Below are 60,409 nucleotides of genomic sequence, written 5' to 3' on the forward strand. Positions count from 1 at the left end.
TGATGTTTCAAATCTGCAATGGTATGCGCAAAATAAAATGATGAACACAGGTCAGTATCTCACTGTTTTCATCCAACGTTGCAGTTATGTGACTTCATTTTCTGTAAGATGTCATAATAAGATGCTTTTAAATTTCTGTACTGTTTACATATTGTCATGATTGCAATTTTAATATTAACGTAAGTCAAGAACTTAATAGCTACGGATTCAATCCTCACAAAAAAGATTAATATAAAGGACCTGTCGTTTTATAGCAAGTTTAAAGCACTAATATTTACATTCTACTGTGTTTTTCCATTAAATCCCGTGATTTTTAAATGACTCTAAATGCAACACCTATTCACTGCGTATGAATTTACGAGTAATTTACATAAGTAGTTCTCAAACAGTGATTTCTATGTTATCAGTTCAAAAATGGATTTCATGAATGTTGTCAAAACACCATGTTTTATAATTATTCAACAAAAAAGTTGACTTTATTGTTAAAAGCAACATTTCAAGAGTTATTTATCATGGATTTTATTTTCATGCTCGTCGATCTCATCTCAACAGTCTATGTGAAAACCAGTTTAAACCGGTTTTACAAAACAGCTGTTCTTGCTGTTACTTATTCACTCCCTCCGTGATCTGCACTTTATATCGATTTATTTAAGTCAACAATTGATTTCTTCAGTAAGGGAATGTATATATAAGCATTAAATGATTTATTTTTGACGTCGTCGTGTCAATAACTGCCGTCAGGTGAGCAGACAAATTATCATAACGCGCTAACGCGCGTTATTCAATTTATCTGCTCACCTGACGGCAGTTATTGACACGACGACGTCAAAAATAAATCATTCAATGCTATATTGTCTGTTAGATAAGAGAATCTTTAAGATCTATCGAAAAATGAACTAATATTTCTCCAGGTAGACTAGTTTTTGGACAGACACAATTTCACCTTACATTTTCACTAGTGTCCTCTGACTTTAGATCCTTATCAGCGACAACGAATAATTTCCTCGTGTTAAGCAAAATGCATTTGTCATTGGACAGTTTCTTACCCAATCAAATATAGCAATTGAAAATGAACGACCTTTGACCGTGTAACTGATGAAAATAGAGAAGGTTTTTATCTAACTACGAAGTATATAAGATATAGATTTAACAGAAAAGTTTTATACTAACCCACGTGAAGATTATGAATATCATTGTAAGATTAACAGTCTTGGCTGCAGGTATGTTTATTACTAAAAGAAAATGTCTCTAAAACCAATTATTGTATTATAGAAGCATTGCTTTGCAACATCATTGGAAAGAAATCAAAAATGGGTCTCCAGCGAATGACTGTTATCAGTTATAGGATATTCAGGTAATATGATGATACAAGAAGCTGTCTTATTTTTGGTTTACGGAGGATGTGTAACAATCTGTCAAAGCGACGCATGCGTAGATAAACTTCCGGACTGTGCTGAATACACAAAAAGTTCGTGCACGGCTCCATATGTGAACTGGGCTTATAGCAATTGTTAAGCGTACTGTGGATTCTGTCGTAAATATAAATGCGGTTGTTTTTCAACCTTAGTGATAAAGGTATCATTCGTTACGGAGGGTGCCCATTGTCGATGAACATTTGCTTCTTTTCAACTTCTGAATTTACTTATAAAAATATCTATTGCTGAACTTCACAATTCACTCAAATTCTTATCATGCAAGTCTTTCATCAATTACATAATACATGTGTACAACTACATTTAAGTCTTCTAATCTATACTCATCAAGTACATGTATCTGTAACGTGACCTGCTTATATGAGGAATTGATTTATAGGCTGTACACATGTTATATGATATACTCCCATTTGTATGTTACCTGACTTTCTTATATAAAGATATGACATATTTACAGTCAATGTGTGTTTTCCAATCAATTTATTAAATAAAATACGTTAAAATAAAATCAATTTGAAATAAATATTAGTGTTACATGTACTTGTATAACCGACGGGAGTAAAACTTTTACTTTTGAACCTGTAATCCTTTTTGTTTACATATGTTTTAATTACATCTCTTTTCTTTTTTATTCTTTTCCATGGCAATAACGTAAATACATGTTCGTAACAAAATCCTTACGTATCCAGGAACTAGAAATGGTGTGGAAAAGGGTCTCTTGGTCACTGTTTTAGTATCTAATATATCTAATATATATGTTTTAGTACGTAGTTTTGTTTTAGGACAGGTGTTGGATTACGTTATCATGTGGCATTGCAAAAACTGTAAAATGAATATTACATCTGGACCAGAAACTGTTATGATTTAAAGGATTTAATTGAATTTCAACAATTGTTATTCGATATCACATAATTTCAGAAAGTTTTCAATTTTTTTCGAAATAAAATTTCATACAGATACCGAATGCCATAATAAAAGGAGTGATTGTCATGAGTATGGAAAACAAGTGTGTCAGTTACCTTATATATTATGGGCAAAGGAAAACTGCGAGCAATATTGTGCATTTTGTGGACATGGTAATAAAACAGCAGTTTCTGCATTCTACACGTATTTCTAATAACAGAACCGATGTCCAATACAAAATGTGTAGATCTAAATCATAAGTCTATGATGTGACCTTTTCTCATTTTTTATATGTAGACTATAAATTAAAATCAAAAAATGTAATTGTTTTTATTTCAATTTATTATATTGCACTGTGTTGTATTGTAGACTTGAAGTGTATATATACTGTAAACCTTCAAACCTTGTTTACTCCTGGAGATGACCCAAACCACGAAGTCCAGTACTTCTTTGGCCAATAGTTTATTAACAATCGTGATCGTATAGTTAAAATTACAACAATCAAAAGCAGTCCAAACCAAAGAGTCTAAGAATCTCAGAATCTGCTCAACATCATTTTACATTGGTATATATAACATTTTACTTATGATGGACAGTTCTGACTAGTTCGGCCCATTTACGACGATCATGAGTGAACATTTAGTGTTCAAAATTAAGATTTATATTTTATTCCTAAATAAAGTAACAAAACCGTCAAAACTGCCAATCAAAGAGTCTGGATGCAGGATTTGAGTCTCCGAGTCCTGGGTCTCGGAGTCCCCCACCTAGTATGAGGCATCACTTACTCATAATACATTCATTCATACATGCATAAAAGGTTACAAAGGTTAATATATAGAATACACAATACATGACTCAATATAGAGTACCAGAGCTATCGTTGCAGACACAGAATCGCCAAATATGTATCTTGTTGTTAAACTCTCAATTTGGATATTATTATGCCCGTATTATGCACCTGGTTAAAAAACATCATTTAGGAATACTACGCATTGTTATCATTAACACCATTCAGTGCGCTGTACTAGGTACACATAAATATCATAGTGGCCATTAGGTATACTAGCAATTCAAGGTCATAGCATGGCTATCTGTTTACAATACTCCATGGGAAGTCCTGACTTCTTGCACAGCGGTCTGCGGCCTAGGCCTGACAGTTCAAGTGAGAACATTTGCCATAGTTAAACTAGGCACCCTTCTAGCAAAGGACTGCACCGAGAGCTTAATTAAAAACACCACTTGCACTAAACATAATTGTAGGTGTTAATTTTAGATGATTTATATAATTATATGGTTTTGTCCACGGCGTTCTTACAACTCGGTTTAAGTTGTGATCTTAATTGGTGTGATTTTGATTCCCAATGAATAATCTAATTTTTGTAACGGACACAGTATTATCCGATCTTGATTTTTTTTCCTTAGGTTTATTTAACAAAACCTGTATTTGTTCTCAGCTATCAAATTGGAATGGATAATGATTCAACACTCGACTTTGTGACTAAGTTCGTGAGTCGTCTTAATTAATGAATTTTTTATGTATATTTATGTATCTGTTCCTTAACAATTATTCTAGGCATTGTTCCACCGACAGCTGTAGTGAAGGTTCCCGACGTCAGAAATTACACACAAAACCCATTTAAGGATGTCATCAAAGCAGGAACCGACGTCGGTGAAGGATTAGCCATTGGGGCACCGTTTGCCGAACTAATTCCAATGTTTGCTTTCATTGGTAAAAGAGAGCAAACAAGAGCTTTTGAAGACTTCGTAAACACCGCTATGAAGGCTCAACATTTGGACTGATATTCTTTTTGAATGATATGATTTATGCAATTTAACATAAATGACATCGACTCTCATTTTCTGCCTCTCTCTCTCCCCTTCTCTCTCTCTCTTAAAATGAAGCATGAAGCAACGTTGGATAAAACCTTATCAGCATTTTCTTCGCCTTTCTACTGTATGTATTTCTAAAAAAAAGAATGGTCAAACTGGCAAAATGTATTGTACATCATCTGGCCTTTGCAGAATCAGTTTTAATTGAAAATGATTTCATTGTGATAGTGTGATCATTCTCGATGTAAACAGCTTCGATAAATTTTTCCCACAGTCATTTGCTATTTTTTTCTGTCTGAGAAACCTTTTTTTCGGTCAAAGAAATAACAGCAAAAGATATAGCAAAATGATTGATTGTCTCTAAAACAGATACACAAACGATAGGAGGATTAAGGTATCACACCGGTATTTGTTTTTACTAAATTACACTTTAGACTGAGGGAAATATTCTTTAAAAATCAGTTTGTATTTCTCATGACAAAATATTCGGAGGAAATGTTCATTGTTACCCTTTCCATCAGCTGACATCTAAAAATAACACAAGATACGGCATTTTCTTAAATAATCTAGCTCCAAACAGGTCTACTCTAAAAACCAAGTGGTTTTCCGTTTGTATGTAAACACACTGCACACTCCCCAGGAAGTTGTTGCATGTGCCTTTAAAGTAGTAGTGCCTATGAAAAATAATCATCATCCAACAAAATACATAAAATATCCTTCTTAGTGGTTTTTAATAAAAGGAAAATGTAAAAATTCAGTCAAGGTAAAAAAATAATTCTGATATATATATGGAACTACACTGGTTTACCGGTATGATACATTAAGGTTGCCATTTTTGGACATAGAGAAAGAAAGCCAATAATTTTTTAACAAAAACAGAGGTCCATGGGGCCACATCGCTCACCTGAGCAACAATGACTATATAGGCGTTCAAAGGATATTGTACCAAATGACCCCTCGGTATAATAACAAAAAATAATATTGTAGAGTATTCGAAGTTTACACTTGTTTTGCATACACTCAATCTTTGACATTGTACCTTTATGTAATACCACTTTTACCAAAAAATAAGAAAATCCTATGCAAGATATAAAACTCAATTTTTGGTAGGGGTACACTGTTAACTTCCAATTTCCTATATTTTCACCCCCCACTATATAAAGCGATCAAAATATTTTAGAACATATAGGTACATTTTCTTCCCTAATACTTACTAGTAAATTATTTTTTTAAAAATATTATAATATTATTGTTCGATATTGAAATGAATTGGAATGAACTATATGGGAAGAAGATTTTATTCTTTTTAAAATTCTATAGATGTAAAGAATAAAACTGTGCCTCAATGTGCTCAATTTCTCAAATTAAAACATTCAAAAATTTAAAAAGTCTTCCCCATCATAAACGACTGTTGTTTACCTGGCGAAAACTTTTTAACCTTACTCACTTGATTAATGAATACACTCGAATGAAAAATGTCGTCACGTGACATGTGTAAGAGTTATTATAGTAAATGTATATCAGGCATATCAGTGGATTTTACTAAGACCCACCCACTGTTTTCATATTTATTAAAATACAACAATTGGCTACAAACCAGGATGATTTTACGCTGTAATACTTTCTTAGGAAAAGCGATAACGCTTTTATCCTGTAACACAATGTGTCAGAACTATGGGAACTATGAAAACTGTTTTAACGGTGTCGTTTTTATTTACTCATGTCTCAAAAACTATCAAAATTAATGTGAAATTCATATAATTCTGAATCATCATATAAAGAGGGGGCCCTAGAAAGTAGTTACAGCATATCATTTTTCGTACAAGTATTAAACCTTTTGCGAGATATTTCTAATGTATGATCAACCAAAATTTCAGCGTCAATCATTGAATTATAATCTAGATACAGAGCTCACAATTTTGCTAGATTTTTAACTTCAGTTTGTATTTCCTATTCAGCATAAAAAATTTAAACAAAAAATGACCTTATATCTGAGAAAAAAGCTCTGTGTCTTGCTTATAATTTAAAGTTTAACACTCAAATATGGTTAGTAAATAGACATTGTAAACAATTAAACAAAAAAGACATGCACTATAACAAAGAGCACAATTTATATTTCAAAATGAATCATGTATATATACCTTCATATTTTCGTGAGCGATATTAAACTCTGTTTAAACTGAATAACTTCGAGAACATGCTGAGCATCTCAGCAAAATACATTGCATTAATTAACCAATATGCAAAAGATCATACCGAATTACCAATAGAATGAATTGTATTTTAGTACTTTGTTAATGCATCAAATTTAACTTATTTGCGCAGGTAAACAGTCAACTGTCTGATTTACCGAAGTCTATGTTTGATTTGATAGGTAAAAATGACAAAATACAGGCGATGGTTCCCAAGGTTACAAGGCATAAATAATATAAAAATGAACGAAAATCACAACAAGCTAATTATAACATAACACAACGTTGAACTTGACTCAGTAGTCCTTAAGAAAAAGATTTATATTTTCTGCAATTTATATTTGCCTTACCATAGGGATGCCTTGTGCCAAATTTAGTTATAATTGGTCAAGCGGTTTTTGAGAAGTACAAAATGTAAAAAGTTTACAGACGGACAAAATGTGATCAGAATAGCCCACTTGAGCTTTCAGCTCAGGTCAGCTAAAATAATAAAAAAAAACAACAACTAACATTCAGTTTTTACTTTATAAGTGTTAATTTTATCAAACGTTATCAATAGTTAAACATTATGTTCATTTTGATATGTCGATTACCGGACGGTATGATACCTAAAGATTGCCATTTTTGGACATAGAGAAAGAAAGCAAATTATTTTCAAACCAAAAAAAAAAAGAAAAATGAAAAGAAGACTAACATTCATTTTTTACTTGATAATAGTTAATTAATCAAACACTATCAATAGTTAAACATAACATGTTCCAAATTTAACAACTGAACACAAGGCACACGAAATCATCATCTATACAACTATATAAACTATATTAAAATAACAGACTCGAATTGTTGGTCTTTATACCGAGAAATCAGAAGAGTACTGTGTTTTGTTTTATATATTTTAAACAACATTATTTTGCACTTGAACATAACCAATTTGTTTTTATTTTTCCTCAATCAAGCTTTGCTAGTTAATAATCAAACAAAATTCCTTTATAAATCCGGAAATCATCTGAATTTTCCGGATTTTACAATCTTGCGCATGTGCATTACATTCATGCTAAATCACGGGAGGCTCTTTAGTTTATGTTTTCCCAATATCACATTTGCATAAACAAAGAAACGATAATACGTGTACATATTCAATGAAAATATTTATCATAGATTCTGTTCATCAAAGAAAATACGGGAGATAGGTTTTACTCATCTAATAGTGCATTTAATATGAAAAATCCCGAAAGTTCCGAATGTCAACATTGTGTGAAAATTCGAAGCCAGTAAAAAATATTGGTGAAAAAGTGTTGAATTCGTCATATAAATGAATTAAATTGTTAGATGAAAGGTATTTACAGCATTAGAGTGGTTTGTTATGAAAATTTGACCGTTATTTTAAATGCAGCTTAATTAATTTTTTTTCATTATCGTTTCGGAGCGATTCTGCTATTTTCTGCTACATTACGGGTATATGGGAGGCATTATAACCGTGGTGAAGTCCTGTCTGGAGACACAGTTAAATTATTCTAACTAAGAGTGTAGTGAAAATAATAGCATTATTGTAGGCTTAACGCTTGGTTATGTAAATGTCAACAATACGGTGTGTCGACTTATCTATTTCGTAAATGCCTCATATCATATGCAATATGTCAACCCGTGTACGTACGGGTCAAAGTCTAGTTGTTTATAATTCATGGTAAATGCTTCGAGACACCACGAACACTTATGTAATTTAATATCAAACAGAATTGATTTTCAATTTGTTCAATTCAAAAAAAAAATTGCGAAGACAAAAAAACTAAACTAAATCATTCCAAAAAAAAAATACCACATACACAAGATTTACATGGGAATGAAAAATGATTTATATTCACAACTTTTTCATACTGAGAATTTTAAAAGCAGTACAATGTTGAGTGCCTTTTCCGCAGCTTGTTCTTGTTGCATGCATTCCAGAAGAAAAACCATGACTACCCAATGAGTGATTGTGTCATTTATTGACCAAACAAATGACAGAATTATAACTAAAGCACATTAAATGTAGAATTACAATTATCATATTAGCTAATGTAATAACTTGGATAAGGTCTTATGATAAATTAAGGATTTAAGCCTAGAAATGTTAAATTGCAATTAGTGCTTATCCCAGTTATTATTTTATAATGAATATAACATTTTTTGCAACAAGAAGGTGGCGTTAATACAAAAGGGCTACCACCTGTAAAGTTGAAATTTCACTCAATTTATAGCACAAAGACCATAAAAATAACAAGATATGAACATTTAAGAAATAAACAACGTTATTTAGTGAACATGGCGTTATGAATAGCAATTGCTCTGTTGGCATATTCCATGATGCGCGCTAGCGCATCATGGAAAATATGCCAGCAGAGCAGTTGCTATTCATAACGCCATGTTCACTAAATAGTCGTTGTTTATTACTTATATTTGCATTTTCCCACTCGCAAATACCCTGTATTAGCCTAGACCTTGACATTTAGCTATTACATCAAAAGTAAACATTCAGACTGTAATGTATCTTTTTAATTCACATAGATTTGTTAACAGAATCAATGATATGTTAGTCTTACAACAGTAATTCCTTTAAAATGTTATCAAAAACATGTTTTAATATTAAATACGTCAATTTTAATGGAGTTGGAGAAAAACACACGATGTATAGTATAGTGGTTTAAATCTATAACGTCATGGAAAAGTATATATAACGTTACACCTTTATGACGTCATAGTATACAGAGAGAGCAATTGCGATTATAGAGAAATAATTGCAGCTCCTCCGTATGGGCTTACAGTAGGAAAGAACAATGGAAATGCAAATATTAGTATATACTTAGCATCTTCAGCAGAATAGTGGGCAATTGAAAGTAATTCTTTGGTGCATGATGAATACAGATATGCTCAAAAGTTAGCACCTAGTCCTGACCAAGTGAAGATTTATTCAAATGTGCATAATTTTTAGAGCAAATCATGCATATGCAGTTCGTATGGCAAAAATCATATATTTGCATCATGGAATATGCCAACAGAGCAGTTGCTATTCATAACGCCATGTTCACTAAATAATCGTTGTTTATTACTTATATTTGCATTTCACCACTCGCAAATGCCCTGTATTAGCCTAGACCTTGACAGTTAGCTATTGCATCAAAAATAAACATTCTGACTGTAATGTATTTTAATTCACATAGATTTGTTCACAGAATCAATGATATGTTTTAACAGTAATTCTTTTAAAATGTTATTATAAGACAGGTTTTAATATTAAATACATCAATTTTATGGAGTTGGAAAAAAACACATGATGTATCGTATAGTGGTTTAAATCTATAACATCATGGAAAAGTATATGACGTCAGACCTTTATGACGTCATAGTATACAGACGGAGCAATTGCGATTATAGAAAAATAATTGCAGTTCCTCCCTATGGACTTACAGTGGGAAAGAACATTGCATATGCAAATATATAACCATACACATACATATATATACCCATACATGCACGCATACATATATATAATTATATACATACATATATACAATTACACACGTAATATACACAATTACACACATAAATATACATACAAATATGTATAACTAACATTTATACATTTTATCCTGACAACGGAGGAGGAGGGGAGGTGGTGGTTAATTTTGCACCTCGTATTAAAAAAAAATAATTAGAGCGGCAAAGGTTTTAGATTTTGAGAGTTCGATCCCGATCAAAATGAACTTGAAGATAATAGAAACAATACCCAGAAATCGGAAGATTTGAAAAATTAAATAGCTAATTAGCGAAGAAAGTTTGTATATAAAACATTTTATGGAACATAAAATTTTATTTACTATTTGAAAAAGTGTATAAATCAATGTTTTCAAGCAATAATTAATTCTTATACTATTTTTTTCATGAAAATTCACCAAACATCATATTTACAAATGTAAAATTAAATATTTAAATTGAAACGGTATTCGATAAAAATGTTATGTTAAATATTCAATAGTAGTCAATGAATTCATGAAACATAATTTACATCTGTATAGCATTTAAATTCCTTTGCATAACGTAATATATTTTTCACATTAAACCTATGTAATGTAACACTTCGACTCTAATTTTATTGATAATTGACACTATCGTTAGCACAATGATTTTTTAAACGGTTTTTTTAAACATCAATCCTGCTCTAAAAAGTAAGAACCTGTGTTTTTAAGATTAGAGCTTCCAAAACGTTATTATGTAGATGATAAACGATAAGATAAGACAAACGCACAAAATGAAATTGCAAGCTGATCACGAGCCATGAATACACGATATCACAAGGTTCACATGTACATGTATAAACCCTTCGATGTCGAAACATCCGATTGCATAACCAATGGCTGACGTATTACATACCCTATGTTGTCTTTTGGAATTTTATTAATAGATTAAAGTGTAGTTTCTGTTTTGATTCACTGGTGCTTCCTTTGTTTGACTTGGAATTTTTTTCTTACAATTTGATAAGTTCGATCTAAAAATTTTATATATAATTTGTTCAGCTATTAATTATCATTCAGTAAAAAAAAAGATGTTCTTTTATTTTGGTATTTTCCTAAATTGTTATTCTGTAAAAGAAGACTATTGCAGTCTATCTATATTTAGGCCACGGCTATCGCACTCTCTTAAATAAAATATTTACATTTGTATCAAAATGCAACACATAAATACAATATGTATACATATCATTTTTAATTACTAAATGTTCAGCATTGAAACGTTTGGAGAATGCTTCACCATACAAACATCTCCTATATGTCACTGTCTCTTATTTTGTGTTCTGTATCTTTAATTTTTTTTCATTTTCTAAAAAGAAAACTATTTTTACATATGTTATATACCACCACTTGTTTAAATTACATTGAATTCTTCTAAAGAGTAATTAGTATGTGTACATATATACAAATACATTACACTTTAATATTGAATGTATCAATCTAATAAATACTATATATATATATATATATATATATATATATATATATATATATATATATATATATATATATATATATATATATACATTGCAACTATATATCTATGTTCATGCGCTATGCTTATACTCTGTTATGTGACTATGTGACTATGTGAAAGTTCAATTGAAAAAAGAAAAAGAAATGATAACGGATCTACATACAGATAGAGAAGACCGAACTAAATTATTTAAAGGTAAAAGGCACCAAATTTAATGTCGCATATACAGGTTAATTCACTAAATTAAGTTTTTTTATGATACCATAAGAACTCAAATACATTAAGTTTTATTTAGTATGCTATTCCATCTACATTATATAAATACATTGTATGTCTCAGAAGTAATGAACAAAATGACAATAACAAACCGTCATCCATCTCAAATATCCATAAAACAAAATACAAATTCAAAGCAGAGCAACACGGACCTCCATACAATAGAGGTAGGATCAGCTGCCTAAGAGGAGTAAGAATTCTCTGCTGACCGGCCACACCCGCCGTGTCGCAATCGGGAAAAAAACGTATTTAGTGTTCATTTATCATTAGTGAATGTATTCTTTCTGCTGGCGGAATAATTGGATTTAAAGTGCATGTATATTTAATTAGATTGTTGAGTATATGCATGTACTAAATACCTCTCTCTAAACTAACTCATTATTCAAAGGGTAGCTATTCGTGAGTCACACAGTCCAAAAAAAAATCAACCAACATATCAATCTTCCGCTCAACATCATTTTTGATATAAGAATATTTTTGCAATTCCCATACATCTTAGTATTTGAAAATGCATAAGAATACAACGTATATCATAGATACTTCAATGTAACGTATGGGATATTATCCTCCCAGTTCTAAAAAACATCAAGTTAAGTAATTATAGTAGAAATAAAAATACATAGTAAATGAAAAACAAAGTGGTTTTACATGTTCTTTTGACTTTTAACTATTAATAAGTTTTAAATAAATGATCAATAAGCTAATGACACGGTATTTATTAACACGAATAACATTTGTTTCAAAGTGATTTCAGGTTATTATAAAATTCTACAACCTATATACTGAATGTATATATTGAAATCGTTTATTTCATGGGGACCAATTTTCGTGGATTAAATTTGACAAGTTCAATGGGTTGTAATTTCGTGTATTCCCTTATACTTACAAAAGGAATATAACTTTATTTCCTATCAATTCGTGGGGATGCTAATTCGTGGATGAGAGGAACCCATGAATTCGAATTCCACAAAACTGAGTCACCACAATTTCTTTTGATTGCATAGTAGTAATTGTGCCCACAATAAAATGTTAGTGTCAATTATATAATATATATATTATAATTGTTTTTCTTTGCAGTTATGATAATAAACAAATAATAAGAAAGTTAAATAAATGTTAAAAAAAGCCCATGTCATTTAACAAACACGGAGATACTGAAAACATAAAGGTTTCTATTGTGTAAAAAATAATCACCAACCAAATAAGTTTTAAAATGAATGCAACACGGGATGTAACTCTATCGAAAATGTTAGTGAACTGAGCAAAACAAATTATTTCTTGCAGGTATTGAGTACTGTAAATACAATTATACATCCATCGAAAAGTATACAGACGGATGAACAACGGACAACAAAGGGCCAGAAAATTTCTCATGAATCTAAGGTTCATGTGAGCTAAAAAAAAACCATGATGATACCTTTGTTTAAAAGCACAATCACTGATGTATGGTACACATTATGAATCACATGTTCATTTCATCAACATGCAACCAGAAACAGGGATCATTGTACTGTCTTACAAACACAAATTGGCATCCGCTCCATTACTTAGTAACAACTTACGATGTTATCATTGCCGTTTTCACGAGTCAAAAGGAACGAACTAACTCCGCCTGCAAGACATAGGTTAACGTTTGCACCATTGTCAAGTAAAAATTGAACTACGCTTTCATGTCCCTCTTTACAAGCTAAAGCTAACGGACTAGCTTCATTTTTGTCACATAAATTTACGGTTGCTCAACTTTTAAGTAAGAGTTTCACAATTCCATAATACCCGTTTTTGCATGCCTCATGGAGACAACTTGTTCCGTCATTTCGACACAAATTTAAATTTGCTCCATTAAGAAGTAATGGTTGAAGAATGCTTTCATTTTCCCTCTGACAAGCTGAAAAGAGTGGACTAACTCCATTGTCCATACACAAATTAATATCAGCCCCTTTACTCAATAAAAGCTGTACAGTGCAATCAAACTTTTTTTGATAAGCAATTAGGAACGGCCTTGATCCGTCTTTATAACATAAAGCAAATCTGCTCTAGAAATCTGCTTGGAAACTAAAAGTTTTGCTGTACTATAAAAAGCTATAAAAAGAGGAGTGGCTTTGGTTTTTTTTATACAAATTAATGTCCGCTCCATTACTTGGCAAAAGTTGTACGATGGTATCGTGACCTTCTTCACAAGCCATAAATAGAGGACTGGCTCCGTCTTGGTGACATAAATTAATGCCTGCACCATTGCTTCGTAAAAATTGTACTAAGTCATAATTTCCCTGATAGCATGCAAATATTAAAGGACTTTCTCTTTTTACCGTACATACATTCTAATCAGCTCCAGCATTCAGCAAAAAATGAACTATGGTATTGTGTCCTCTTTGAATAGCTATATGGAGGGGACTGGCTCCGTTTTTGAAACATTAATTAAAGTCTGCGCCATTACTCAGTAACAGTTGTACAACGCTCTCTGAATGTCCGTTTTGACAAGCTTGAAAAGAGGACCGGCATCGCCCTCCATGCATGAATTAATGTTTGCCCCATTACTCAGTAACAGTCGTACTATGCTATCATGTCCGTTATGACAAGCTTCATACAGAGGACCGGCGCCGTTTTTTCTTGCATAAATTAATGTTTGCTCCATTGCTAAGTAATAGTTGTACTGTGCTATCATGTCCGTCAAAACAAGCCGCAGTAAGAGGACTGGTTCCGTCTTCCATGCATAAATTAATGTCTGCTCCATTACTCAGTAGCATTTGTACTGTGCTATCATGTCCGTTTTGACAAGCTATATACAGAGGACCGGCACCGTTTTTCTTGCATAAATTAATGTTTGCTCCATTACTCAGTAGCATTTGTACTGTGCTATCATGTCCGTTTTTACAAGCTTTATAGAGAGGACCGACACCGTTTTTCTTGCATAAATTAATGTTTGCTCCATTACTCAGTAGCATTTGTACTGTGCTATCATGTCCGTTTTTACAAGCTTTATAGAGAGGACCGACACCGTTTTTCTCACATAAATTAATGTTTGCTCCATTATTCAGTAGCAGTTGTACTGTGCTATCATGTCCGTTTTGACAAGCTATATTGAGAGGACTAGTTCCGTCCTCATCACATAAATTAATGTTTGCTCCATTGCTAAGTAACAGTTTTACTATGCTATCATGTCCGTCAAAACAAGCCGCAATAATAGGACTGGTTCCGTCTTCCCTGCATAAATTAATGTTTGCTCCATTACTCAGTAGCAGTTGTACTGTGCTATCATGTCCGTTTTGACAAGCTATATACAGAGGACCGGCACCGTTTTTCTTGCATAAATTAATGTTTGCTCCATTACTCAGTAGCATTTGTACTATGCTATCATGTCCGTCAAAACAAGCCCCAGTAAGAGGACTGGTTCCGTTTTCCCTGCATAAATTAATGTCTGCTCCATTACTCAGTAGCAGTTGTACTGTGCTATCATGTCCGTTTTGACAAGCTATATACAGAGGACCGGCACCGCTTTTCTTGCATAAATTAATGTTTGCTCCATTACTCAGTAGCATTTGTACTGTGCTATCATGTCCGTCATAACAAGCTATATAGAGAGGACCGGCACCGTTTTTCGTGCATAAATTAATGTTTGCTTCATTACTCAGTAGCATTTGTACTGTGCTATCGTGTCCGTTTTTACAAGCTTTATAGAGAGGACCGACACCGTTTTTCTCACATAAATTAATGTTTGCTCCATTATTCAGTAGCAGTTGTACTGTGCTATCATGTCCGTTTTGACAAGCTATATTGAGAGGACTAGTTCCGTCCTCATCACATAAATTAATGTTTGCTCCATTGCTAAGTAACAGTTGTACTATGCTATCATGTCCGTCAAAACAAGCCCCAGTAAGAGGACTGGTTCCGTTTTCCATGCATAAATTAATGTTTGCTCCATTATTCAGTAGCAGTTGTACTGTGCTATCATGTCTGTTTTGACAAGCTTTATAGAGAGGACCGGCACCGTTTTTCTTGCATAAATTAATGTTTGCTCCATTACTCAGTAGCATTTTTACTGTGCTATCATGTCCGTTTTGACTAGCTATACAGAGAGGACCGGCACCGTTTTTCTGGCATAAATTAATGTTTGCTCCATTGCTAAGTAATAGTTGCACAGCTCTATCAAGTCCGTCAAAACAAGCGGTAAAAAGAGGAGTTGATCCGTTCTGTTTACACTCATTAACGTTTGCCCCACTGCTTAGTAAGAGCTTTATTGTTTCATTGCGCCTTGTTTCACACAAGGTTTCATCTTTACTATTCTCAGTTGCATTTGCTGCGTATATTAAGGGAGTAGATCCATTTTGATTAGAATTGTTGCCAAACTGTCGTAAATTCACATCGACACCAAACTTTATTAGCTGTCGCATCATTTCAAAATTATGAAACGCAGACACAAGATGTATAGGATGGAAACATGCATATGTGTCTTTTAAAAATAATCTAATGTGGTCGTTTGAAAAAAAATCAAGCAAGTCTAAAGATCCATTGCAGCATACTGCAGAAAACAGCGAAATGTCTTCAATATCTGTTTTCAATTGTGTAAGAGCTTTTAAGCAATATAACGACAATTCTGTATGACAAAATACAATCATAGCAGAAATTGGCGATATTTCATTTCTTAGATTCAAAAAGGAAAGTTTTGAAAGAAAAAGGTCTTTTGTTTCTTTATACTGTTCATCTTTTTCAATCTGAAGTACTTTTTTCTCAAGTAGCATTTTATATTTTTCAGGATTTCGGTTCAATTCTTCTATTATTATGTTCCTAACCTTTTCGTTCCTCATACAAGGATTAAGGACAACGTCTAATAGTTGTTCACCAAATATTTCCATGAACAATCTCTTCCCAAGATTGACAATGTATTTGTCACTTAAGACTATAGAAAACTTGTCATTTTCATCTTTACAATCCTCTAACTTCACCCTTCTTCTTAGAAAACTAACATCAGCATATTCAATTGTTTCTTTAGGATAATCTGATCCGAATACGTAAGTGGTTATTTCCATTACAAAGTCATGGTAAAAATGAAAGTCATCGCCTATTTTCTTAACGAAAAAACCTTCCATAGATTCAAGGATGTCACCAATTGTATATGGTGCGGTGTTTTCACTCATTCCGCAAAGTTCTAACGCATGTTTATATTTCCTTTTAGAGGTTTCTTCTTGAAGAAAATCGTTGACACAAAGGTCATTGTTAAACAGAACAAGAAGAACTAGGGCACAATATTTTTCTTTGGATGCCTTTCGGAAATTTCTAATTTCCTCTTCTAAAACAAGAGCTGGCTTTTTGAAAAACTTTAATCCGTCATTTTGATAAGTGGCATTGCTAAAATATAATTTGCACAGCAATGGGAAATACGCATCGATTGTTATAATCGGTGCAAATTCTTCTTTGGAGAATTTATTGACAAATGAATATTTTTTAAATATTGTTTCTTTCTCCTCATCGTTCAGCTTTAGTACGTTATTATTTATGTCTACTATGTATGATTTGTTTGCAAAAATTCCAGCTATTCTAGCATCACTGAGAATAAATTTTCTACATGACATTAAAACTTTGACTTTCTTAAAAAGAGCTTTTAATTTTTCTTCGTTTTGTCTCCATGAGTCATGTGATATTTCATCAAATGCTTCTTTTCCAATTGGATCATTGAGCACGAAAAGTGTTTTACTCTGTATTAACAAACAGTCATTGATGAGTTCCCTCACTTCATAGATCGGTTTTACAGTCCATTCTTGAGATCTGTATTTAAGTGCAATATGCTGAATGATAGCTGACTTTCCTGATCCTGAGTGACCCGCCACAATAACTAGATTCTGATTTTTAATGAGTTGTTCTACTTTCTTGCACGCTGTTGTTGATATGAATAGATTGTTGTCTTGTTGCCATTGTTCAAATATGGTTCTATCTACTTTTGACTCTGATAGAAAAAAAATCAATAAAATATATAGCTTATTGTGTGCAAATATATAGTTGCTTTAAACATGAATGTTTTTTTTTAAATAAAATGCAAGTTTACTGGTTATACAAAAGGAAATGTTTATGATGCGATGTCCATTGGTTTTTATTGTACAAATTCAAAATCCATATTCTCCTTAAATTGACTTTGTTTTTTTTTTGTAGTAGAAAAATGGATATATAACTTGCCTTCTTTTGATTTGTTAGTTGTTTTTCTATAATCATTATCTATCTCCGTCGATACACCCACTAAATAATATCAAACAAGTACAAATATATAAAATTGACCTATTTAAATATGAACCATTTTTAATTCATATATATTTATGAAAAATGTAAAAGATATTGTGCTATGCCAGCACATTTCAATATATTCAGTACACTAAAGTAAAAAAAAAATAACAATTTTCCTTACAACGATAATTAATTCATTTATATGAACTTTACCATAATCCGGCTTTTTCTCTAAGTCTTCATCGTCTTGAATATTTTCCTTCGAATTTACCACTAAAATGATTAAGGTTAGATCATTCGTTTATTGTATAATAATTTGCCGATTAGTGAAAATGTAGTGGTAAGATTATTGCAATTACATAAAGAACAAAACGTAAAATTTAATTTCTAATTATTAACTGTATTATACATAATCATTTGGGAAATATGCGGAGGGAAATATGCTGCTGTTGGCCTTGGATTGGTAAAAAAGGGCAATGAAAGATAAATTATATGTTGTATTCTTAATTACGTTAATAATATCTAACACTTGCGAATCATATCTGTCATTGTCGTCAATGCTACTTAGCCAATTATGTGCAGTTTTGGATATTTTTTACCCTTAATAGCAATAAAGTTTACGGCAATGTCTGTATATTTTGGTGGATACTTTTAAGAATAGTACATGTATATCAACAGCTTTCTATCAAACAAAAGAAACCCACTGAGTTACATGGTTCCAGTTTCTTAATTGCAAGCAGAGATATTAAAAACAAAATTTAAAAAGTGTAATTAATCATCTCTGTAAATAATGAAAATTTAAAAAAAGTATCTGTGTGTACTTGAAATTTATTGGAACAAGGTACATGTGATATATTTACCCGTATATCGGAAAGTGTCTAGCTATGATTTTATGTTTATTTATAACAAGAGTTCTATTTTTAATTATGCTTACTATTGTTCGTATGATTAAATTTTGGGCTGAACTGTTCAGCGATCGGTTGGGATCTATTGAAATTAAAACAATGTTTACAATAAAGAAACTTCATACACCTTTTTAGCATTTATGTTTTAGTTAATTCATGTTAAATGATGCAGTTTATCCTCTCCTATCGTATATCAATCCGGGCACATCGTGCGTGTTTTACCTTGCGTTAATGCTGTCTCTTTTGTGCGTGATATCTTTCCTATTGTTTATTTTAAGGGGAAAATAACATAACAAAACCTTTTGGTGGCAGTGTAAGTTCTCTGAGACATGTTCATATGAACCTGGAGTCTGATAAGGTAAAAAAGGGTAATCAATGATACCAAAGATCACCGAGACAAGACACTACCTTTATGATACCACCTTTATCATATTTAAATTATAATACGTTTACGCAGCACAGTTAATGTTTACATTGAAATCATCAGCGGATTTAAACGTTTATAAAACGATGCATTTTATGTTTCAAAATATCTATGTAAATTTGTTTTATCATGATAAAGATGTGATATTAAATGAAACTTACAGTATAGTTAATACTACTTTGTATGACACTTGGTGTGGTCCCCTGAATTGATAGTCACGTGATATGTGTTGAAATGTTGTTTTTGTTCAACAATATTTTGTTGTATACATGTATATTTGGTACATGTAGATAATGTGTACATAATTGTTTAATATGGGAGGGGGGGGGGGTAATTTTGCTTACTTTTAGCTCACCTGAGCTAAAAGCTCAAGTGAGCTTTTCTGGTCACTTTTTGTCCGGCGTTCGTTTGTCTCTCCGTGTGTCCGTCTGTCTGTCCGTAAACCTTTTACATTTTGACTTCTCCAGAACCACTGGGCTGATTTTAACCAAACTTGGTACAAAGCAGCCTTTGGTAAAGAGAATTCAATTTTATTGAAATCAATGGCCCACGCCTTTTTTCAAGGGGGAATAATAAAAAATAATTGAACATTTGTTGGTATTTTAATAAATTCTCTCAAAATCCATTTGGCCAGAAAAGCTGAAACTTGTGTGGAAGCATCCTTAGGTAGTGTAGATTCAGACTTGTTATGATGCCCTGGGGTATAGTAGGCCCACAATGAGGGTCGATTTTTTACATAGGAACAGATAAACTCAATCCTTCAAAATCTTCTTCTCTGAAAATGATCAGCCAGGAAAGCTGAAACTTGTGTGGAAGCATCCTCAGGTAGTTAAGGTTCAATTTTGTTCGAATAATGATTCCCAGGCTAAGTTTGGGCCATAATTTTACTTATATGCAAATATTTTGACATATTGTTGATTCTTTTAAATTGTTTAGACTCTGGCACCTGGACGACTCTTGGACCTTACTCATAAGGGGCTCAACGTTTGATGTAGATTTATAATACCTATATAAATAGTTGTTTAAGTCCGATCATCTTCTCAGGAACTGCAATGCTCAATATCTGGTATGACTGTAAAACCATTCTGTTACAAAGGGCCCAATGATAAACATAATACTACAATGGGGATTGTTTTACAGGATCTATTAAACGACATTGTGCAGATAATTTGAATATGGCTCGATAAAGCTGATTTCATTATGTCTATTGCTGCTCAGGTGAGTGATGTGGCCCATTGGCTTCTTGCTGAAACTTACATTTAATGTCTGGTATTTATATTATGACAGAGTAAGACCTCCCCTTTTTGCCTGATTTTTCTTATCATTCAAAATAAATGGCAGTTTATACACACAACCATGTTTTAAGTTTTTCTATCAGTCCTAGCCAGATCAATGATATTACAGGCATACCTTTTTTGTTCAAGTTCTGTGTATCCTTGTTTTCTTTGTTAACAAATGGTTCAATTTCCTCTTTAATACAGTCATCAGTATTTAAATTTCTTTTGCAGAGTGGATTATCTAGATTGATAAAATCATACTAATATTTTGCTACTTCAGGTTAAAAAAAATTAAATGATGCATCAAATATGTTTTTAAAGTGATTTTAAAGTGAACCAGGATCAAGCAACGACCAAGTGTTTGATAATATTTTTACATTATAATGTTATCTTGAAAAGCGTCATAATGCTTTACGAAAACAATAATATTAATTATAATAATAATAATAATGATAATAATGTAAACAATCATATATGTCATTTGCAAAATAATTCTTTGAATGAGGCGCAATTTTTAGGATATTGAGGATATCAATTTCGATACTTTTCGTGTTTAAATATATTAAGAATGAATTTGCATATTCAACCCGAATACCACTGTATAACGTTCAGGTAGTAGTAATAAAATTATCAAGATTCATTATTGTAATTGCTTTCTCAAAACCATGATTTTAAGTTTAAAAAGGAATAGTCTTTTAATCAAAGTCAAGATCTAATAAAAAAAAAATACCAGAAGTGTCTCTTTGGTGCTAAAACCATTATGACGTCGTACTTGATTTGATGAAAATTGAAAATATTTATCCCGATACCTCAATTGGACATCGTTTTAAAGAGGAGGCCAAGAGCTTGTTTGATGCCATTTTTGAGAGACTGTAGGCATTCTAGATATATTCAATTTGTCAGAAATGGTCAAATCCCTGAGAATTGTTACTTTTTTCCTTCACAATTGGTAACAAATTACAGTTTAAAACAAAATGTTTCATTGTGTCTAACAAAAAAATTAAGCCCCGGTACACCTAATCAAATAAGTATTGTTAAGAGGAATCAGTGAAAATGTATACCCTTTAATTTCATAAACCTCTTGGCACCTTTCATTTACTAAATCTTGCACTTTTAATTCACTTGAATGAGAAGTTTTTTGACACGGTTCTGTGTATCAAATTTCCAAAGTTCATAAATGTTGAGGGGATCGATATCTACAAATATCTTCTGTTTTTGTTGTAATGCAGAAATGAAATAGCAATAAATTGTCTTACCTTTCCTACGCAAGATAACAAGCAGAATAAAAGCATATACAATGGTGACAAATACTCCTAGCAGCACGACATATAAGATCCACTCATTCCAATGGTCTGTTGGTTTTGCTGGGTGATTAGCAAGTACATTTCCGTCACTTATTGAAACATTCTCCAGTTGTTCAATTTCTGTTTTTCTGTTTAGACAAAGAAAATAAAATAGTTATTTTTGGTCAATTTAAAGACTGCGATCCTGAGAGTTGATACAATAATCCTATCCTATCCTACATCCTGTATTCCGCGTCATATCCCATAACTAACCTTTATCTAATCATATCAGCTGTGCACATTTTTAATCCAATAGTTTCTGCATTTAAATCCTCAGCCTCGGATATACCACATCTGACATGTTACAAATTGTCTACAAGTGTTTGATGCGGGTAAATGCATGCTGTTATCGCCGGACTGGGCCAAAATAAACATAATATTCAGTTAAACGGATATAATGTACGTACTTTTTTTTTTGATCGAGAATATTATTTTTAGAAAAAAAATATTAGGGTTGATTGAGGCTTGTCAGAACAAGAAGAGGTGAATGTATGTAAAACTCGGTACCGGTGTGACGAATGCGCTAGTTTCTGTAATATAATTCCCATACTATTATACGATAAGGGTTAACTTTTACTACCAAAAAATGCAATATCGCTAAAATTATTTGACATGTAATTTAAACTTAAAAATTTTAATTTAAACTTTAAAATATAAGCCGAATACGTACTATTTTTTAGAAATGAGACAAACCAAGAAATTTCTTATGGGGGTACATATATTTTGAGCGGCATGGGGTTTGGAGACCGCCATGAGGCCTCATAAAAAATGACAGTAACAAACCGTAAACCATTTCAAAAAGCCATAAAAAGAAATACAAATTCAAAGCAGAGCAACACGGACCTCCAGACAGATAGAGGAAGGATCAGGTGCCTAGGAGTAGTGAGCATCCTATGCTGACCGGTCACACCCGCCGTGTGCTCTTTGTCGTAATCGGGAAAAAACGGAAAGGTTGCTTCATTGCTTTGGAATGCTAAAACTTTTGAGAGTGAATTTCATTTTCCTGAATTAGTTAGAATCAAACGACTTGCAAATAATTTTTGATAAGCCCATGGCTCAGTAGTCATTGGCGTTAGGCCAGTAACCAAAATAACGCTGGTTCAAACCCGCTGTGGTCACCTGATGTTGTGTGTTGTGAACTTAGGCAAGGTACTTTATCAACATTATGTCATTCCATCCAGCTAAAATTGGTCACCAGCTTATCCCAGGTGTTAACCTGCGATGGACTGGTGTCCAATCCAGGGGGAGTCAGTGACTCATCCGCTCAGCACCAAGGAAACCGTAAATAAGCACCGGCCTTATGCACATGGAATGAAGAAGAATTTAAATTAAAAAGAAACATATCAGATAGAAGTATCAGAATGACTTTGTTGTGCAAGTGCTTGATCAATAATAAAACGACCTGAACTGTTATAAAAAGAAATTTTATGATTATCAATTAAAGCACAAAATGTTGTCAAAAATTGAAAGGTTTTTGAGGAAATGAAAAAGGGATACTAGTATGTTTTTTTAATAATTTTTTTTTAAAATTTAATTTCTAAAATTAAGGAACGGGTGGGTAAGACAAATTTCATCGTATATAAGCTAGTAGAGTTTTAATTATAAAATATTATAATAGTAATAGTATTTAAGCATTAAGGATTAAATACATTTATTGAAGTGGAATTCAACTTTCTCTTCAATTAACGCGCTTGATAGATAGCACCTTAGGTCCTCGGCGGTTTCCACTTATTATCACAGGGCGAAAAACCATCTTTAAGCAAGTCCTTAAAGGTGGCTTAAAGGTGACTTAAAGGAGCTTAAAGGCTATACAACCTTTAAGCCGCCTTTAAGTCACCTTTTAGCAAGTGCTTATAGGTCCTTAATGTCCAAACTTCTTTAAGCCACCTTTAAGCCACCTTTAAGCATCTTTAAGTGGCATTTACGCTCTCTTTTCACTGCCTTTACACTGTCTTAAAGTGGCCTTTAAGTCAATATCATTTGATCAAGCTGAACAATAAAAACATATATTAAATGCACAAGCTCTTTTATAGAGATGGGAGGGGGTCATCCGAGTGATAATATAATTTCCAAGGAAGGGGGGGGGGGGTGTTCCAGGCGGTTTTAATCGTCGCTCCATTAAACACAGATCGCTATCATCAGCACCGCTCCGATGGACACAGATTGCCGTTATAAAATTCTTTATAATTTTTTGGGGGTTTCAAAATTATTGTAGGGATGAGCGCAGTCTCTGTATCTTAATATGTGCATAAAACTAATTAAAGTATGTTTGTTTCCTATTATAAATTAATCGGTGAAAAAAATCTCTCTCTCTCTCTCTCTCTCTCTCTCTCTCTCTCTCTCTCTCTCTCTCTCTCTCTCTCTCTCTGTTCCTCCGGTTATTAAACAAAATAAAGATAATGAACCAAAAATGCATGATTTAATTTGATAATCGGTTTAAGGTTTGTATTTTTCTTTTCAATTTTCATTATTTCTAACTCTAGATCTGCTAGATACATGTTAAAGATGAAAAGACTCTCAACTGCCTTTGTTATATCGGGCAGGATATTTCTGCTTTGTTTGTCTAGACATAGTTTTGTTCGTTTGTGTATATCTAATTAGAGTCTATTGTTTGTCCAACTTAAGAAAAACCCTGGAACTAACACAGAATATACAAGATATACACAACAGTTGTGTCGTGTGCCCAGGTGCATGTTTGTGTATATCTAATTAGAGTCTTTTGTTTGTCCAACTTAAGAAAACCCCTGGAACTAACACAGAATATACAAGATATACACAACAGGTGTGTCGTGTGCCCAGGTGCACGTCAGGGTTTCTAAAGGCGTTGAATCTTAGTATGTACGAGTATACGATAAGTCTAGTGAATAAAAGTTAATTTACATTTGTAATTCATTTTCAAAGTATTATTTCCTAGCTCTGGGTTTCAAAGATGTTACATCTACAAATTAACGATACATGTATGTAAGAGTAAAATCTTGAGGCTAATTAATTAATGTACCGGTGCTCATAAATAGGGGTTGATTATTTAAATATATGTATAAGGGTAAATATGTCAAATATACCCGGCCTGGCACATCATACAATTGTATGTACAAGTCATTTGCAATTGCCACATGCAGTAAATACGTCACCGGTAATTGGTAATTTTGTTTGTTATAGAATTGATAGTTTAAAAATCATGTACATACAATTACATGTAAATATTTAAACATATTGGAACGGCGCCGCGATCATGAAAACCGGGAAAGTGCGGGAAATTGAACAAATACCCTAATAGTATCAATGCATTTAATAAAAGAAATGATTTCATTTTCTTTCTTACATTTTTATAGCTATAAATTAGATGAACGTATATCTACTCGGTTTAAATTTATTAACTAAGAAAGCCTACTATAGTACGTGAACCTAACGGTTTCCATTTAGGTATAATATATTTTTGTTCACTGAAGACCAAGTTCCGTATTTCATTCTAAATACACGCATGCATGTAATTTATAAATTAGATATAATTGATTGTTACGAACTGAATGGTTTGTCAAAATCTTTTCAAGTAAACACATTCAATACAGTGATTCAATATCCACTGATATATAGGATATAAAAACGTTCATATATATGTAAGTTGCCGTGGCGCAGAGGAAATGTGGTGATGCTAGTAAGCTAAGGGTCCCGGGTTCAATTCTCGCCGTGGCCGGTTTTTTTTTGTTTTTTTTTTCATTTTTCTTTCTAGAACAAAAACCGTTTTAATACCTTTTCTTTCATAAAGTTAATACATTTTGTTGGAAATTAAGCACAATATTGAATTAAATTTTTTTTAATGGCTTAAAGGTGGCTTAAAGGTGGCTTAAAGAAGTTTGGACATTAAAGACCTATAAGTTGTCCTTAAGGTCAAGATCTAGTAAATGAAAGGTGCCTACAGGTTTATGAAATTCAAGGTATAAATTCTTTCTATGATGCTTCATAACAATATCTTTGTTTCATAGGGTGTACCGGGGCTTAAATTTTTGGTAAACTCAATTAAAAATCATGTTTTAAACAACCATTTTCTATGAAATATGTAGGATAAAAGTAAGAAATCTCGGAGTTTTGTCCATTTTTGACTTATGAAATATATCTAGAATGCCTACAGTCTCTCCAAAAACGGCATGAAACAAGCTCTTGACCTCCTCTTTAAAATGAGGTCAAATTGAATATAGGTACCGGGATTACTTTTCACGTGATTAAATATAGAATGTCAAAATATTGTTTTATTTTCTACATAATTGCTTTAAAGCTGTAAAATACGGGAAAAGATTCATCAAAATCAATTATGACGTCATAATGGTTCTAGCAAATAAAAGACACTGGAATCATTTACTAGATCTTGACCTTAAAGGTGGCTTAAAGGTGGCTTAAAGATAGTCTTTAAGCTGCCTTTAAGCCATCTTTACGCTTTCTTTAAGCCATCTTTAAGCAACACATATAGCTTAAAGGTAGCTTAAAGGTGGCTTAAAGATCGTCTTTAAGCTACCTTTAAGCATCTTTAAGCTGTCTTTAAGGAGAACTTGAAGATGGTCATTCATCCTGTGTATCACTACGCCGCATCTTCATCGGGTACGGTTATTTGTCATACTATATATGACGTCATCCCAGTTTTCCAGATACAAGTCAGGTAGGTGGCTGGGCTTTTTCTCTTGGGGGATTTAATGACATAAGGACTTATTTTTCGAATAATTTTTTATAGGGATTTAATAGTAAACTTAAGTAGAGGTTTTATTCCTTATGATATTTGTTTTACTCGATGCACGATTAATCAGTGGATGCTGGGTGGATTTAACTCCGTCGTTAAGCTCATGCGAGAGCAATGACGGATCGGATAAACCACAACTTTTTGCTGGAATTGACATTATTATATCATAATCTCAACTTTTAAAAAAAAAATTCTCTGTTTCATTTGTGAATATATACAGTAACTGTATTCTCAGTAATTTTACAAAACCAAGTAGCTGCTTTATAGTAATCAGTACATGTTCACAAGTGGCTGTAACGTTGTATAGCTTTCCGGAAATTTTTTAATTCACCAACTTCATTGAATGTGTCTGTATTGATTCAACTTTTAGGACGCCAAACTTATATCTCTTAAGATCAATTCTATGTAAGAATCAAAATTCGGTGGCCACGCATAGTCACGGATTTTCTTCATACTTGACAATTTGATAGACTTTGGTGAGTAAAAAAGCTTAACACCATTTGTTTGTTGCTATGTGGTCCCGTTGCCATGGTAACCGAGGGTAAAGATGTAAAAATGGCATTTTAATGCTTATTTGACAACATATTGTGAGTAATGTGCAGAACTTTAGGTTTCCAGGGTAGAATGTATTATTAAAAATAGTTGTCATTTTTCAAATAAAACAAAAACATTCATGGAGAAACGCATATTTTTAGAGCGTTTCTATGGTTACTAAACAGAAATTTTAAAATATGTTTTCTTCATCTAGTTTGAATAAAAAGTGCAAATCTTGGATTTTTTAGTAAACACTATTATGATTGTGCAATTAAAAATTTAAATATGAAAATTGAGAACCGTTGCTATGGTAACAAGCTTAAGCATAAGGAAAATTATAATATTTTTAGGCATTTTTAAATGGATATTATTCAGATATAATGAATAAATATATAAAATCAAATGGTGAGAAAAAATAAAGTATGTCCTTAACTTTAATGACACTTAAAAAAATTCTGAAATTTTCTAAGAATAACTGCCGTTGCTATGGACTTTTCAAAAAGTAAGAATTTCTGTGTGATTTTTTACGCAACTTAATTTTCCATAGCAACAGCACTTCTCTGTTGCATAACAAAGGTTTTTCTGGGTGTATAATGAAAATTTAGATATATTTTTACCTGTTCCAACTAAAACAATTGCAAAAAAAATCTAAAATCAGGAATGAAAGCATATCAAAATAATCTTAAATTTCTCAGTTTTTCTTAACATTTGGCCTTGTTGCCATAGCAACGGATGTCAATTTTCATGATAAAATGTATATTACATAAACATTTAAATGGATGTAAAAATGTAACAGTTTCCCATTTGGGCTTATTAAAAAACCACAGACAACTGATTTCAAAAATTTGTATCGGTTTCCATGGTAACATTTTAAAAGTATTGGTTTCTCCATCAATTTTCTTATATAATTAAATAATTGAAAATAGGAAAAAGGCTGTTTTATGTCTTTGATAGTTTACATTAGTGGGCAAAACCTTCTAATATGGCTTCAAAGTAGGTAAGTTTTGCTATTTTCCCATCTTTAGCCTCGATTACCATGGCAACGGTTACCCATAGCAACCAACTTTTAGTGGTTTTTTGCGTTTTACACCTCGGTGTGTCCATGTATGAAATATAAGGAAAATTGGTGACTATGCGTGGCCAGACCCTTTTATAAATCATTGATTCTTACATAGAATTGATCTTTATAATTGCTTGAAATCAAAACTTTTTTGCCAATTAATTTTCACCCTTTTTAATATTGCCGACAAAATGAAATATTTTTGTTGTTATTTATACATATTTTAATTTGACGACATGTAATCTTATCTTTGGAATTTAAAAAAAATTCCATTTAAAGGAGGGAGTGTCGCTTCTCATGCCTCATCTAAATTAAATTCTTAAAACTTAAAACTAGTGTTTTCGGGCATTAAGTTAGTTTTTTCTTATTGATTACTCAGTTAGGAAGCTTTATTCAGCATTATCACATCATAATATTCAAAGAATGCTTCCTTATTACTTATATTTATATTATGTCCAATTTGTACACTTGTTCATTTTAAAACCACTATTTTTTCATGTAGCACATGTAGCACATGCTATGTACATGTACCACTATGCGGCGCAACCAATACCGTTTATCGGTTATGCTTTAAGATGCGCCCATTTTGTGTCACTCATTTTTTATGAAGTTATTGGTTCATAGGGTTTAAAATTGATTCAATATTTTTTTTTACAGACAAAGAGAGTTGAAGATGTAAATATATATTTAAACAGAGTCATAATATCAAAAATCTTGTTATCCAGACATAATATAATGATATCTTATATTTTTTGTTTTATTCTTATTTATTTTTTATTTGCCCAACCGGCTTTTTCTTGCGCTCGAATCGTGAACTGAATTGCATTATGCCTAAGTTTTTATATATCTATAGGTTACACGATCATAATTACACACATTCATACTCAGGCTCACACGTCACACCAACACGATTGCATATTCAGATTTACAAGTTTTATAAACATGATTACCTCCATATATCAATACCAATTGAGCGCATCGTTAATCGGATGTGTCGTTCATAAATACGATACGGGAATTTATGATTACTTTGAGAATCACTTAATATCGTATTTGTTTTTCAATCATTTCTGATTTTGATAAAAATAAAAACAGATGTAAATGTATTAGCATTAACATGTTAGCTGTAAACTATTTTCTTGATTTGTATTATCAGCCTTTAATGGTCGAATCTGTTGTCAGATAACGAAGAAATTATTAAAATCATTAAAATTACGCTCAAAAAATAGTTTTGTTTACAATCTTTCTATCGATAAGCCGAATTAAAGTAGCGTGAATGAACCAATGAATATGTACTTACACAGAATGTATATCTCATATAGTAACTGATTTTCACAGTAGCTTTATTCCTACGCAATGTACTGATAAAAACGGCCAGAAACTATGATCAGGATAGGATAAAATTTATCTGATGCATTTGGTATATAACGTAAATGCATCCTATATATCCTATCCTTGTCAACTTTCAGGATGGCATCATTGTATGAAATAAAGTGGGACATGAAGCTACAGAACTTCGAGCTAGATAAATTCGTCGTAGTCTTCAAAGGTCTGTCAAAGAAACACAAGTATTATGTAGAAAGGTTTGATTTTCATAAACTAAGAAAAATGTTTAGTAAAGGCTACATGAAAATTCAGAACATTTTCGCAAATTTGAAAAGAGCACACATTTAGTTTAATGTGGTGCATACCGGTATTTATAATGATATATTTGCCTCTAAGATTATAACACGTTTTGATGTTGATGTCTTTTACGGTAGATTGCTTTGCCTATATTTATGAAAGAAACGAATTGCAAATATTATTTGCAATATTTGTTTTTCATATTTTGATTCATAAAACATTGATCTCGAATCAAACTTTAAAATGCCCCCCCCCCTTCCCCCACAAATTAAGTGTCTTGTTTATATAACAAAAACATGTACATGTAGTTGTGATATAGACAAAACCATGGTATGGATTTAGTGAACATAGCTCTTTCTATTTACGTATGACCACTGTTCTCTATCATTTATATAGCATTGCCATACAGAAAAATGTTATTTATGTAAAGTTTAGATAGGCCTACATAAAACTGCATTTATGTATAAATCTCAACGTCACTGAGGATCCCATATTCTACAATAATGTATGACAGATAATGATCACATGTTAAGTAATTCAAGGTCACTTGAAGTATTAATGAAATTTAGAATTGAACAACATGAATGTACAATCTCCCAGAGCTCTGATGTAAAACAGAGTACTGATTTTGTATGCATCATACAGATCAAGTTTTGTTTGCAGCGATATTCATTTTTTTGTCTGTAAAAATACCAAATATACAAGGCAAATCCCTGTTGAAAATCAAAAAAAAAAAGGAAAAAAAATATGTTCAATAATATGAAAGTTGCAATAAAAAAATATATTAGAACTTGTAGTATACAATGTCCTTATAGTAAGTAATTAAAAAACCCCTAAAATAACTACTTGTCTATTGACTGAATTAATAATCTGTCGAAATGAGAAATTAATTTTTGTCATCCAAACAAATATCGGACTTTTATCTTATCCTTATTCATGTTATTTACATGCCTTGCCCAGCTCAGCCGAGATACACACTGCGCAATATCTCATTATTTCATCTAAATTCAAGTTGATGTTGATGTTGAAAATTGATTTATATACTTCTTAATATTAACTTAAGTCACAAACTTAAATCAAAATAATTAAGATTAGCTGGACTAGAAAAGAAATAATATTTATTTATGCCGACGACCAACTTGAATTTCATAACGATTGTTAATTGTTGAAATTTGTGCTGGGGGATAATCACAACAATAATGTATATCTGGTCATTTTTGCGATAATCAAATAATCGCTTTTTTGCAACAATTATATTCAAATTTGAATGCTACTGCCTAGTTTTTTTTAATCGCAGAAAATGGCTGACGATAATACAAGAAGTTACAAAATGTTCATATTTTTTGCAAATTTTGTGACATACGAAAAAGGTTGGGATATAAGGTATAAATATAGCTTCGAAAAAATCTCCAATTTAACAGCATGGCTAAAGTTACTCATATAATCGTTTAGGTCGTGTGACCTCATGTAAATAAAAACGTTGTTTCCCCAGCTTAGTTTTTTTATAACAGAAAATAAATATGACGTGTACACAAAAGAATGAAATTTCATTTCAAATTGCTTTTTATGAATCAAACTTTGCGACATTTTGATGTTTAAAGTTAAAACCTAATTTTAATTAATGCATCAGCTGTTTGTAAAAATTTTTACATTATAAAATTGTGTCCTATTCAAGATTTGATTTTCATCGAAAAATTGATAACAACCTATAAAGAATCTGTTTGTACTATATTAATTAGGTTTATGCTGATTTGCATTAGGTAAGGAAAAAATATTCTTGACAGTCTCTATGTATTCTGATTATTTAAGTCATCTGTATCCAAATTGACCGCAGTTGAATTGAAATTCAGATTTTATTGATTTACCCAAAATATCTTAATTATTCAGTTAACAACAACTTCTTATATAAATAGTAAAATGAATTCACAGGCAGTTAACATGTAAATTATGGGATGGAAGTAGTAAAATAAAATCCATGTTAAACAAATGATACGTATTTGATATACTAGATTATAAACATTAAGGGGCTTTGTGTGTTCATCAAGATTTTTTTGTACGTTATACTGTGTCCGAATTTTTCCTTATTTCTTTTCCTTGACTTATGGTTTAAAAATGAAATGAAGTAGCAACTGGTGTGATATTAGGAGTTGACAATGCTTAAAAACTTAACTGAAATTGATCATATATAATTGTATTCAGTTGATGTACATGTATGTTGCTTAGATTTTTTTTGTTGCATCTGACGGGAAAAAATACAAATTTTTCCGGCTTTCCACTGTTCAATATGCAGTTTAATGATGCAGCTGGAAATATTACCGTTTTTGCAATATCTATTGTATTAAAAATGAACCCATAATCGCATAAATACAGCTGTACATGCATTAGGACATTGATTACAGAAGGGGAAGGGGATGATAAGTGGGAGGTATCTCTTCTAGATTTTGTTCTTAAGGTTAAATGTCACTATTGAGTTTTATCACCGTCCCAAATTAAATGTATCAGATAAAAGACTGTTTTCGAGAAGAAGAACAAATCCCCCACACTCCTGGTGCCCGTTTCACAAAGATTTTCAAAGATGATTCATTAGATAGAACTTAAGATATGCCTAATTTATAACTTAGGAATTTACTGATGTTTATCATAGCTGTTTCACAAAACTTTCTTAGCGTAGCACAGTTGACTTATCTTAATTAAGATACATTGTAAATCACTTTCATATCATATTGTTAATTCTAAATAAGTACCGATCATGTATAAATTGTTTTCAATATGACACGGATGTAAACTTTATAAGTGAATATAAAAATGCATTCCGTTATTCAGCTAGAAAAAATGCGTACATTGAGTGTAAATAATGTAATGTCTAAAAACTTATACATGTACTGATATTTTGTATCAAATTTTCCATTTACATGTATAAGCGAGCAGATAAAAATTACGTAATAAACCCGTATGTTCTTTGTAAACGGTATTTCTTTTTAATTTAATGCATTGCTCAAAGTATCTTTCTTATTTTTTTGCCACATGTACACATATTTCTTAGTTTTAAATATTATATGGACATGACTGCATAAATCAATTGAAATTGGTCACTGCTGAAATTTTTACAATCGAATTTATTTATTGTCTATAGTTGGTCCATTATAAAGAGCCCGTGTTAACATATACAGATATGCTTACTCCAAAATTAAAAATTCTGGTGTGACCAGATAATCTACAAAATGTAAAAATCTTAAATCTAAACCAGAGAAATTAATTGACGATATATATTATGTATATTTTTACTTCTAAAGTTTTAGTTTAGAAGTACTAGTAAAGTGAAAAAGGTTTTAATGATGCGTGTTATTTGTTATTTTTGTTCCACTTTAATGTGCTTTAATTTGCGTATAATTCATTTCAGTAGAACATAAACAGTCGTCATTTTAAGTTTGATAAGACATCGATTTACCTGTCTTAAAGTGAAGATATAACTTAGGAATTTCCTAAGACAAGACTTGAATAGTGAAACGGATAAGTAAAAGACTTCAGTAAAAGTTTTTTTCACAAAATATACATGTAACTTAGTTAAAATCATGCTTTGTGAAACGGTCTCATGGGGATAGATTTTGAACCTAAGTTGTCCGATCCAATGTATATGCCCGAAACTTGATGAACTCGCCCTACACTATCTTCTATGATTTTTTGTTAGTTAATCCACGTAAAAAGTTCTCGCTAAATAATTCAATATTATTTCATTTCAAGTATATATTTTTATGGTTACTCCCACTGACATGAATCCGCCAAAGCGTGACCACTACCTCACTTTCATTATTACTATCGCAAAAATGATAGAAGGTTTTTTTTTATTTTACAATAATTACATGTATTGATCAAGCAAAAATGAAATTATAGCTTAAGGACATTTTCTAACACGACTTAAAATACAGAAGGTGTAAGCAGTTACTTCATTATTTTATTGGCAAAATGTATTCATTTGTAAGGATAGAAATGCATCATCACTTTTGATATAGGAAACATAGATTTGTTGCCTTTATCGAAGATCTAATTAAAAAGATTGAAAAAAAATTATGTATTTTCAGGTGCACATTTTCTTATGCACATGAGGATGTCAATGCATGAATCAGCAATGAGGCTAAAAAACTGAGGAATAAATGATGCCGAAACGTCCGATGATCCCATTGAGCTACTTCTTAACGTCTGATTATTAATTTAATTATGACATTAACACCCTGATGAAAAATAGTATGTGTGAATTAAGAAAATTTACTCGTCCACTTCACTACAAGATTACAAACAACGATTAGATAGTGAAAACGTTCTACATAAGGATGGATGACTCTCCTACATGTAACAAGAAACCCAAAGGAGGTAAACAAACATGGTTTAAGTGTCGCAAAATTCGTAGCATAAGAGGAATACCAAAACTTTTCCCATTTATCTTTAACTGCATTTTAGAAGAAAGAAGTTCAATCCACTTGACTGATTGGAAATGGTCAATAAGTTGTCATATTGATTACTAAAAATCATCTGTGAAAAAAAACTAAGCTATATAAGAACAGTAAGAAACAATGCTGTGAATAGATAGAGACATTTTTTCGCACATGCGCGGGAAATATGTCAAATGTATTGTAAATAGTCAACTCTTCATGAAAAATGAAAAAGAGAAAATACGTGCAGACACAATACAAAACGTGATCATGGATGATGAAAAAATTACAAGTAAACCCTTTGTTTCAAGCAAGTAATAAAATGTTTCACTACTGTAATTCAAAAATACTTCATGATATTTCAATATTCTTTGAAATTTCTTTCTACACGTTTTTCCCTTTTTTGATGGCTTTGTAAATCCAAAGGCAATTATGAGTTATGATGATATGTTGATCTTTCTGGTGGATTCACCAACTTTCTGATCTTTTATGTAAACTGATCATAGCATTCACATTGGTGGGTCCACCAATTATATATTCAATAGCAGCAATAAACTAATTGTTACCGGCCGGGGGGTTCTTTGGTGAATCCACCAACTTTGTAATCTGTTCTTTTAATTATCCGTATAACTTGATATCTTGTGGATCCACCAAGTAGGGGTATTTTGAATTTTGTCAATCTTTTTGGTGGCTTCACCAACTTTCTTGTTTTGTATATAAACTGACATGTTTTGTGGTGTTTCTGTTTATTTAGTGCCATCGATGAATGTTTAGAAACTTTTGGTGAATGCACCAACTTTGTACTCTATATTTGTTTGTATAATTTCATTTTGGTGGATCCACCAAATATTTGGATAATGAAAGTCTGAGTTCACCAAATTTAATCAGTAAAGTATAAGACAAAATGATTATTGCATATTTGTATTTAGGTGGAATCACCAATTAAGGTTTCATTAAAACGGAAATGTTTGATGACATGTGTTGCTATCATTGCTCTGTTGGTGGGTTCACCAAATCTTTGAATGAAATACAAAACTGTATGCGGACAAATTCACAATTGAATTTTGGTGGAACCGCCAGGGCCCTGTGTGAATGAGATATTTGATGCTGTTTAAAAAAATAGAATCGCCAATATTTTATCATAGGTGGACCCACCAAGTTTATTTGTAAGTGAGATATTCGATGACATAGGTTGGTGGAGTCACCAATGTTTTGACTGTTATTGTGGATTATGAAGGTTTAAAGGTACTGTAAAATGTGCTTTTGTGTGAAAAAGATGGCGGGTTCACGAATTTATGTTGTGTTCAACAACAAAAATGAATAAAAATCATGTTCATTTCTGTTATTGCATTGCGTTCATTTTTCATTTTGCACTGAAAAAAAGAGGACACGAATAGAAAATCCTCTTTCTTCATAGAAACAGTTATATGCAAGTTTTTGACTTTTTTTCCTAAAGTAACGCATAGAAAATGTTTTATTAATTATATTGAATCAAACATAAAATGATGAGGTGGAAAGACCTCTAATTGTTCGAGATCAATTTTGTTGTAGGGCTGTTTTGTAAGCTTGGGGTATCTTAAACATCTACAAATGAAATAACCTAATGGTCATTTTTAGTAATTTATGTTATCCAAATGTTCAAATCTTACACAGGAAAAATCATACTTACTGGCGATTTAATGAATGCAATTTGCATGTTGTATACGTTGTTATACGTTTCTAATCAATGTCGTAGCGTCAGTATGTATTGAAACATGACGAATTGTATGTTGTAAAATTTGCAATTTCATAAGCTGTCTTAAATTGTAATTGTTTTTATATTAAATATAAATTGTATACTATTTGGATTCATTTCGTATCGTGTGTCCACAATGACCGCAGCCATTTAAATGTGTTTTTACCACGCGCATGTGTTGGGCATTTTACGATTTAACAATGTTTTGGTTATAATAATCAATAGTTTAAGAATCACGCGTGTACAAATACGCATGCATAATATTTTTGAATGTATTATATTGGTGATAGATGTCACAGTTAAAACATTTATCAAAAAATCAGATATATACGATTGCTTCAGCTAAGCATATGTTAAATACACTAGATTGTATATATTCATCATATTTTTTTATGATAGTTTGTTAAAAGTATCTGAAATTCCTTTATCGAATGTTTGTATTAATAATCCATTGTTCTATAGTCAAGTGGTCAGATATATTTCAAAGCTAATATCTTCAAGGTTTTATCCACAGAAATACTGGTCTATGCACATTTCATACGTTATATTACAGTATGCGTGTTTATGCGTTACATAGGTTTTTTAAATTAATATCGAAATAGTCAGAACATAAATATAATTGATAAATATTTTTTTTTAATTTTTTTTAAAGGAAGACCGGAAATAATCTTGTATCATCTGTGTATTTATATCAGCGTATATTTAAATTTGAGGAAATGCATATTTTGGAATAGTCTAATCTCTTTCAACATTGAATGCTTATAATGCCAAGTCAATGTATTTTACCAGTCCGTAAGTCGGGCTGTCCTTTTGACCTGCTTCTTTTTCAGCACAATTCAGTAATTTCAGAACTGTTGTAATGATACTTATCTGTACAGCACTGTTGTAATGATACATCTGTGTACAGTACTGTTGTAATTATACTTATGTGTACAGTACTGTTGTAATGATACTTCTGTGTACAGTACTGTTGTAATGATACTTCTGTGTACAGCACTGTTGTAATGATACTTATCTGTACAGCACTGTTGTAATGATACATCTGTGTACAGTACTGTTGTAATTATACTTATGTGTACAGCACTGTTGTAATGATACTTATGTGAACATCACTGTTGTAATGATACTTCTGTGTACAGCACTGTTGTAATGATACTTCTGTGTACAGCACTGTTGTAATGATACTTCTGTGTACAGCACTGTTGTAATGATACTTCTGTTTACAGCACTGTTGTAATGATACTTCTGTGTACAGCACTGTTGTAATGATACTACTGTGTACAGCACTGTTGTAATGATACTTCTATGTACAGTACTGTTGTAATGATACTACTGTGTACAGCACTGTTGTAATGATACTTCTGTGTACAGCACTGTTGTAATGATACTTCTGTGTACAGCACTGTTGTACTGATACTACTGTGTACAGCACTGTTGTAATGATACTTCTGTGTACAGCACTGTTGTAATGATACTTCTGTGTACAGTACTGTTGTAATGATACTACTGTGTACAGCACTGTTGTAATGATACTTCTGTGTACAGCACTGTTGTACTGATACTACTGTGTACAGCACTGTTGTAATGATACTTCTGTGTACAGTACTGTTGTAATGATACTACTGTGTACAGCACTGTTGTAATGATACTTCCGTGTACAGCACTGTTGTACTGATACTACTGTGTACAGCACTGTTGTAATGATACTTCTGTGTACAGCACTGTTGTAATGATACTTCTTTGTACAACACTGTTATAATGTTACTGCTGTGTACAACACTGTTGTAATGATACTTCTGTGTACAGCACTGTTGTAATGATACTTCTGTGTTCAGTGCTGTTGTAATGATACTACTGTGTACAGCAATGTTGCAATGGTACTTCTGTGTACAGTACTGTTGTAATGATACTTCTGTGTACATCACTGTTGTAATGATACTGTTTACAGCACTGTTGTAATGATACTTCTGTGTACAGTACTGTTGTAATGATACTTCTATTTACAGCACTGTTGTAATGGTACTTCTGTGTACAGCACTGTTGTAATGATACTACTGTGTACAGCACTGTTGTAATGATAGTGTTGTGTACATCACTGTTGTAATGATACTGTGTATAGCACTGTTGTAATGATACTTCTGTGTACAGTACTGTTGTAATGATACTTCTATTTACAGCACTGTTGTAATGGTACTTCTGTGTACAGTACTGTTGTAATGATACTACTGTGTACAGCACTGTTGTAATGATACTTCTGTGTACAGTACTGTTGTAATGGTACTAATGAGAATAATTCAATGTGTTGTATGATTCTAATCGATGTTATCGTCAAAATATACTTGTACACTTGTACCCATGCAACCAGAAAAATAAAAGAAATCCATTCGAGATTTTTTACCCATGATAAATTTCAAAGATCTGTTTGAATTGTAATTTACAAAGGAATATCCTATGTTTGTCAGAACCATTTTAATGCTGCACGTATACAAATTATATTAGCAATTCAACAAAGTATCACTTTAAACAGAGGACAAACACACACGATGTATTCAGTTATCTGTTAGATACAATCTTTTGACAATAGGTTAGAAATGAAACATTTCACCATAAACTGCATTCACAATAGTCAGCCAACCGTTGAACTTTTTATATGGACTTTTTATTTGATGCTACATTCTGCATTTTTTTTTGTTGATGACCAAAACACGAGAAACATTCAACAAATTAATTTTTTCTTGATTATAACAATTTCTAAAACTCCATATCGACATTGAAATAAAATAAAAGTTCAGTGCGAAGAACGTATGAATTCGGAATGAAAAAGGTATTTTTAATCGTTTGATAGATATTAAAGATCTAAACTACCAACTGTGGGTCTCGTCTACGAATCAGTTGATGAAATGTGGTCATAAAGAACAGTTTAGCTGTATAAATACAGATAGATGTTACTTGTAATGTAGATGCACACATGTTATTCCAATGGTTTCAAGGTGGAAGTTCTTTTAATTATGTGTTCACATTATATACTTTACACATCTATAATACAATACACATGTGTTTAACATGACACGGGTAAATCAAATCTTACAAATATACTCGAAAGCAAAACACTTTGTTTACAGCAGCGACCGTTTCCTATACCAGAAATACAGCTACATTTAGCAGAATTTTTTAAAACAGTTTGCATTTGCCTTTTCAATCTTGTTTTTATTTTTTATTCAAACTCTTTACAACCTTGCAAACGCTTATCAGCTTACACTCTGGTAGTGGTCATTCAAATTATTTGCGTCATCGTAGGTAAACAACAGGTATCGTATAACGCCATTACCTGTAGTATGTAGGACAGCCAGTCTGGTGTCTCAACATTAAACATGTAGAGGGTGGCTGACAACTCAGGCGTGATTTCTTTTTAAAAAATGTCAAAAATGTGCGGTTGTTCTTTTAAAATATTGTAGAGCGTAAAAATAAATGGAGGGAGAGAGAGAGCGAGAGACAGAGAGGAAGAGAAAGCGAGAGAGAGAGAGAGAGAGAGAGAGAGATTGTATGATGATTCTTCTGCAGTGTCATTGTCAAACATGAAACTATTAATCATACTAGAGTGAACAATTCAGCTTTGTTAAGGTCGGTAGCGGGTTTAAAATGTTGCGCCCTCTGCGCAGGGTATTGCGCATTACTGTTGTAAAACACAAATTTAAAGTAAAATATTCAATGATACAGGTTATCATGTACCGTTTTTATTTCAGAAAAATTACTTATCAAAAAATTATTTTAAGTGAAATGAATCGTTAAAATAATGTCAGAAGTATTTTAATTTTTGCGCTGCTTCTTCAAAATCGACGTTATCGTCGTCGGAGTCAACGTCTTAGGATGACGTCAGTTGAGACTCTGACGTAACAATTGACAAAAATTAACGTCGTGCATTTTCTATTACAGCGTCAATAACTTTAAAAATTCAAAACTATAATTTGCAAAATAAAAACATATACGCGACACTTCTACGTTCTGTGTGAGTGGAAATGTATTTTTACTTCTAATACAAATAAAATTAAATTTGATTTGTAAACATCCTTTTGTCTTATACAATTCTATAATGTGAAATGGCTGGCACGGCACGTTTATAGGATCAAACTATGAGGACGGATAGCCTAAAAACCATCCGGTCAATTTCGTTTTAATTAGGCAAAAAGTTTACTTATACGTTAACCTTCCATCGCTGAAAATTTAAAGAAAATCGTATGTTTGTAAATTTTCAAATATGAAATTGAAAATGAAAACTCTCATTTTCCTGTATAATCCTATATAAAATGTCGGTGATGAATCGAACATACGACCAAAATTTGAGCGCGACAAACAGATAAACTTTCCGGTCAATTTTCTTTATATTTTGCACATAGTTTACTCATAAGTTGACATTTCACTGTAAAAATTTTTTAAAGGAAATCGTATATTTGAAACATTCTCCCCCGAGACTCCTTAAGTACTATAAACAATGGGATTCAATTTCTTCATGTACACAACTTAACAGACTAAATCTGCATTTGATTAAATATATATATATATATATATATATATATATATATATATATATATATATATATATATATATATATATATATATATATATATATATATATATACATGTACTAAAAATTGTAATGATTATTCAAATTCTAGCAACTTTCATCGCCTCCAAATTCATCATAATAATGACAATTAACATTATATAGAATGATAGTTAGTCCTCAGTTAGGGGATTCAAACGTTTAACATTACAACATGTTCTATGTAGAAAAGTGTAACAATCAATTGCATGTTTAAATATACGAAACAAATTATTTTCATTATTAAATATTATCCATATAAGTGTGGTTTCGATTGAAATTTTAAATTATTCATTAGAAGATATGAAGTTTAACAAGGTGGTATAATATAAGCTTTGGTAGCTAACCTCTTATGCATAATGTATTTTGCTGCTTGAGACATCCACATTTCAAACTGAATTTGTTAAAATAAATGATTAAATTATTATAAATTACCAAAAAAAATATCTACATTTGGTTTAAATTCCCATTATGTTAACATTTGAGATCTGTGCTGTTTAATTTTCAAAAAACGGGACATGGGAACCAATGAACATCGTCACGCGTTCTGAATAATTGTATTATTGCACAAATAAATAAAACATACATACCCATCTTGATATGTACTTTGAGAAATAATCGTTGAATTATATATTTTTAGTCTAAAAAAAAGAGAATTTTATCGTCAAAGTTTCTGAAACCATATTTTTGTATAAGATTGAATATATATATAATTAGTTAAAATCGATGATACAAACACATTTCACACAACCAAGCATCCAAACAAACATACATACAATCATTGAACGCGCGATATTTAAGTCCCCAGCACTGCCTTGTGGTTTATAAGACAGACGATATCTGAAACTAAGCATTCAATGCTTCTGTGTACAGCACTGTTGTAATGATACTACTGCCAGGTTACATCAGAAAACGTGACTGATACAGACTTCGTTAAATAGTTAAATGCAAAATGGTTTTTTAAGTGGTTTTATATTCTATAAATTAGTGGCTATTGAATCAATGTAATGAGTGTATTTTTTACTTGAAAAGATTTTGACTTCCATTCAGTTTGTAACAACCAATTATATCTAATTTATAAATTACATGCATGCTATATTAAGAGTGAAATACGGAACTTGGTCTTCTGTGAAAAACATATATTATGCCTAAATGGAAACAGTTAGGCTTACTAGTACTTAGTTTATAATTTTAAACCGGGAAGATATACGTTCACTTAATTCCTAGCAAAATGAAATGCAAGGAAGACGATGAAACTATTTTTTTAAATGCATTGAAACTAACGTGGTATTACTTCTACACAATTTCCCGGTTTTCATGATCACGGCGCCGTCCAGGCATGTATAATTTTAATGATATTGATTATTATACATTTACAACAGATCTAGAATAACAAATTAAATGATATAGGCTATGTTTAAATATTTAAATGTATACATGATTTTTAAACTTTGATTCTATAACAAACAATATTACCAATTACAGGTGACGTATTTACTGCATGTGGCAATTGCAAATGATGTATACATAAACATGTACATACAATTGTATGATGTACTCGGCCAGGTATGTGACATATTTACCCTTATAGATATATTTAAATAATTAACCCCCATTTATGATCACCGGTACAGTAATCAATTAGCCTCTAGATTTTACTCTTAATCTTTCATTTGTAGACGTAACATTTTTAAAACCAAGAGTTAAGAAATAACACTTTGATAATGAATTACAAATGTAAAAAAAACTTTCATTCAATAGACTTATCGTGTACACGTACATACTAACATTTCAACGTCTTTAGAAACTCTGACGTGCACATGGGCACACGACACACCTGTTGTGTATATTTTGTATATGCTGTGTTAGTACCAGGGGTTTTCCTACGTTGGACAAACAATAGGCTCTAATCAGATGTACACAAACGAACAAAACTATGTCTAGACAATCAAAGTAGTAGTATTCCACCCGATATAACAAAGGCAGTTGAGAGTATTTTCATTTTTAACATGTATCTAGCAGATCTAGAATTAGATTTTGAAATAATTAAAATTGAAATAAAAATGCATATCTTAAACCGATTATTAAATTAAATCATGCATTATTCGTTCATTTTCTAATGTTGTTTAATAACCGGATGAACTAAGAGAGAGAGAGAGAGAGAGAGAGAGAGAGAGAGAGAGAGAGAGAGAGAGAGAAAGAAAGAGAGAAAGAGAGACAGACAGACAGACAGACAGACAGAGAGAAAGACACACATACACAGACAGAGAGACAGACCAAGAGAGAGAGAGAGAGAGCTTTAGCTATCATCTATTAATTTATAATAGGAAACAAACAAACTTTAATATAATTTCACGCGCAGATTTAGCTATAAAGACTGTGCTTACCCCTACAATAAAATTGAAACAAAAAAATAATAAAGAATTTTATAACGACAATGTGTCCATCGGAGCGGTGTTGATGATAGCGATCTTTTTTCAATTGAGCGACACATTTAAACTGCTTGGAACACCCCCCCCCCCTTCCTTGGAAATTATATCATCACTAGGATCACTCCCTCCCATCTCTATAAAAGAGCTTTTACATTTAATTTATGTATTCAAGATGAATCTGTTCAGCTTGATCAAACTTGACTTAAAGGATGCCACTTAAAGATGTTTGAAAATTAAGGACCTATAAGCTCAGCCTAAAGGTGACTCAAAGGTGGCTTAGAGATTGTATATCCTTTAAGCCACCTTTACGCCATCTTTATGTCACCTTTAAGGACTTGCTTAAATATTGTTTTTCGCCCTGTGAACTTTTTTTATTATTTGTCATAAAGACTTCAAACCACTTGGGAGTGGAGCGTATACCTTGGCCAAACGAAATGACATAAAGGCCAAGGTCATTTGGAAATCCGTTTATCAATGAGTTTTAGATCTCTTTTGTTAAGGGTGGTAGAGAAAAACTTTTTCATGGATTTAAAAGGACTTCTTGAGACATTTTAAAATATCACTGTTCAGCCCCTACCATGAAACAGTTATCGCTACTTCTTATAAACCGTTAAAGGTAGATACTTTTACTAATGTCTTCAGTACACTTAGAGGGTTTTTCAATCTATTTATACCGAAAGGGAACGTGGCCCCTTTCTAGCAGTTATCGCCCATTAAAGTTTCTTCAGTTTGTTAAAAACACCAACTTTTGAACCTTGCATTGCAGGGTCATCAAACCAATTTAAATTGAAATGTTGACCTTTAGCAGTTAGTATGACATAAAAGTCAAAGTTCAAGGTCAAACAAAAATTTGTATATGAAAGTTTTTGACTTTTTTCCTAAAGTAACGCAGAGAAAATGTTATATTAACTCTATTGAAACAAAACGTAACAAAATAAGGAGGTGGAAAGACCTCTAAATGTTCCAGACCAATTTTGTTGAAGGGGTGTTTTGTAAGCTTTAGGTATCTTAAACATCAACAAATGAAATAACCTAATGGTCATTATTAGTAATTTATGTTATCCAAATGTACAAAACTTACAGAGGAAAAACCATACTTACTGGCGATTTAATGAATGAATTTTGCATGTTGTATACGTTGTTAAATGTTTCCCATTAGTGTCGTAGCGTCAGTAAGTATTGAAACATGACGAATTGTATGTTGAAAAATTTGCAATTTCATAAGCTGTCTTAAATTGTAATTGTTTTGATATTATATATATATTGTAGACTATATGGCTTCATTTCGAATCATGTTTGTACACACTGACTGCAGCCATTTAAATGTGTTCTTACCACACGCATGTGTTGGACATTTTACGATTTAAGAATGTTTCGGCTATAATACTCGATATTTTAAGAATTACGCATGTATAAATACGCATGCATAATATTTTTGAATGTATTATTTTGGTGATAGATGTCACAGTTAAAACATTTATCAAAAAATCAGATATATACGATTGCTTCAGATAAGCATATGTTAAATACACTAGATTGTATATATTATCATATTTTTTTATGATAGTTTGTTAAAAGTATCTGAAATTCCTTTATCGAATGTTTGTATTAATAATCCATTGTTCTATAGTCAAGTGGTCAAATATATTTCAAAGCTAATATCTTCAAGGTTTTATCCACAGAAATACTGGTCTATGCACATTTCATACGTTATATTACAGTCTGCATGTATATGCGTTACATAGGTTTTTTAAATTAATATCGAAATAGTCAGAACATAAATATAATTGATAAATAATTTTTTTTAATTTTTTTTAAAGGAAGACCGGAAATGATCTTGTATCATCTGTGTATTTATATCAGCGTATATTTAAATTTGAGGAAATGCATATTTTGGAATAGTCTAATATAATTTCTTTCAACATTGAATGCTTATAATGCCAAGTCAATGTATTTTACCAGTCCGTAAGTCGGGCTGTCCTTTTGACCTGCTTCTTTTCAGCACAATTTTAAAAATAAAAAAAGACAAAACTTTATTATAATTAATTTTGTTTCTGAATGTTGTAAAACAAATGATTTATATAAAAAATGGTAGGTATTAATTTTCAAAAAATTATACCATTATGCGTATTAAATTATTCCTTTTTTAAAGCAAATCACATTATTAATTGTGTGCAGCTTTGTTACGGAATGTTATATTTCTTTCGTAATCTTTATTTATTTATCATACTTATTGCAATCTTTATGGAGTTCTGCATCGTGTGCATTATTTTATTATGTAAATGAAACAAAGTTTTGTATTTGTGAAATATTATGTGGGGTTGCGTACACAATCTTTAGTGGAACATTTAATTATCGACATCCAAAAAGTTATAAATACAATAATTGCCTGAATCAAATACAATTTTTGGACAAAGTTTTTCACAGAATTTATGACGTCCGTTATTTTTTCTTTGTCTGATGACAATCAAACCCTTTGTCATTCAAATACAGAGAACAATGCTTTTTTTATAAGATTATTTTTTCAATGATTTTTTCTTCTTTAATTTATTGTTTTCAATTTAAACAATACGAATTGGGTTCAACGAATAAGCGACCTTTAACGCAATCTGTTGTTCTATTTCATTGCAAATGAACTTGGACTCATTCGAAGATTTTGATTCAGTTACTTGTATTGGGTAAATTACTCGTAGCAACAAAGCTCAAATTTGGGCAAAATTAATAAAGTGTTTCTCTTGGAAATGCTTATGTATTATATTTATGAAAAAATTTGGTTGACAGAAATGCTTTTTTATAAGATTGTTTTTACATTTGACGTTAAAAAAACGACATGCATTGTAATGTTGGATTAAAACATCAAATTTTACCTTTTACAAGATGATTCTGCTATAAAACATCCATTTTGAATAGATGTACAACTTGGGTCTGTAAAACAAAATTTAAACAAAGTATCATTGAATTGTGTAATTGTATTACAATAAGGATTTTTCCTGATTAAACATATTTGAAGTAAAGCAATGAGAGATTGTTATGAAATAGAGTGTAGCAACATATATCATAATTTTATTGCAATGCGAGAAATAAGTTTCAAAAAGTCACATAACATTTGTAAATGACGTGTGTAGGTATTTGAGACTTACATTCAAATAGTTTACTGGATACAAAGGCATGAGAAGGACATCCAGATCGAAAACCACTGCAGTTATATGCATTGACTTTTGATATACGCTCGACTAAATACAAACAAATATCTGAAATTAAAAAAAAAATTAAAAATATTGCCCCTCAATAAGATAGTTTACGGAATATCTATTTTTATTTTGATTATTCTAACATCCGTACTCTTTCTGAAACATTAAAAATGTTTACCCGCCTGTATCCATATGAAAGGTTGCGTATAACAAAACTCCAACAATTGTGTGAGTTCTTTGTTCGGGATACATATATATCCATTATTTGTAGTACAATTAATTGCCGATGACCTGGCGTTCCACTCCGTTTCATTTACTGGACAGACATCTGTGGAGTAAACTGGAAACTCGTAGCCGTTTAACTTTTTCTGAAAGTATTGAATATTCACTTTATTTCAACAGCAATATAAAAAGATCCGACTATATTTGAAAAGTAATTATACATTATGAGATTTCCTTTTATTTATCAGGGGCACATGGATCTTAAAAATCGTATAAACATGATAAACATAAAAATAAACACAACTGAAAAATGTATAGTCTGCCATATTTCTCGTTTCTCAAGCTAATTCCACAACACCTATTTAAGCCACATTTTTAAAGTAAAAACATTATGGTAAACAATAAGTAGTTGTAAATTTAACGTTTTCTAATACAATAGATAGTTGCAACGTGGCATTGCTGATTCCAGTCAGTGCAATGTTATTTACTTGCAATAAAATTTCATTTGTAATGTATTGAAAAGATTAAGGAAACCACATCTGCTGGTGCTTATTTATTAGTTATTTTCAGCTTTGAAAGTTCAATGAACTGTAATTTGTTTATTAAATGGTTATGGGAATTAAATATTAAAAAAAGAGAGTAATTGCCTGGAACAAGATTGAAAGATTGATGAAAGATTAAGAATATATCTTGATCTAGTATATAAAGGTCACAGTCCAGTAGACAAATGGTTTATTAGTTTGAAAATTTAATTACCTGGTAGTTAATTACTTGGTAGTGTTATTCTACTTTTATTAATTTAATGACCTTGAATATTTTTTGAAAATTTAAGAACAATCCCTAAAAAAAAATGTCCTTATGATTGAGATTTTCTTAATTGTGAAAAAAATACAAATTGCTTAACTTTTAAACAAATCAAATACAGTTTATGAATGGCAGTGACATTATATAGATACAAAGCATTAAGTTATCAAAAATATTTAAGTGGAAAACAAAATCTGAAAAATTTAGTCCGAATTTCTTCTGTTTTGCAAAATGTCAAACTTTGTTTGAGCCTTAATCCATAATATAATAAAAATTTTGAATTTTAGGTCAGTAGTAATTCATTTCATAAATACTTTTTGTGTTTAGAACAAATTTTACTCATGACATTGAACTTTTTAACAAACCGTATTTGAGAACTGAAACCCTCAGTAAACAACGTCCTTGAGTAAAAGACTATTTATAAAGTAGTGGTTTGGAGACTCTCCCTGCTTCGTGAAAACAACCGAATAAAAAAGTGTTATTGTATGTAAAAACCACCTCGGCGCAGGAGAAATATCAATATAATTTTAAAATATTTAACGTAAAATTGAGAGAGGATATAAGTACCATTGTGAGAAATGCATAAGAAACCTACGGATATTCCCCCGTTTTATGTTAATTGCTTTTGGTTAATAAAAATGTTTAATGATTTTGTGATATGTTTTAACAAAAATTAGATTGTCTTCCAGTTTCGACTGAAATTGACGAATTTTCATTTTCAGTTTTATTACAGAAGTAAAATGACAAATGTAAACCGCGGGAAATTTCAAGTTAGTATGAGAAAACTCGAGATTACATGTCGTAATTTTAACTCACGATTTTTAAAAAAGAGTAACGCATCTTCAGCGATTTATATGAAATGAATTCACGATTAATCATGTTGACAATATTCGTCAGAGTCTTTTCTGAATTATTAACCTGTTATTCTCCAAGTAATTCGTTAAATACAGCCCGAAATTCTGCTTGTTTTGACTAAATTATGGTAAACTAATCTTCTGTTTGCTTCAGCTTTTTACTTTCAACATCCTTCCAACTCTAAATTTCTCAAAAACGTTTGCTTCTTATCTTTACAGGGCCTACATCCAACAAAATATCAAGTTGTTGATTTGAAATGTGTACTTCCACAAACAAGAAGTCGTACATAATAATTTTAAAGTGTTTTAATTTTAACAATATTTTAAAAAGTATACAGAATTCCTTAAAAATAAATAGGGTTTGTCCTCCTTTAAACATGCTAATGAAGTGTACGAAGTTTGATAAACATGCGTGCGAGGGTTTTCATCTTGCTAAAAAGGCTGAAATGAACACACATTCAGACACACGCACAGCAGCGATGATATATCCCCTTCGCAACAAGTTGCGAGGGAATAATAAGGTCTTCCGCTGATTTGATTACTCTAAATGGGGATTCTTTATGGACGTGGGTGCAAAACCGAAATGAAATTCTATACAAAACAAGGGCACTGCAAAGCGGAGCATCCCCTCGCAACATGAGTTATATTGTGAGGGGGGTGCATTATTTAGGAATATACAGTTATGTAAATGAGAAAAAACCATGTTCTACTCCCCCCCCCCCCCCCATTACTACAAAAACTACTTTTCTTTACCTGTACTAGATCTAAATCCAAAAATATCAAGTTGTTGATTTTAACTGCTTACTTTCACTTTGGTTTCACAGAAGAGAAGCGGAAGTAGTTATTGTCAAGTCGTACATAAAATATGTTTATAACTGTAATATGTTATCGATGTATTAAAAACTACTCAACTAAATGACTTGAAAATTTACAGGGTTTGTCCTTTAACCATTTCAAATAAGTGTACGAAGTTTAATAAATATCTAAGCAAGGGTTTTCTTTTAAACTTGCTTTCAAGCTGAACACACACATACATACACACACGCACCGCAGTGATGCTATATCCCCTTCGCAACAAATTGTACGACGGGATGATTAACTGCTTATTAAAATGTTTTTCAGATTGTACAAAATAATTCTTTTATTTTAATATTTCTTCCAGTTTAGTTGCAGGTTCATCTCACTGATTAATATGATGATGATTTTTATTTCAGCTGGTGTTGTTAGTGATCGATGCACTTATCCTGAGAATATTAAAGATGAAAATAATGAAAATCGCAGTCAAATAAGGACATGGTCAGGTTAAGGTGACCCATATATTTGCAAATCACCAAAACTGTAGTTTAAAAAAAATCAATTTGCAAATAAACCAAAGGTAAAACAAAACGATATTATTTTACTGCTCTTTGAGAGCATATATGTTTGCTTTAATTGTGCCGCGTTTGTTAGAAGTAACTGTTCATGTATCTCATGGGGGTATTAGTCAGCGTAAAATTTAACCCCTCACATAGAAATATTTTTGTACAGTTCTAATTCAAGAATAAAAAAAAAATTGTCCTCGGTCCAATAACAGAATCGGGCCTATCTAACCAAACTGTTGATGCTTAAACCACCTTCCACAATCCATGGTTATCACCATAAAACAGATTTTCAGAATAACCAACAAACACCATAGAACTAGGAAGCTCGAAAGTAAAAAAAATAATATGGACGAACGATACTTTTTGAATTAAAATGTGCATTTTGAAAAGAATAAAATGGATCATTAAAAAAAGTCAACGCAAATTCAAACGAGTGACACGAATCGATACAAGCTAACAAATCTAACGCGAAAAATCTAAAAAAAAAAAAAAAAAAAAAAAAAAAAAAAAAAAAAAAAAAAAGTTCGACAGAAATTGTCCCAAAGGTCTATATTAACTTCAGGATTGTACATATGCATTGATGCTATTTTTTAATATTTATTTTTAATGTTCAATTTATCAATTTTTAAGAGAATTTTTTAAAGATATACTTGGAAATATCTTAAATAATCCTTTACAACACATGAAACGTAAGTCTAATTACTTATATATGATTAGATTCCTCATTATTTAATTTAGAATCGAGGAGTTCAATTTAATATAACTGATTGTTCCTTGTTTACAAAACAGTTGCACATAATTTCACTTCAAATTATCTTTCCATTCGTTACTAGTTTACATTATAAAACTTTCCTGAGGTGAGAAAATGGAACAGTATACGTAAAAACTAAAATCGCCCACTTAAGTAACGAATTGACTCATTTTTTTATTCAACATTTGTCAAATCTTAACTTCTATGTATTCTCTAAACAGGCTTTGTCACAGTAAATATAGTCACTCTTTATGTAATCATTTAATATTATTTCATTGGAAGTAAATGTTTTGATCGAGACTTTCTATGATTTGGATCCGCCAAAGCGTGTCCACCACCTTACTCTCATTTTTGCTATATCGGGCTTTATCGAAAACGAAAGTAGATTTTTTATTAATTTTACGATAACGTATCAGTAAAAATTCAATTATACAGTACGGACATCATCACACATGTGTTGAAATACCAAAGGTGTAAGCAAGTACTCTGGCTAATGATGTATTGATTAACAGAAGAGAAGTTACAAATTTTCTTTAATGAATTTTTAGCCATATTAATTGACTATTAAAGTCAAAGTCAAAAGGACCAGGGTCATCTCTCATCGACCTTTTACTAAACCATTTTATGCCTATCGTGTTTATTATTTGCATTAATTTTGTTGGTATCTAAGAGCGCGCTAATACTCACACAATTGGAGCGAAAGATGTTTGAAAACAGGAATATTCCCAGTAAAACAAAACACAATCCTGCATGTAGTTCCATGTCTTAATATGACAAAGCAAAAGTGAATTCACGACAAATTTCCAATTCTTTTTTTTTTCTTTGTACTTTCGATATGTACCGATTGTAAAGTATGGAGAGTCATTACATCCAAAATAGTTACAAAATTGACGTTAGCTGTACATTTTTCTGACTAGACATGCAACAATAGTTCCGCGCGGGGTTTTACAATTTTTACCTCAACACATATTTTTAAAACCTTTTTTTTCGTTAAACATTGTGAAATTTGAAAATTCTAAATCGATAAAAGTATATCAATTATAACTTACTTTTATCTTCATTAATGTCGACCGATGTCCCATACCACCTTAAATTATAAAAAAAATGACCAAATTGTAATATCTTCTTACTCTTTTTATTAACTCTAAAAATTCTATATCAGATTACAACTTTTGTTTGATATGATGTACTATCCTGTTTTAAGTTAAATAAACCTTTACATATTTTTACATGTCAGTATGAATTTTTGTCAAGTTACGTATAATCATGACAGCCATTTTTCGTAAGGTTTAAATACGACTTGTTTTCTCTACATTTCTATGCTAAAAAAAAGATGAATAAAACGTTCGCTCAACTAGGACCCCAGTATCCATATTTACTTAAATTCGTAGACGTAGACGTAAACGTAGAAGATACGAATGACGTAAGATTGAAGTTACGAATACGTAAAATGGTATTTACTAAGCTACTCCTAGACGTAGACGTAGGTTACGAATTCTTAGGTGTACGATTTATTCGTACGCATGCACAATAATTAGTTTCACTTCATAAGAAAAGCGCGAATTTTTTTGTTTATCGTCTGCCGGATTAAAACTAAAGAAAGATGGACGCGAAGAAGCCGAGGAAGGCCAATTTTATCGATGTGGAGGTGGAAGTATTAGTGGACGCGGTGGGAACTAGCTACAAGATTTTGTATGGAAAGTTCTCACCGTGTCTGACTAACAACATGAAGATGATGGCATGGGAGTCAGTGACAGAGAAGTAGGTCGATTTTATAAACGGAGATCATGAAGATAATAATGATTACTATAGATCAAAAATATCATTTTACTGTAAAATTACAATACATTACGTAGAGTAAAAGCCGTAAGTCTGCAGTGCACACAAGGGGTCGTGGAAGTAAAAAAAAAAGTGGCAAGACATGCAGTCTGTCGTCAAGAAGAAGGAAGCTCAACGAAGGAAAAACTTGACGCAAATTGGAGAAGGGCCTTCACAGCTCTTCATGTTGAAGCCTTGGGAGGAGAAAGTTTGTTGAACATGCCATTATTCTATTTAAATCTTTACAGTGTTAAAAGGCATACCAAACCTTCAAGAAGTATTTCATACTGTTGTATTGCTATATTAATTTGTTACATGTGATCCTTACAAGGAAAGGTAGGTCCGTAACAATGAAATGATAAACTTCAAATTTAAGATATCCACGGTGTTTCGAACAAAGACAAGCTGTTATTGTGTGTACTGGTCCATTGATTTAGCATACAAAAGCCCAAATGGTATTGTTTTGGGGGTATAACTGACAATATGATATAAATTAATATTTAGCTACATGCTAAGATTTTGTCATTTAGTAAATGAATACTTGAAATTTGTAAATGTCTGAGAAGACAGATCATTGTAAGTAAGTATGAACTAACCAGTATTGATGCTTCACTGTCAATCTCTGTGAACATGTGTTGTTCCGTGTTAGTCCTTGTCTGTCCTTTTATGTACCCTAAATGTATATAACTGTCTTAGGAGATAATGGGTTCAAATCCCATTACTACTGCATATTTTTTCAAGTAGTGTTTTAAGGTAGGTCTCCAAGTTCTAATATCAACTATTATAACTGTTATGTTTGCATGCTGTTTTATTTCTCCCTTGTTTTGTCTCCAACATCAATCAAATTTAAATCTAAATAATATTTTTAATGAAATTGTTATCAATTATGAATCATTTGCTTTACAAGAAAATGAAGATAAAATGAAAGTGATTTTTTGTTCAAATGCTTCTGACAAGATGCTTCATTTTGTCAGAAGTCAATAGTGCGCCCCTCCTTAGACGTTCACACCTAGTGATTATGTCAGGGCACGTAAGCAATTTTTTTCCCGAAACGGTAAACCAAAAGCATTTTACTGATTTACCTTTTTTCTGCGTAACATTTTGTCACTTGTAATCTATTACAATTTATCATTTTTGACTTTAATGAATATTATAACACATTTCAAACATCTGATAGGCACCCTTAATATCTGTCCTCGAATTTACTTAATGGAAGGTAACAATGTATTCCCCGAGGACACATCAAGCAAGAATAGACTACCTCGACGATTGGTGCCAAAGCTAGTAGCTTTTTATGAACGTGTCATCACAAGTGAAGCCAAATTCTATATTACCAGCAGCAAATTATAGTAACAACATGTCAATGCATTATTGACTGCGAAGCCCAAAATAAAGATTTTGCAAAAGGGTCTTCCGCGAACTTCCCGTTGCTGCGACAAAATTCAATGGGTCTGGTGTTCTATTAGTGCGATCAAATATGTCCACGGCTTTGGAAACAATATCCACAACCGATCATGGCATAATCGAGTGACTTCATACTATGGTATTCTGACAGGCCTTAGTTCTTTGTCGTTGGCTTCCGAGTTAATGTCTTGAGCCGGCTCTTACTTTGGTTGTGACCAAACAGATCTCTTGTCACTGGGGGTCACAACGCCTGAGGTTGACCATATTTATGGAGAGGTCGTCATGCAAAGATCGAAGGAAAATCTGTGCGGCGTTCGCAAGAACGAAGAAAGACTCGGCAGCTGGGTTGGATGGAATCTAGATAAAGACTACGATAGCAAAAGACCCTAAGGGCCACATTTTAGTTAATCTATTTCACTCGTTTCTGTTCATTTCTAAAAAGAAAAAACGCGTGAATGGGTCTGTGGAATCGTTGAGGTATAGTTTACGAATGTAGTACTGGGAAAAATAACTGTCATACAGGGTTTTCTGTGTACCGTTGGAGGGTAAGGATTTTTTCAATGCTCTCCAGGTAGATTCAATGGTGTTTGTATGAGCACCTGAGTTTGGATCTACAAAATTTACCGAATGGTTTACTGTCAAATGAGTAAAAGCCTCCTTGTCCAAAGAATTGTAGGCTTTCCAACAATCACTAATTATAGTTGATCCGGGTTTAATGTGTTGTTTTATGATATTGACAAGGGTATCGGCAGTTCTGTTTTCAACGGTTGTGAAAAAGCACGTTTATGAGTCCCGTTCTATGCCCCCAAACACCCAGACTCCATCCAACCGTCTGCCCTTGTGATATTTTCTTTTCCCAAGCTTGCTTTAGTCTATTTCCACTACAATGCCCGGGCCACCGATGACATTGTTTTCATTGGTTTGCAAAATGTTGTCACAAACTTCCCTGGCGTAGTTATACCAGTCCACTATAGTCCTTTCACAAACTCCCAGTTCATGGCACACAAACTCCTGGTTACATCGATTAACCCAAAAATAGGTTATGTGAAGAATTTGTTCTAATGTCAAATTGTGATTCTCGAACCACGATCCTTTTTGAACAGAAACTTTTTTATTACATTTCTTGTTTGAACATCTCCAAACGTAATTATCCCGGCTAAGGAGGAATCTTTTCGAAATCCAAAACGTCCAATTTCACAAAATTTGCATATACAGTCTTTAAGATTAAGGAGTAAATTAAGATTAATTAGACATGTAATAATAGATTCTGTAGATTCACATATTTTTGCTAGATCCTTAAGCTTCAACGGCATCACGTGTATTTATTTACATTGCAGCTGTCAAACTATGAAAATTACACCACTAGGCATGCGCAGCTCGCGCTTCGTTAACGATCATACATCATCGATATTCACTTTATAAACATTAATATATATTGAAATTTATTTTAAAATTAGGTTGAAAACTCTCGTTTTAAAAATAGAAGTTTTAAACCATATAAACTACCGTAGATTTCGATTTTGGGGTCAAAATAGCTCAAAACCTCACAATTTTCATTTTTTTCGATCGCTCACGCGATCTCATATATATAGAAATCACCTACGGCGATACTATATTTTAGCGCGTTTTTGGAGGGACCGGTAAAGTAAAGTCGTTCCGACAACACATTAACGATTACGCCATCTAGTGAGAGTATTCATTTTTAAACCTTTGTGACCTTTGTTCTGACCAATCAGAGAATGCTTTATAAACAGAAACTGTATAGCAATAAGGCTGCTCCCATGAACAAAATCAAATTCGTAGAAAATATGGATTCACTCGGACTATAATCAAATACTTCCTATTCCGTCTCAAATTTATTTGACAACGGTTCAACATTGATCAATTCACAATTAACATTATTATTGAAACAACGTTTCTTATTGGATCATGCAAACTTGTATGACACCAACCAGCGTGCGAGGTTTCTAATACCGTCAAACTCTGCCTATTCGGTCAAGGGTTAATTTATGTAGAGCACAGCAGATCAGAAACCCTTGACTTGGGAAGATGACGGAATATCACCAGTGACCGTTTGATGCTGAGGATATTTTGGAAATGAACTTTGCAGAAGATTAAATTCGTTAATTCTTTGTTGAGCTGAGAAAATTACGGCGATCTGTTTTCAATTACTTTCAATTACTTTCTTAAGTTTTGGTTTGTTTCTTCATATAAAAAAACAAATGTCGACCGTAATTTCGGGCAACATTGATTATATTAGCCCCCTTGGGACGAAAATATTTCATCCCTCGGGGGCTAATATCATCAATGTTGTCCTCACCCCCAGTCAATATTTGTACAGTATATCTCGCCAGCTGAAGTATTTTATACTCTGTTCCGACAATATTTCTTTCACGGGTATGTGTATTTTTATTTTAAAAAAAATCATCAAAAAGTGATGAAAGCATCATAACCATACCCCCATACTTTTATCCTTTTATTCCGCTTGTTAAGATTTCTGATGTCCACCCCCCCCCCTTTTCAAGAACTGTGAACGCTAACGCCCGTTACCCGCCTACATTTTACATCCAAATATATCGGAATTTCTTTTAAATATTCAAAAACAAATTTATTTTCTAAAATTTATGATCAAATCCTTATTTAATTATATCAAAATAAATATTGTAGTCAAATTATTAGATTTTTTTCTATAGGTGAGAAAAAATTAATTTAGCGGCCGATATGTGCATAAAAACTTAAAAATCACATGTTTACGTTAGATAATAAAATAGATAGTAAAAATTTATTTTAATTCATATGTTAATTATTATTTTTCGAAAATTTACAAAGCAAACTACTATTTTTGGAATGTATTTTGGTCTGTAGACATGCGTCCCCCCCCCCCCGTGAAACAACAAATCCTTTGGTTTTAAAAATGCTTAATTGCAATATATAAAACCCCTCAATGGGAATTTCACCGATGGGGGGGGGATGGGGGAGGGAAAGATGTTTAAGAGAACATTTCTGTTTTCCGTTATTTTCTATTATGGAATGAGCTATTTTAACCCAAAATACAAAGTTATCCCTCTTTGTTTGACCAAATCATTCAAATTTAATAAAAATATACATACGTAACCCTGTGTTGTCATGGTGTTGGTGTATGCGATGTGCAGTAAAATCTCATCTTCTTCCATAATACAGGCACCGAAAATTCAAGTGACCTCTGATTTCTACAAATAACAAATTGTTTGATTGCGTCTGGTCGTATTTGATTAGCTCCTAATAATTGTTTCCTTGTAACCTCATTTTTTTTTTCAAACAATTGTAGGATTGAATAATAAGATATTCACTGATAAAAAGCATCGGACAAAACATTACAAAATCGATTTGTAGTGATATCACAGAAAAAGACTCTGAACTGTGTAAATATAAAAGTTTATTGTGTTACATGAAAAGTTATATATGCGCGTCGTGTGTGTGTATTGAGTTCCGCTGTGGAGATTTGCAGATATAATTCACTTGTTCTGGATTTTCCGTCTTCAAGAACTATGGACGGTTCCAAGTGGATTTTGTATAGAGTGCGGTTTTTTATTCACATTTTTAATTTTTCTTGGTTAATAAATAATTTTTAAAAATCGCATGGAGCTCACTGGTCAACTTAATGTTCGTGTCATTTTTAATGTTAAATTTAATTCTGGCGGTCACAATTGTTATTCATTAAAAGAAATAAATCAAACAAAATTCGTAAACATCACACAATACATGGATATACCGGTCTAGTACACGGGAAAGTTGATGAATACATAAGAGTTATCTCTCTTGCACCACAGAAGTAACAATTGACACTGCTTCGACGGCAAAATAACCGGGAATAAACAACATTTACCGAAATATCAGCCTTATGAGAGAGGGAGAGAGAAAGAAAGACAGACAGACAGACAAATACACAGACAGACAGACAAATACACATACAGACAAATACACAGACAGACATAGGCAAAGAGGCTTGTTTGAATTTTCATCAGACAGTATTTTGGCTCTAATAATTGTTCGTTAAGAAACTCAAGTCTTATAAATTACGTCGAGAAGAGATATTTTATCTTTCTATATCTATGTTGGCCAGATACTATAGATCTACTGATGACCGACAAAAAACAAGAACAAACCCTATATTTTTTCCATTCTTATTTATTTTGTATTTCATTTCTACAATATGATGTTAACTATACATTGCAAACCTGATGAATGTACATGTAAGATCAGAAAACATTGCATAAAAATGGGATATTATATGGCACATGTTCCGATGGGGCCACATCGACCATCGCACTTTCGCATTTAGGTTGAAAGTGCGAAGGTGCGACGGCGAAGGAGAGATAGTGCGAAGATGCGACGGCGAAGTGCGAAGGTGCGACGGCGAAGGAGAGATAGTGCGAAGATGCGACGGCGAAGCGCGAAGATGCGAAGGCGAAAGTGAGAAGTTGCGAAGACGAAGAAGCGATACTACTATCGCTCCTTCGCCATCGCAACTTTCCACTCTCGCCTTCGCACCTTCGCGCTTTCGCCTTCGCCTTTTAACAATTGTGGAGCATCTATAGTTTAAAGACAATTTGACCTGTAAAAAAGGACATCTGAGGCAGACGAAGAATTTTTAGAATTTATTTTCAACAGCCTGCGCAGATCCATAACTTTTTCGGGGGGGGGGGGGTAGTCGATGGATAATTATATTTGTCGGGGAGGGGGGGGGGGGTGGTCTGAGACATATTTTGGAGATTTTATTTTATATAGTTAAGAAAATTATATTTCCCGGTGGGATGGGATCCGGACCCTTTCTCCCCCTTTACTACATATGTGAAGTTATAAATATAGAATTTTCTGGGGGCGGCGGACCCCCTCTACCCCCCCCCCCCTCTAGATCCATACATGATCAAGGAGTGTCGCATAATGAAATTCGAATGTTACTGTGTTTGATCCACGGTAAACAGGCAGCTGGTAAGTGACGGATTCTGGAAGTGTATATGTATACATTATGGTGGACATTACATTTTATGTGGAGTATATAATGATTAGGCATAGCCACCACTAGTAAACATATATACACATTAAAATATTTATACTCATTTATAGTTAGCACAATGGCCTAGCGCATGCGTACCAATAATATCATGGATTGATCGGAAAACCTTGGCGAGTAAGGTGCCTGCATCAAATTATATGTAATCAACCGAGACTTTCTGAATGCTATCAAAAAAGGCGAAGGCGAGAGTGCGAAGTTGCGAAGGCGCAGGAGCGATAGGAGTATAGCTCCTTCGCCTTCGCACCTTCGCCATCGCATCTTCGCGCTTCGCCGTCGCATCTTCGCACTTTTGCTCCTTCGCCGTCGCACTCTCGCTCTCCGGCGTTCGCAACTTCGCACTCTCGCATCTTCGACCTAAAGGCGAAAGTGCGAAGGTCGAAGTTGCCCCATGGGAACACCATAATACCGAGATAATTCATGTCAAAGAAGGATTAAGTTTGTTTTTAATTTGGCTATTTGAACGTGGTTCAAAATCGGTACTTTTATTCAGGGAAACGTACATTTACCCCATCTTTCGCCTTCATTATCTTTGAAGGGGGGGGGGGTGGGGGGGGGTGGGCTAGTTAAACTAATTAAAGGTGATCTGAACAGTTCTTTAGCACTAAATAAGAAATAAGGCTTGTGAATGATGTGTTGAATTTGGAATAATAATTTATTATCAAGACATACATCAATTAATCCGAGGTCAGGTATATTTCAGAACAAAATTCTTTAAATAATCGATTTAAACTACGATGCTGCCATGATATGGTTTATTTTAAAAGCTCAACAGTGCGCTAAAAAATCCCACAACGCCGCCGCGCTACTATGAATAACGCCGCCGCGCCGCGCGACGCAATTAAAACCGCTGCACTGCTACAAATATCGCCATTAGGCTATCAAGACTAACGCTGGCGCGCTATCACGAATAACGCCGCCTCACTACCAAGAATAATGCCACCGCGCTGCCACGGTTAACGTCGCCGCGCTATCGCAAAACGCAAAACACACCGTGCTCTAACGCACCCTCATACAATTTGCCGTCGCACTAATACTACATTCCATGACTCGCTGTTGCGCTAACACAATTAGATATAGACAATTCATCGTTGAGCTCTCACAAACCTAGACGTCTCACAAATGACAAAACGTTGCACAACTCACCATCGTGGTAAAGCAACTTCAAATGATTCTCTATTGAGCTAACGCTACTAATGTACACTTGACTGGCGGTCGAACTGTTACACAACACGCTCATATGTGCCCAATGGTTAGGTCTAACTTTGCTAAGCCCCCCCCCCCCCCCCCCCCCCCCCCCCAGTTCCGACGCCTATGCTGCACACCTACACGTAGATCATGGCCATGAGCGCGCCTCACCGAACCGTTACCTCTACGCCTACATTCCCTCATCTCGTGTACACGACGAATGTACATTGAAGTTTACAGCAAATACCCCAGTATCGTCCCGATTTATGCAGACAAATTAATGTTATTTCATGACAGCTTCAGTTAGCAGGCACGTAGCATCGTTTTTGAAAGTGGGGGGGGGGGGGGGGGCAGAGTCATCCAAAAAAACTTGACAAGCAAAAAAAAAGGGAAAAAAAGGGAAATTTAAACTTTCCTAAAATCTTCAAAATTCCAAAATCCTAATCCGGGGGGGGGGGGGGGGTAGTATATAAGTTCAATTCTTTCACTCCTCCCTTCCTTATTTTCATATCAATTTTTTACATACTCCCAATAAAGTGGGGGGGGGGGGCAACTCCATGATAATTCAATTTTTTATATGTAAATTTTAAAAAAATTGTTGCTGCGAGAAAAAGGGGGAGGGGGCAGCCCCCCCTCCCCCCCCCCTGATGCTACGTGCCTGGTTAGGCCGTCAACATTCAATGTAGTTTAGCGTACTAGTTTAAATAGTTTGAGTTTAAAATGCAGTAATTGATCAACAGAAAAAACACCCATATACACTAAATTATGAAAAGGGGCGGATACAGGATTTGTAGTTAGGGGGGGGGG

General features: G+C 32.5%; 2 protein-coding genes across 2 annotated transcripts; both read right to left on the reverse strand.

Moving 5' to 3' along the window:
* Nucleotides 1-11,654: 11,654 nt before the first annotated feature.
* Nucleotides 11,655-17,613, reverse strand: LOC136272192 (ankyrin-1-like). The gene has a single exon (XM_066073395.1). The coding sequence runs from the start codon at nucleotides 17,221-17,223 to the stop codon at nucleotides 14,236-14,238; it is 2,988 nt and encodes a 995-aa protein (XP_065929467.1). The 5' UTR covers nucleotides 17,224-17,613; the 3' UTR covers nucleotides 11,655-14,235.
* On the reverse strand, nucleotides 17,342-50,969 carry LOC136272229 (uncharacterized). Its single transcript, XM_066073467.1, has 9 exons — nucleotides 50,827-50,969; nucleotides 46,326-46,515; nucleotides 46,097-46,207; nucleotides 45,824-45,881; nucleotides 21,729-21,904; nucleotides 20,606-20,713; nucleotides 18,080-18,139; nucleotides 17,822-17,881; nucleotides 17,342-17,346 (listed from the first exon to the last, which is right to left on the reverse strand). The coding sequence occupies exons 1-9, from the start codon at nucleotides 50,899-50,901 to the stop codon at nucleotides 17,342-17,344; spliced, it is 843 nt and encodes a 280-aa protein (XP_065929539.1). The 5' UTR covers nucleotides 50,902-50,969.
* Nucleotides 50,970-60,409: the final 9,440 nt, after the last annotated feature.

The sequence above is a fragment of the Magallana gigas genome, chromosome 10 (assembly GCF_963853765.1).
Source record: "Magallana gigas chromosome 10, xbMagGiga1.1, whole genome shotgun sequence".
In the NCBI taxonomy this organism is placed as follows: Eukaryota; Metazoa; Mollusca; class Bivalvia; order Ostreida; family Ostreidae; genus Magallana; species Magallana gigas.

Bases quoted from the DNA above. Each gene is read 5' to 3' on its own strand.
- LOC136272192 (XM_066073395.1), bottom strand. From the start codon at position 17,223: ATGTCATGTAGAAAATTTATTCTCAGTGATGCTAGAATAGCTGGAATT.
- LOC136272229 (XM_066073467.1), bottom strand. From the start codon at position 50,901: ATGGAACTACATGCAGGATTGTGTTTTGTTTTACTGGGAATATTCCTG. The intron at 46,516-50,826 runs GTGAGTATTAGC...CAATACTTTCAG, and splicing joins ACATCTTTCGCTCCAATTGT to AAAAAGTTAAACGGCTACGA. The intron at 45,882-46,096 runs GTAAGTCTCAAA...TTTGTTTTACAG, and splicing joins ATCCAGTAAACTATTTGAAT to ACCCAAGTTGTACATCTATT.